The sequence below is a fragment of the Ziziphus jujuba genome, chromosome 10 (genome assembly GCF_031755915.1).
Source record: "Ziziphus jujuba cultivar Dongzao chromosome 10, ASM3175591v1".
Lineage (NCBI taxonomy): Eukaryota > Viridiplantae > Streptophyta > Magnoliopsida > Rosales > Rhamnaceae > Ziziphus > Ziziphus jujuba.
This window is the reverse complement of record NC_083388.1, coordinates 5,223,293-5,293,612: the sequence shown is the minus strand read 5'-3', so window position 1 is coordinate 5,293,612 and position 70,320 is coordinate 5,223,293. Positions and strand designations below refer to the sequence as shown.

Below are 70,320 nucleotides of genomic sequence, written 5' to 3'. Positions count from 1 at the left end.
ATTTTCATATTGCAGTGATGATTTGTTAATTACTGATATCTTATATGAGTTTTTCTATGTTACAGACGCAATCAAAATTGATATTTTTTTTTAAAATAAAAATATTATTTTTATTATATATTATAATATCAAAATTAATATTTTTATTTAAAAAATATTGATTTTAGATGCGATCTACTCCATCTAAAATTTATATATACATATTTGAAGTTCTAAATTTTAAGATTCTGAATCTAAAAACAGCTACTTTTACTCTTTTAACTTCCTTTATGTCACATTTTTTTGTTTGTTTTTGATAACTTGAAATGGGCCTTCGAATGGGACGGATGGCAATCATCAATTCAGGAACCACGAACCACAGCCCAAATAGCCCCCTCCTTCACAGCTTGTTCCTTTTTCCCTCACATCTTGTGTACAGGATGAACCATGCATGCCTAAATTATGAATCCCATATGTTTACATAGCACTTATTATACGGCAATAATTTGTTTTTGTTACGGAATTGGGAGAAAAAACAAATAGCAACGGAAACAAAGAAAGCGAAGAACAAACACACAATTAACGTGGAAACCCTTGACGGGAAAAACCACGGGCAGGGAGAAGCAAATCCAATATCGAAAAATTGGTACAACAGGTGAGCCGAATTGTGCGATACCTTAAAACCCTAATTACAGCCGAAAACTAAATATATATAGTACAGAATAAACCCTAAAATTGAACAGGTCCATACCGCGATCGGGCTCAGTGGTGGGCTACGATCTCGGGCCTATCGGCCCGAGATCTCCGCTTCCACCACAGAGCCCCAAATGTTTCTCCAAAATTAGTTTCACCAAAATGGGTCGCACCGCGAGCTTTTCGGGTCGGGTCAACAAGAATTCGGGTCACTAACTCTAACAATCTCCACCTTGACACGAATTCCATATAAGGAATGAAAAACATACAAAACTCCAATCTTCGATAAAAGTTGCCATCCTCTTCCACAAAAGCCCCTAAAGGCAAAGCTCAACAACAAACACCAACCAAGTCCAAGCAATGCTCAAACTTGGCTACTGGAAGTGCCTTGGTCATCATGTCAGCAGGATTATCATGAGTACTCACCTTGCTGACAACAATATCTCCACGAGCAATAACATCACGTACAAAATGATACCGAACATCTATATGTTTTGTCCTCTCGTGAAACATCTGATCCTTAGTGAGATAGATAGCACTCTGACTATCACAATTGATGACCGTACTCTCCTGCTCAGAGCTCAACTCACCTATCAACGCCCTTAACCAAATAGCTTCTTTCACCGCTTCAGCTATAGCCATATATTCAGCTTCTGTAGTTGATAGTGCAACTGTTGCTTGCAAAACAGACTTCCAATTGATAGAAGTATCTCCAAGAGTAAATACATAACCAGTAGTGGACCTCCTTCTATCAAGGTCCCCAGCAAAATCTGCATCAACATATCCACGTACACCCTCCTTACTTCCACCAAACTCTAAACGAGTGTTAGTAGTGCCTCTCAAGTACCTTAGAATCCATTTGACAGCTTGCCAGTGTTGTTTGCCAGGATTAGCCATATACCGGCTCACAACACTAACAGCATGTGCAATGTCAGGACGGGTACACACCATAGCATACATCAAACTACCAACAGCACTAGAATAAGGAACATGTGACATATACTCAATATCTCTATCCGACTGTGGTGACATATCAGCAGACAATCTAAAATGAGTAGCTAATGGAGTACTTACAGATTTAGCGTTCTTCATTCCAAAACGCTCCAGAACTTTCTCAACAAAAGATCTTTGAGTCAAGAAAAGTTTACCTGCAGATCTATCTCTCTCAATCTCCATACCAAGAATCTTCTTTGCCGCTCCCAAATCTTTTATCTCAAATTCACCATTCAATTCTGCTTTCAATCTGTTGATATCGGATTTCTTCTTGGCCACTATCAGCATATCATCAACATAAAGCAACAAATAGATAAATGAGCCATCTTCCAACTTCCTAAAATACACACAGCTATCATATTGGCTTCTAGAATAGCCATGGCTAAACATAAACCCATCAAACCGCTTGTACCACTGACGAGGGGATTGCTTCAAACCATACAAGGACCTTTTCAACAAACACACATGATCCTCTTTTCCTTCAACCTCGAAACCTTCGGGTTGCTGCATATAAATTGTCTCCTCAAGCTCACCATGCAAGAAAGCGGTCTTCACATCTAGTTGCTCCAACTCTAAATCATGCATAGCAACTAGCGCTAACAAAGCACGAATAGAAGTATGTTTAACGACAGGGGAAAATATATCATTAAAATCAACTCCCTGTACCTGTGAATACCCCTTCGCTACTAAACGTGCTTTGTACCTCGCATCTTCAACACCAGGAATGCCTTCTTTCTTTTTGTAGACCCACTTGCATCCCACAATCTTCTTACCCTCTGGAGGTAATGCTAACTCCCAAGTGTGGTTCTTATGAAGCGACTCCACCTCTTCCTGCATAGCAATTAACCACTTTGAAGAATCCTCACATGAGATGGCTTCATAATAGTTGCAAGGATCACTGGGACTCTCGATCTCCTGTGCTGCAACACAAGCAAAAGTGACATAGTCTGCTAAACTAGAGGGCTTCTTGATCTCCCTGTGAGGTCTATCCTTGGCAATCGAATGCTCCTGCACCTCCTCAATTCTCTCTTCTTCCACATGAGTGGGTGTCTCAAATAGGCCTGAAACTGAACCATTCTGTGAAGTACTTACTTCTTCCACCCTAAACTCCACCTGCTTTGGCACACTGTCTGAAACAACGAGCTCCCTTTTTGGATGCAGCATTGCCATCTCATCAAACACAACATCCCTGCTAATCACAACCTTAGATGACTTTGGATCAGGAAGCCAAACTCTATATCCTTTTACACCCTGCGGGTAACCAAGAAATATGCCCTTCTTCGATCTAGGCTCAAGCTTACCATCATTAACATGAACATAGGCAGGGCATCCAAATACCTTCAAATCTAGATAATTAGCAGGTTTTTCAGACCATACCTCTTCAGGAGTCTTGCAATCGATTGCTGCCGATGGAGAATGATTCACCAAGTAGCAAGCTGTAGCAGCTGCTTCTGCCCAAAATTCCTGTGCTAACCCAGAATTCGACAGCATGCATCGGACTTTCTCCATAAGAGTTCTGTTCATCCGCTCAGCCACACCATTTTGCTGCGGAGTTCCTCTAACTGTGAGATGTCTAACGATCCCTTCATTTCTACAAAACTCATTGAAAACACTATCACAGAACTCCAATCCATTATCTGTTCGAAGGCGCTTCACCCTTCTTTCCGTCTGCTTCTCTACCAAAGCTTTCCATTGCTTGAAGATAGCAAATACGTCATTCTTGTGCTTCAAAAAATATACCCAGACCTTCCTGGAGAAATCATCAATGAAGGTCAACATATATCTGCCACCACCCTTAGAAGCAGTACGTGCGGGTCCCCAAAGATCTGAATGAATGTAGTCTAGAGTACCTTTGGTTTTGTGAATTCCAGTACTGAAGCTAACTCTCTTCTGCTTCCCAAACACACAATGTTCACAAAACTCCAACTTCGAGATACTCCGATCACCAAGCAAACTCCGTTTGCTCAACATCGCCAAACCTTTCTCACTCATATGGCCCAATCTCATATGCCACAAACGAGTAACATCCGAATCTGGAATGGACACTTAAACAGCAGCCGACCCCATTACCACAGAACCCTGTAGCCTGTATAATGTACCAACCAGGCTAGCTTTCATCACCACCAAAGCACCCTTCAGAACCCTCAAAACTCCACCTCCACCAGAAAAAGAACAACCAGACTTGTCCAAAGCTGATAAAGAAATTAAATTTTTAGACATATCTGGAACGTGACGTACCTCAGATAGTGTTCTGATAATTCCATCATGCATCTTCACCCTTACAGTTCCAATGCCGATGACACAGCAAGGATCATCATCTCCCATCAGCACAACACCTTTATCCACCGGAACATAAGAAGAGAACAAATCCCTATGGAGACAGATGTGAAACGAACAGGCTGAATCCAAAATCCATCCCTGCTTGCCCGAACTATCCTCAGTCACTGAATAAACATCTCCATCTTCAATTTCCTCATGTGCGACACTGGCTTCGGTATGTTCCTTACTCTTTTCATTATTTTTATTCTGAAGCTTACGACATTCAGTTTTGATGTGCCCCTTTTTCTTACAGTAGTGACAAATAAGGTTTCTGAACCTTGACTTCGATCTTGGCGGACTACCACCATTGTTGTTTTGATCTCTAGATGATGTTCTACCTCTAACAATCAAACCCTCTCCTCCGGAAATCCCAAAATTATTGTTATCCGAACTGCTGGTTAACTCCTTATCAAACAACTCCTTAGAATATAAAGAAGCTTTCACGTCCTCCAATTTTAGGGTTTTATTACTGTAAATCAAAGTCTCCCTAAAATTTTTATATGATGGAGGTAAGGAACGCAGTAGCATTAGGGCCTGATCTTCATCATCATATTTAATGTCCATGTTCGCCAGATCCAACAAAATAGTAGAAAAATCATCTATGTGAGTTTTAATAGATGTACCTTCAACCATAGAAAGGGTGTATAGACGGTGCTTCGCAATCAGTTTCGTTGTGAGATTCTTTGTGATGTACAAAGATTCCAACTTGTCCCATAAGTCCTTTGTTGTCTTCTGATCAAGGACCTCCCTCAAAACTTCATTGGACAAGCATAGCTGAATGGTGGATAGGGCACGCTCATCAACCTCGGCTTTCTTTTCGGCATCCCACGAAGACGGCATCTGCTCCTTGCCAACCAACGCCTTGTGTAAACCGTTCTGTGTCAAAATCGCCTTCATCTTGACTTGCCACATGGAGAAACTCATGTTGCGCTCAAATTTCTCAATGTCGAACTTTGTTGCCATGATCGAAAGAAAAAGAAAAGAAAAAATTCCCAAATAGATCGACGCGGCTCTGATACCACTTGTTACGGAATTGGGAGAAAAAACAAATAGCAACGGAAACAAAGAAAGCGAAGAACAAACACACAATTAACGTGGAAACCCTTGACGGGAAAAACCACGGGCAGGGAGAAGCAAATCCAATATCGAAAGATTGGTACAACAGGTGAGCCGAATTGTGCGATACCTTAAAACCCTAATTACAGCCGAAAACTAAATATATATAGTACAGAATAAACCCTAAAATTGAACAGGTCCATACCGCAATCGGGCTCAGTGGTGGGCTACGATCTCGGGCCTATCGGCCCGAGATCTCCGCTTCCACCACAGAGCTCCAAATTTTTCTCCAAAATTAGTTTCACCAAAATGGGTCGCACCGCGAGCTTTTCGGGTCGGGTCAACAAGAATTCGGGTCACTAACTCTAATAGTTTTCTTCAACATTATTAATATATAAATTAATAGCACAATTTAATTAGGAGACAAAAATAAGTTTTAATTGTTTATCAAAATAAAATAATTAATGAAGCCCCATAAGCAGATCTAAATCGTGCAATGTTAGCATGCATGCTTTAATTTAAACAGGTCTATATGGACTCACCAAACCTCCATGAATATGCTAACTATAAATATTTACTAATAAATGGCATTCATTATTTAATAATTCCTTACTCTGTAACTTATTGACCATGTATTTTTATATATGGACTCACTAGATCTTTATGAGTATGCTAATTATAAATATATTTTTATATTTAAAAAATTCTAACTATAAATATTTACTAACCAAATGGCGTTCATTGTTTAATAATTTTTTTACTTTGGTAACTTATTAACCATGTATTTTTATATATGAATTATTCTGAGATCTTAAATCTTGATCTTTAATTCTATTATTTAGATTAAAAAAAAAATGATAAAACATAGTTGAATTGCAAAATATCAAAAATCAAAATTTAAAACCTGATTTTAAAAAAATTAAGTTATCCTCAACTAAAACCTTTCCTTTGTATACATATATATATATATATATATATATTTTGAGGGAAAAGAGGTTGATCTTTGCTCGAGGAAGAATCTGGGTTCATAAAGAAATAGGTAATATATATGTTTCTCGACAAGTCGCCAATTTTATAATAATAATGATGTTCTCTCAATGCAAGGTTACTTGCTTGAGGATTATGATTGAAAATTAAGAATCTAGTTACGGCATGTTTCAATAAATGTTGCCAAGTGGGGAAGCATTTTATTTATATATGTAATAGATTTAATTAATTAATTAAAAAATTAACAATATATATCCTTCTCCTCTCTGGACTGTTTATTGTCTGCGAACCTGCCCATATAATGCCTCCACAAGCGTCTCTCACTATATAACCGCTAGTGTGGGTGAGTTTTGGACGCCGCTTAATTAAAAATAAGCAAGCGGAGAACATCATGAAGTAGGCATGAAATAATGCAGCTTATATATATAACCACTTTTTTTAGCTTCTTTTATTTATTATTATTATTTTTTGGACAAAAGGAACTTCATTTATCAATTATTAAGTTGCTTCAAATCTTTTTAAAAGCAAAGTTTAAAAATGTATTTATAGTTTATATAATTTCTAGAGTATTTTTTAAATAAAATTTTAATATATCATCAAATTCATATTATACTATAAATTAATTTTTAAATTTCAATGTTTAAAATAATTTAAAATCTAATAAAATAATATTTAAATATAACTATATATATATATATATAAATATATATAAAGAGAGAGAGAGAGAGAGAATTTTAATCTAATGAGAATATAATTTTTATTTTATGTTAGACTCGTAGTAACATGACAAATGACAAATAATAAAGAAGTTGTTATTTTTTCCATTAGAATTTTATTATTAACTTATCAATTAAAGCCGATACTTAATATTTAATATGTTATTAAATATTCATTTTATATTGAAAACTATGTTCTCAACAGAGCAACTTTCTCTCTATCTATAAATTCATAATATTATAACAAATGTATTTATTTAATGCAAAATTGTTTTTCATGCCTGGAAAATTCAATCCTCCTAACAAATAAAATCATGCACGTCAGGTCAACTTGTGCTGCAACAGAAATTAACATAGATTTTGGTCAATTGAAATTGGCCAAAGCCCTAACCATATCTAGCTCTTTGGTTGATTGTATGTCAGCACGAAAGGGATGTTATTCAAGCCTAAGAAGTAACAATCAATTCACTCTTTTTGAAAATTTCAACTCGCGCAAAATATCAATTGCTAAACCTTAAAACAATTTGGACTACTTAAAAAACCCTTTTTCTTTGTTTCAAACTTGCTGGACCTACAAAAAATCTTTAGTGTCCAACATGTAAGTGTAATATACTAGCAAATTATCCCTACAAGTAAAATATAATAGCCTTACACTATTTCTTTGTTATTTTCCAAATGTAAGATTAGTATGATATGGGGAAGGTCACACTTGGGGATGGGTAGAAACTGAGCTCCCAAGTTGACTTACATTCTCTCTTATCTCAAACTTTTATTTTTTTCTCCCTATTTATTCCGCATATTCTAGAGGAGGCTGTTTTCAAAAGCAAATCTAAGGAAGAAAAATTCATTTCAGAAAAGCCAACTTTGGAGGAGATCAGAAAGCAAAAACAAGACTTTTTTTCAAGATATGATAATCTCAGGGTCAAGTAATACTCCTCCTTGTAATTACCCTAATGTATCACAAGGAGGCCAGCAGCAAATCATCTATTCCATGACAGAAGATCATCATCATGGTGTTTCATCTTCTTCATTGCAAGCAAACCCATCATCATCAGCAGCTGGTGGGACAGAAACTCAATCTGCAGCCTCTCTCTATTACAGCTTCTCGGCTCTCAAAGAAAAAGTTCACCAAATTCAATCCCTGGTAAGCATCCTTCTTTCTCCAGATCAAACCCACCCTGAATCAACATCCATAGCCATTGCTAGCATGAGCAATGTCATCCAAGAACTCATCGTCACCGCTTCGTCCATGATTTTCACTTGCCAGCAAATGTCTCTTGGCTCGTTTTCTGGAACCTCAACGAACGCACAAGATCAACTACTTCACCATAATCATCATCATCAGCAGCAGCAGCAGCGTGACAAAGTTTCACAACCAAATATTGGACAAGAAAGCGGACAGGGAGTTTACTGTGGCGAAACGCTTGAATGGTTTGGTGGAAACTATGGCAGTGGTACTACTCCTAATGCTTGTAATAATATGAAGGAAGACAACAGGAGTTTCAGCCATGGAAACAATGCCAATAGGGTGGAAGGGAAAGCAATTCCTCATGATGATCATCATCAAGTAGAAGGAGATGGTAAAGAAGGTTTGAATTATGATATCATTGAATTGGATGCTGCTGATTTATTGGCTAAGTACACACACTATTGCCAAGTGTGTGGGAAAGGTTTTAAAAGGGATGCAAATTTGAGAATGCATATGAGAGCTCATGGTGATGAATACAAAACAAGCGCAGCTTTAAGTAATCCGATGAAAAATGCAGTGGGGATGAATAGCAATAATGAGGAGGAGGATTTTGGTGTGAATAAATTGCCAAGGAAATACTCATGTCCACAAGAAGGGTGTAGGTGGAATAAAAGGCATGCAAAATTCCAGCCATTGAAATCCATGATATGTGTGAAGAATCACTACAAGAGAAGCCACTGTCCAAAGATGTATATGTGCAAGAGGTGCAATAGGAAGCAGTTCTCTGTGCTTTCTGATTTGAGGACTCATGAGAAGCACTGTGGAGATGTGAAATGGCAATGTTCCTGCGGGACCACTTTTTCAAGGAAAGATAAGCTTATGGGTCATGTTGCTTTGTTCACTGGTCACACTCCTATTCTCAATTCTTTGACTAAATTACCAGCTGGGAAAGTTGACAGCCTTTCTTCATCACAGAAGACCCAGACAATTTCATAGTAGCTACTAACTAGCTATAGGTAATGCATATATATAAACATATAGATTATGATTGAATAAAATCCTCATGGTAGATGCTTTTGGGGTCATTAATTATATGTGTTCCCTACCTTTTTTTTTTTTTTTTTGCCCTGTGATGTATATTAATAAGAATGCTTACACTATAGAATAGTTGGTCTAGGAGCTAGGTGCTTAGCATTATTAGGTACGTACATTGATTGCATTGTAAAGTTTGAGAACTTTATATTTCTTGATGATTGCATTGTAAAGTTTGAGAACTTTATATTTCTTGATCTTTTTTCACAAACTTGGACACTGGCTAATGTTGTTATAAGATCTCATTTGTGTAGAAGTGTTACTATTAATTAGAACAAATACTAATGGGTGAATTGAAGGATATATATATATATATATATAAGATGAAGCACCTGCATACGCAGTGTTTTGTATGATGATCTCCTGTCTCTCTCTCTCTATATATATTTATATATGGAAAAGTTAATATATTCTTATTCACACCACCAACTTCTTCATCAACAAAAATCACAAACAGGGCTCTTTCTCACTCTTTCTTCTCAACAACCTGCACAAGAACTCGGAACCATGGCCCAACTCTCTTCATCCTCCACAAGTATTATAAAAAAAGAAAATACTAATTTAATTTTTTATAATGGTTGATTGCCAATAAGTGAATCAGATTTTACAAATGAATGAAGTTTATGTTTATATCCTGCCTTTTTGTAGTTTATTATTGTAGTAGAACTGTCGTTTTTTGTTTTTTTTTTTTTGTTTTACAACACAAAAGAATATCTCGTTGAGAGAGTTCTCTAGTGAGATTGTGAGAGAGAGAAAGTGTCCTCATTATGTGTGTTTCTGACGGGGAATGAGTTTTCCACAGAGCACAAAAACCTAAAAAGGTGCTAGTTTCATGACAGATTATGGTCCACAAAAGCACAAACTAGCGTCCTATATATAATAATGGTTTCGAAGAAAAATTGTTAACTTAAACTGGAATGGACCTATATGGCTGCGAATTTTTCTTTGGCTTCTATTAATATATGAAAATGGTTCTGAATTTATACATTAATTCAGAAAGAAAATCTAGAGGAAGGAAAAAAAACCATGATTTTTAAAGATTACATAGAATTTCACATCATTTTCACCATTAAAGATGCTACAAAACCAATAACCAAATCCCTTAGACTCAGTAAGATATGAGCAAGTCCAAAGATCTGCAATACGGCCGTCATTTTAAGCAAGAAAATAATAAAATAATAATAATAATAAAAAAGGAAAGAGTTAAAAGTAAAGCAAGCAACACAAGGACAGAGTAGTGAAAGAAACTGCAAAGACACAACATGAAACAAGGAGGAGTTTTGCAGCTGTGTCATCACGATGTATACGTTGGGAGATCGAGAAGTTGCTTCATTGTAATCATATGGAAAGGCTCTGATAGTGATGGTTTTGGAGCTTGTTTCATAGTTAGCCGAGACTGCGGACTAGGATTTAAGCAGGCAAATTGTTAGCTCTGCAATGGAGACCACTTGGTCTGATACTTGCCTTCTTGGAGGTGAAAGACGTTCATCCAATAAATCCTTCAATAGAATTTGACCAGCTGTTGACGATGATGATTCTGATAGAGACGAGATGAGATCTCCGGGATGCTTTCCCATGCTCACTTCCAATGTGGTGTTTTTACTTCCATTGTGTAAGCAAGCTCTTCAAAGGAACATATATGCCTTTGAGTTAATATTTTCGAACAGTTGAAATAACTTTTTCCCATTCGAATCAACAAATTAAACTTTATTTCTTTTATTCATGCATTTTCAGGGTTAAAACACAAAGACTGGTTTTGTTTAAAGCAGAAATATGCTGACAAAGAAGAAAAAAATCACATCTGAAATGATTTTGCGTATCCAAAGGTTTCCAGCAAATGGAAGCCACTTAAGTTGATGAAAGACTTACCTGGGGCTGAGTATCCAACAGCAAATGAAGTCCAATTCGCTGCCTAAAATTGTAACTCTGTTGTTTCTTACTTTAGGTATGGGACAAGGCTTCAAGCTAGAGTTGTTCCCACTTCCCACCGCCTAACCCTTTATTATTCTGCAATGATGTTGCTGGAGCATTAATGAATGCGTTGATGCTGGGGAGAGGACCTTCTAATTCACTGTAAGATAACATCAACAGAATTCAAAGCTTCTCATCTCAGAGACCGACGATGGTATTGAGCCAGAGAGCTTGTTGTGGGAAATTTTGACTGTTTCCAACGCTTGCAAATTTTTAAGCTCTATATGCAACTCTCCAATAAGGGAATTCTGACTCAAATTGAGATCTTGAAGAGAGTAAAAAATTCCAATCTGAAAAGGAATGATTCTAATTCCTATTATGGAGCTGGAGATTGTATAACAACTTCAATTGTCCTAGTTCAGGTAGTGTTAGACCAGAAACTGTGTTATTGGAGATGATCAACATACTAAGTTTAAGTACATTGTCCCCAATTTCCAGTAAGTTCACTAACAAACATTTTTTTGCTCAACACCATTTTCTCCAAGTTGGGATATATTCCAGAATCTTTTGATATATCTCCTGTTAGTTGATTACCATCAAGAGAAACTGCAATTAAGGTGCTGCAGTTTTTCATGCTTTTTGGAATGGAACATTTGAAGTAGTTTTGAGATGCTTCAAACTAGTAAGTTCACTAACAAACATTTTTTTGCTCAACACCATTTTCTCCAAGTTGGGATATATTCCAGAATCTTTGATATATCTCCTGTTAGTTGATTACCATCAAGAGAAACTGCAATTAAGGTGCTGCAGTTTTTCATGCTTTTTGGAATGGAACATTTGAAGTAGTTTTGAGATGCTTCAAACTACATTAGCTTTCTCAGAGTTTGCAATGAATTGAGGGAATAAGCCAATTCAATGGTTGTGCTGCAAGTAAAGTTTGGTAAGAGACATAAGCTGTTCTGTTTCTCTAGGGATGGATCCACTTATTTTGTTGAAGAGCAACGATTAAGATGGTTAAACTGCTCATGTTTCCAATGGACTTCGGAATTGTGAAGCTTTGTAAGAGCTTTCAATAGTCCAATCTCTGGAGGAATAGATCCAACGATATTGTTTCTGCCAAGTACCAAATTGGTTAACTTGCTCATGAATCCTCTGGATGGGGGATTGAGCCACTGAGATGGTTGATACCTAAGTTCAGCTAAGAGATTTGATCTGTCCCGTTTTATTGATGGTCCACCAAAATGACTTGTAAAAAAATTTCAAAATGGTTAAACTGCTCAAGTTTCCAATGGATCAGAGATTTGAGCCCGTGAGATCGGTATCAAACGTAGAATGTTGTCCAAGATATTTAAGCTGTCCACTTTTGTGAGGGATGGATACAGTGATTTGGTTTTCACAAATCCATAATATGGTTAGCTTGGTCAGGTTTGCAACGAATACACTGATTAATTGGACAATAGTACCAAAAAAGAAAAAAAGAAAAAAGGAAGCCAAAGCAATCGTATATGATAATAATAATAATAACCATTTAGATATATTCAAAAGCCAAGCACTCTCACAACTACACTTTTAATTCTCTGAACCCAAACCCCATCAGGATGAATTACTATGGTGTATATGACTCTTTTCAAACTGAACGTCGTCATGCCCACTTCAAGAGATTCAGATACATCCACCATTTTTTATGACTCTGGTAGCCACTTCTTCAGCTTTATCATTTTAAAAAAGTTCTTATATTTCATATTTACTTATCTTTATTGTTTTTTGTTTTAATTATAAACAAGTTAAGCTGCAATTTTTTGTCCTAGTTTTAATTGCTTATTTATAATGATTTTTTTTAATAAAAATTCACTAAATCAAAATTTTATTGCTTTTCTTTTTCTTTTTTAATAAAAATGATTTTATAGACAATTAGAAGAAAAAAATTAATTAGAAAGTATTCTAATTAGTTTTTTTTTTTTTTTGGGTATAGTATTCTAATTGGTTTGCAATATAGAAAAAAAAAAAAATTGTATACTCTGATATGTTTGTTTTTCTTCAGACCATAAATTTAAAATAATTAATTAAGTTTTCCATATAATGGTGCCCCTGAGAGGAAAAATTAAGGATCCGCCACCCAATATTGAGATACCATTTATCATTTTAATTGAAATGTATTAGATTATTTAATCACATGACCATTATGTTTGTGCGCCTAAAATAAACACCAATTGGCGATCATGCCATATAATAAGATTGATTTAAAATGGGTTCGAAAACTTAATTTTTAATAAAAATGTATTATATCTCTTTACTTCCTTAAAAGAAATTTATTTAATTTATAAATTTTTATATTTTTAATTAAGTCTATCTTTGAAAAATATTTCCAAAAAGGAACCTCATAGAATCATTGTCTATTTTCAAAATAAGAAGGGCATGCTTTGTACCTTTCTGTAAATCTGTTTTTCACCTTACAAATTGACAAATAATTAAAAAAATGCATTCAATAACTTTATTTAAAGTATAGGATTACACAAAAAATAAAAAATAGAAAAGTTAAACATTCTTTTAAAATTACCAGCTGGAAAGGTTACCAGCTGGTAACTTTAGTCACCACACTCCTATTCTCAATTCTTTGACTAAATTACAAGCTGGGAAGTTGACAACCTTTCTTCTCCACAGAAGACCCATACAATTACTTAGCAGCTACTAGCTAGCTATAATGCATATATATATATATATATATACATAAAGATTAGGATTTTATTATATATATATATATATATATATAAATACATAAAGATTATGATTGAATAAAACCTCATGTGGATGCTTTTGGTGTCATTAATTATATGTGTTCCCTATTTGTTTTTTTTGGGGGGTGACGTATATTGATTAATAAGGATGCTTACACTATAGAATAGTTGGTCTAGGAGCTAGGTGCTTAGCATTATTAGGTACGTACATTGATTGCACTGTAAAGTTTGAGAACTTTATATTTCTTGATATTTCTTTCACAAACTTGTACACTGGCTAATTTTGTCATAAGGTCTCATTTGTGTGTGGAAGTGTTACTATTAATTAGAACAGATAATAATGGGTGAATTTAAGGATATATATATATATATATATATAAGGTGAAGCACCTGCATACGCAGTGTTTTGTATGATGATCTCCTACCTATCTGTCTCTATATATTTATATATGGAAAAGTAAATATATGCTTATTCACACCACTAACTACTTCATCAACAAAAATCACAAACAGGGCTCTTTCTCACTCTTTCTTCTCAACAACGTTCACAAGATCTTGGAACCATGGCCCAACTCTCTTCATCAACATCGAATCATCGATGCAGCTCCTCCACAAGTACTATTAAAAAAAAAATAATAAAAAAAACACTACTTTAATTTTTATTTTTTTATTTTAAAATAATGGTTGATTGCCAATAAGTAAATCAGATCTTACAAATGATAAAGTTCATTATTGTAGTAGCACTGTCTCTTTTTTAAAATTTAAAAAAATTTTCTTTTACTTTATTTTATTCTATTTTTTACAACACAAAAGAATATCTCGTTGAGAGAGTTCTCTAGTGATCTGACGGGGAATGAGTTTTCCACATAGCACAAAAACAGATTAAGGTGCTAGTTTCTTGACAGATTATGGTCCACAAAAGCATAAACTAGTGTCCTGTATATAACAATGGTTTCAAGGAAAAATTGTCAACTTAAACTGGAATGGAACTGTATGGCTGCGAATATTTCTTTGGCTTCTATTAGTACATGAAAATGGCTCTGAATTTATACATTAATTCAGAAAGAACATCTAGAGGAAGGAAAAAAAAAAAAGACATGATTTTTAAAGATTACATAGAATTTCACATCATTTTATTTCATTTTCACCATTAAAGAAGCTACAAGACCGATAACCAAATCCCTTAGACTCACTAAGACGTGACCAAGTCCAAAGATCTGCACTATGGCTGTCCTTTTAAGCAAGAAAATAATAAAATAATAATAATAATAAAAAGAGTCAAGCAACACAAGGACAGAGTAGTGAAAGAAAATGCAAAGACACAACATGAAACAAGGAGGGATTTTGCGGCTGCATCATCAGGATGTATAAGTTGGGAGATCAAGAAGTTGCTTCATCGTAATCATAGGAAGAGGCTCTGACAGTGATGACTTTGAAGTTGATAGCTTTTGAGATAGTTGTTTCATAGTTGGCCGAGACTGTGGACTAGGATTTAAGCAGGCAAATATTAGCTCTGCAATGGAGACCACTTGGTCTGATACTTGATTCCTTGGAGGTGAAAGACGTTCATCCAATATATCCTTCAATAGAATTTGATCAGCTCTTGATGATGATAATGATGACGATGATGATTCTGATAGAGAAGAGATGAGATCTCCCGGATGCTTTCCCATGATCACTTCCAATGCTACAACACCAAAGCTGTACACGTCGCACTTCTCATTTACTTCCATTGTATATGCAAGCTCTTCAAAGAAACCAATATGCCTTTGAGTTAATATTTTCAAACAGTTGAAATATATTTTTTTTTTTTTTCCATTCGAATCAATAAATTAACTTTATTTCTTTCATTCATACATTTTCTGGGTTAAGATGCGAAGACTTGTTTTGTTTAAAGCAGAAATATGCTGACAAAGAAGAAAAGTCAAATCTGAAATGATTTTGAGTAAAAAAACTAAATGAAAGTCACTTTAATTTGATGAAAGGCTTACCTGGGGCTGAGTATCCAAAAGTTCCAGCAAATGAAGACCAATTTGATGTCTCAGGATCAAAAGTTCTAGCTGAACCAAAGTCGGAAATATGAGCTTCATATTCGGAATCCATCAAAACATTCTTGCTTGATATGTCTCTGTGAATTACAGGAGGAGTGCACTCGTGGTGCATATAGGATATGGCATTGGCTAAACCTTTGACGACATTGACTCTGATAGTCCATTCCAACTCCTTTGCCTTTACATCATCACTCAATATATTTGCTAAGCTTCCCCCTTCCATGTTGGAGACAGAGGATTGATTTTTGACTTACACTAGGACACAAAACACCTTTTCACACTCTTCTCACTCAAAGGACACACACTCACACTCACACATAAGCACTCTCTCTTTTTTCTATTGCTTTTGGACATAACACCTAACTCATACATCATCACCTATTTATAGAAGAGAAAGTAGGTTGTAGATACTTCTAGAAATATTTAATTATAGATATTTTTCTCACCACTTCCAAGGCACTAGTTGTTCTCCATTTTTAAAGAGAAAACAAGATAACTCTAGATTCTTCTAGGGAGCTAAGTCGGAAGAGAAAACAAGATAACTCTAGATTCTTCTAGGGAGCTAAGTCGGCATTGATATTTATCAATACTCCCCCTCAATGTCGACTCTCTTGATTGATTCTCTATTCACCATGTTGAGCATTTCTCTTAACTTTGTAAGCTTGGTAATATTGAGTGCTTTAGTGAATAAGTCTGCCGCTTGATCTTCTGTTTTAACGTGTTGCATTTTAATTTCTTCTAGCAGTACTTTTTCTCTGATAAAATGATAATGTATCTCCACATGTTTTGTCCTTGCATGAAATACCGGATTCTCCGCCAATTGTATTGCTGATTGGTTATCACAATGGAGAGAAACTGCATAGTCAACTTGTTGATGTAAATCTTTAAGTAGTTGTCTTAACCACATACCTTCTTGGCCTGCCATAGCAGCTGCTCTATATTCTGCTTCTGTAGTTGACAGAGACACAGTTGGTTGTCTTTTACTGTACCAAGATACTGCTCCTGAACCAAGGCTGAATATATATCCAGTAGTCGATCGTCGTGTATCATGATCTCCAGCATAGTCGGCATCACAGTAACCAACCAACTTGCATTCCTCTCCTCTTTTATATAGAAGCCCCAAGTTTATAGTGCCTTTAACGTACCTTAATATTCGTCGGACTGCTTCCAAGTGAGGTTTCTTTGGACTTTGCATATACCGACTTACAACTCCAACTGCAAATGAAATATCTGGCCGCGTCAGTGTTAAATAGATAAGACTTCCTACCAATTGTTGGTACATAGTAGCATCCTCCAAGTCTTTTCCTTCATATGCAGATAGCTTAGCATTCACCTACATTGGAGTTGATATTGGCTTGCAGTCCAACATTCCAAATTTTTGTAGTAGATTCTTTGCATACTTTTGTTGACCAAGAAATAAACCTTTCTCTGTTCGGTCAACTTCGAGTCCAAGGAAGTGCTTGAGCTCCCCAAGTTCCTTCATCTGGAAGCGAACTGATAAATTTCCCTTTATTTGAGAGATTTCATCTTCATGATCTCCTGTGATAATTAAATCATCCACATATACTAGCACTACTGCTAGTTTTGTTCCTTCAGTCTTCACAAATAAACTAGAATCTGCAGAAGATACTATATATCCACTTTGAAGAAGGAACTCTGCAATCTTACCGTACCATGCCCGCGGAGCTTGTTTTAGACCATAAAGTGCCTTCCTTAGCTTGCACACGTACTCTGGATTAGTTTTGCTTTCAAAACCCTTTGGCTGTATCATATAAATTTCTCTGTCTAGATCTCCATTCAAGAAGGCATTCTTCACGTCCATCTGCCACAGCTTCCAGTCTTTACTTGCTGCAAGTGCTAGTAGAACACGTACAGTAGTGATCTTTGCTACTGGACTGAACGTCTCATCATAGTCTAGTCCATATTGCTGTGAGAATCCTCGTGCGACTAAACGAGCTTTATATCTTTCAATTGATCCATCATGATGAGTTTTTATCTTGTAAACCCATTTACAGGATATGGGTTTTACAATTTTAGGTTTAGGCACCAAATCCCAAGTTTGATTTTGATTTAATGCAGAAATTTCTTCTTCCATAGCCTTTCTCCATTCATGATATTTAGATGCTTCTTCATATGATGTAGGTTCTTTTATATCCTCCATTTCTATTATTACTACATTAGCGTACCTGGGATTTGGTCTTCGTTGTCTGCTAGATCTTCTTGGTTGTGGAGTTGTCTCTTCGTCATTTTGTTGAAGATTCGACCCGATGTTCTCTGGTATTCCTTGATGTACACCAGACCGCCAGGGACTTTGAGATGATATCGTAGGCTCGTCTGCTACAGTCGGCTCGTCTTCTCCTTCATTTGTTGGCTGGCATGCTTCATATTTTTGCTCCCCCATATTTTGTTGCAGCTTGACCTCAATCTCCTTTGAATTTGGCAACTCTGTATTTTGAGGTGCCCACCAAGAAGATGCTTCATCGAACACCACATTTCGTGAAGTATAACATCGCCCAGTATTAGGGTCACAACATCTCCACCCTTTTCTTTGGCTATCATATCCGACAAAAATGCATCTTATTGCCTTCTTATCAAACTTCATGCGTAAGTGTGAAGGCACAAACACATAGCAAACACAGCCAAAGATTCGAAAGTGGCTTACTGTGGGTTTTATGTTCCACAGTTTTTCAAAGGGTGAGAGGAATTCTAACTTTGCTTGAGGGAGCCTATTAATCACATAAGCTGCTGTATTCATGCACTCAGCCCAAAATCTTCCTGGAACATTTTTTGCATGTAGCATGCTCCGACATGTTTCTGCAAGATGTCGGTTCTTTCTTTCCGCAATACCATTTTGTTGCGGAGTATTTGGACACGTCAATTGATGTCGTATTTTGTATTCTCTTAAATATTGTATAAATTCTCTTGAGGTATATTCTCCCCCATTATCTGTGCGTAGGCATTGTATCCTTTTGCCTAATTCTTTTTCTACCTTTTCCTTAAATTGCTTAAATTTTGAAAAGGTCTCAGATTTTTCTTTCATAAAGAAAACCCAGACGTACCTTGAAAAATCGTCAATGAATGTCACCATATAATGCATGCCTCCAACTGATGACTGCTTGATACGCCCGAAGACATCAGAGTGAATGAGTTGCAGAGGCTCTTTTGCTTGGAACTTTGAATCTTCAAATGGTAGTTGATGTGCTTTGCCGTATTGACACCCTGCATAGATTGTGTCGACACCGACATCGAGTTGGGGAAGACCCTTGAGCATTGACTTTTTCATCATCACTTTCAACTTTTTGTAGCTGACATGTCCTAACCGTGCGTGCCAAAGGTCTGATGTCTCGTTCCTTCTTGTCTTGTTTACGTAGGCAGACTCTGCTGACATCACATAGATAGATTCCAATCGCCGCCCCTTCATTGTTGGTGTACCAGAGATTTTAAGGTCTCGATACACCTTAACATCCTCAGGTCCAAACAATACATAATTTCCTGAAGATGTTAGTTGAGCTACTGACAGCAAATTCTTCTTCATTCCTGGCACATGATAGACATCTTGCAGTTGAACTTGATGGCAACTAAAACGAGGCATGATTGCTGCCTTACCAACGTGAGCTATCGGCAATCTTGAGTCATTTGCCGTCACCACCATACGCCCTCCTTTATACTCTGTCATGCTTTGCAGCTTCTCTTTATCTCCCGTCATATGATTTGAACTTCCAGAGTCTATAATCCAATCATTTTTATAATCAATGCGTCTAGGGATAACCACTGCGAGTGCCGTTTCCCTTTCTTGCATTGAACTTGAGCCATCCATGAGCTCAGCAGTAGCCAAAGATGCTTCAACATCCCATTCATCTTCACTTATATTATTTTGAGGCTCTGGGATAACTATATTACTTTCTGTAAATTTCTTCCTTAGTCTACAGTTTTTAATATAATGTCCTTTTCTTCCACAGTTGAAGCATCTTCCATCATCTCTTTTATTTTCAAAAAATCGTCCATTATTTCTTTTATTTTCTAAAAATTGTTGTCTATTTCTATTATTCCTTTGTTCTCCTCTAAAATCTTCTCCATGTTGATTTACCTTATTAAATTTTTGTTGTTTGGGTCGGCCTTTTCTTCTGCCGCTAAAGAGCGCTTCTTCATCGCTCTTTAGTGAGACCCCAGCCATTTGTTTGATCATATTTTCTTGATCAATAAGTAAATTTTCTAATTCAATCAATGAAGGTTGGACTGGCCAACCTTGAATGGCTGAAATAAATCCTTTAAATTCGGGTCTCAACCCATGTAAAATTATTCTCCTCATTCTAGATTCTGTAATAGGAGAACTAGGATCTAACTCAGTAATTTCGCGACTAAGAGTTTTTACCTTGTTGAAATATTTCTGGATTGTCATGTCGTGCTGTGTTGTTGACAGTAATTCACTTTCGAGAAGCTGCAACCTTGTGTCGTTCTTCCTTGAGAAGAGTCTTGCAAACGTGTCCCAGGCCTCTTTTGGCACTTCAATATCTCGTATGTACTCCAACATCTCTTCTTCAACTGTAGATTTAAGGGCAAACATTGCCTTACCAGCTTTGATATTCCACTTCTTCAAAGCCTCAGCATCCTGTGGTTGCTCGACTTCACTGCCAGCTATGATCTCCCAGAGATCTTGGCCCTTCAAATATGACTTCATGCACGTTGACCACGTGCCGTAATTCTGACTGTTGAGCTTCTTAATACCTCCACCAACTTGAAGGTCTCCCATTATGGTTGCTGGAAATTCCCACAGCACTACGTAAACTTAGTCTTGACTGCGTGATCACGAACAAGAAGCTCCCACAAAGTTGAACTTGGACCAACCAAGCTCTGATACCAAAAATGTTGGAGACAGAGGATTGATTTTTGACTTACACTAGGACACAAAACACCTTTTCACACTCTTCTCACTCAAAGGACACACACTCACACTCACACATAAGCACTCTCTCTTTTTTCTATTGCTTTTGGACATAACACCTAACTCATACATCATCACCTATTTATAGAAGAGAAAGTAGGTTGTAGATACTTCTAGAAATATTTAATTATAGATATTTTTCTCACCACTTCCAAGGCACTAGTTGTTCTCCATTTTTAAAGAGAAAACAAGATAACTCTAGATTCTTCTAGGGAGCTAAGTCGGAAGAGAAAACAAGATAACTCTAGATTCTTCTAGGGAGCTAAGTCGGCATTGATATTTATCATTCCATGAATTCATACACCAAAAATGAGTGTCTTGTATGCGAACAGAATCCATAAAGCTTAATGATGTTCCGATGGCGCACTTTTGTCAACACATTGGCTTCGTATTCGAAAGCTTTGTGACTGGCCACTCCACCACTCTCATGGAATTTTTTCACAGCGACAACTTGACCAGTTGATAGCAGTGCTTTGTAAACACTTCCATATCCTCCAACTCCAATGCAATATTTGGAATCAAAGTTTTCTGTAGCTTCAACTATGTCATCATGAACCTTTTTCCCATCATGTCCCCATGCTGCAAACAAAGGTTCAATTTCCGGTTCTCTTGTTTCTTTGTTGTTTTCTCTCTCTTTTTTTCGAAAAATAAAAAGCACTCCAGCAATAATAAACAACAAAGTTAGAGTGCCAGCTATAGAAACTATGACTGAAATTGTAACTCTGTTGCTTTTTACCTTAGGCGTGGAACAAGGCTTCAACAAGCTAGAGTTTTTCCCACCGCACAACCCTTTATTTTTCTGCAATGATGTTGCTGGAGCATTGATGAACGCGTTGATGTTTGGGAGAGGACCTTCTAACTCATTGTAAGATACATCAACCGAAATCAAGCTTCTCATCTTGGAGAATGACCATGGTATTGAGCCAGAGAGCTTGTTATGGGAAATGTTGAGTGTTTCCAACACTTGCAAATTTTTAAGTTCTAAAGGCAACTCTCCAACAAGCGAATTCTGGCTTAAATCGAGATCTTCAAGAGAGCACAGTTTTCCAATCTGAAAGGGAACGGTTCCACTGAGTCTGTTGTTTTGCAAGTTCAAGTGCAGTAGTTTAAAACACTGCTCCAAATGTATGGGAATTGGTCCACCTAGTTTGTTTGTTGCAAGGTTAAGCTCTTGAAGGTCAGACAACATTCCAATTTCTTCAGGAATGTTGTCGGTAAGTGTATTATTATGGAGTTGGAGCCTGAATAACAACTTCAGTTGTCCTAATTCCATTGGAATTTTCCCTTCCAGACGATTCGAAGACAGGTCAAGCCAATGCAATTGGGAAGCTTTCCCTAGTTCAGGAGGTATTGGACCAGAAATTTTATTGTTGGAGATGATCAACATACTAAGTTTAGGACATTGTCCCCAATTTCCAGTAAGTTCACCAACAAACATGTTGTTGCTCAACACCATCATCTCCAAGTTGGGATATATTCCAAAATCTTTCGATATGTCTCCTGTTAGTTGATTACCATCAAGAGAAACTGCAATCAAGGTGCTGCAGTTTTTCATGCTTTTTGGAATGGAACCTTTGAAGTAGCTATCAGATGCTTCAAACCACATTAGCTGACCACCAATACAAATATTTTCCGGGAAGTAACCAGACAAGATGTTGCCACCGACGGAGAAATTTTTCATGTGTGTAAGGTTATTCATTTCCGGAGGAATGGAACCTACAAGGTTGTTAGTAAACACGCTAAAATAGGTAACAGATGTGAGGTTTCCAATGGAAGCAGGGATTGAGCCAGAGAGATGATTTTCGGCCAAGGCAAGATGCTCAAGTGATATAAGTTGTCCTAGTTCATGAGGGATGGTTCCAGAAATTTCGTTTTTGTTAAGGCCAAATTCGGTTAGCTTGCTCAGGTTTGCAATGAATGCAGGGAATAAGCCAGTTAAATGGGTGTGCTGCAAGTAAAGATTGGTAAGAGATTTAAGCTGTTCCAATTCTCGAGGGATGGATCCTCTTATTTTGTTAAAAGCAAGGCTTAAGACGGTTAAACTGCTCATGTTTCCAATGGACTTTGGAATTGTGCCTGTGAGTTGATTGCCATACAAGTTAAGCACTGTAAGAGCTTTCAATCGTCCAATTTCTCCAGGAATCGATCCAACAATATTGTTTTCTCCAAGGGTCAAATAGGTTAACTTGCTCAGCAATCCAATGGACGCAGGAATTGTGCCACTGAGATGGTTGATACCTAAGTTAAGCTCAGCAAGAGATTTAAGCTGTCCAATTTCATGAGGGATGGGTCCGCTAAGTTGATTTTCAAAAAAATTTATAATGGTTAAACTGCTCAAGTTTCCAATGGATGCAGGGATTGAGCCAGTAAGACTGTTGTTAAAAAAGGAAAGTTTGGTGAGAGATTTAAGCTGTCCAATTTCAAAAGGGATGGAACCAGAGAATTTGCCATTTTGAAGGAGCAGAGTGGTTAAGCTGCTCAGGTTTCCAATCGATGTAGGAATTGAACCTGAAAGGCCACTTGCATCTCCAACAAATACCTTAAGAGACCCCAACATGCCTATTTCATGTGGTAGAGAGCCACTTAGATTGTTTACATCTACATGAAGGAAATTTAGACTCTTCAAAAGACCTATCTCGGATGGAAAATTTCCAGAGAGATGATTGCCACTCAAGTCAAGGTGGTTGAGCTTGGTGAGGTTACTGATGCTGGAAGGTATGCTTCCATAAAGCAAGTTATCGGACAGCACAAAGGTGAGTAAGTTGGGAAAGGATGAGAAGCTCAAGTGTTGGAGCGTAGCTTTGAGATTACATCTTGTAAGGTTTATACCAAGGACGCTTCCCAACTCATGATCACAGTTGATTCCAACCCATTCACAAGGGCTTCCATTGTTAGGACCATGCAGCTTCCACGAGGAGATAAGAGATTGAGTTGGATTGTCAAGGCTGTCCTTCCATTTGAGAAGTGCTTCGGCTTCTTCAGATGTACCATTTGAAGAATTGTGTAGAATTGCTGCGGTATAGGGACGAGGAAACAACAGATTATTAATGGTGATGGTGATGATTAAGAAAGATTTGAGTAGCACTAAAAGTTCATTGAAGATTGCCATGGAACTTGGCTCTACAAAATTAATTATTTAGTTTTGGAGAAATTGGTTTTCAATTGATATTTGGTACGCATAGCTTGCTCAAAAGAGTTTGGAACTCCTTTTATTCAAGGTGCCCACCCGCCGACCGCTTTTTTACTCTTTTTAGTAGATCCCACAGTATTAACGTATATGGTCTATACAATTCAATAATATAACTTTTGATATCAATAATGCAACTGATATTTTTTCAGTGGTGGGCCACCACAACCTTTTTGACCTTTTGATATTTTAATTGTACAGAATCACTAAATTTTTGCCACAAAAAAAATAAAAATAAAAATTAGAGTTCATCAAAATAAATAAATAAATAAAAACTAGAACAAATAAAATGATTCGGATATTAGGATTTTATATCGTAGATATATACAATAAGATTATAACTTAATTACTGGGTTTTAATGGTTATAATAATTTAGAACCATTTTTTTTTTTTAAAGAAATTTAGGACCAGATTTAATATTCTAAATATGTAGAGAGATACATACTGAATTTTCTAACTTAAAGATCACATATTTAAAAATCTAGTAGTAAAGGAAAGAACTTTTAAAAGTTATGAACCAGAACTAAAAAGATTATTCTATTTAACTCTTAGCAGAACAACAGGCTGAATTCTTAGAACAAGTATTAATATTCTGGTAAACCTACAATGTCATCCTCTCTGCCAGTTTACCTGTTTCGCATGCTTTTGTAAATACCCTTCACATTTAAGCTGTGTTGCAACACCCTCCTTTTTATACCCTTTTTTTTTTTAATTAATTTTTTTTTCTTTAGATTTTTCTCTTGTAACTTGTCACAATTTCAAGTAAATACAATTAGCCTAAGATAATGTTAAAAAGAAAAATCCATAATATTAAACTGGATGATACTGCAATAAAACTGAAATGTGGGAGGTGCTTATGTGATTTGCCTCATATTTTAGTTGTATATATCAATATATACTTTGAAACATATATGCAAATGTAGCTGTAAAGAAGAGAACTCTTACAGTGAATACAAAACTATATCCCTTCTCAAGGACAGTAGCCAAGAACTCAATCTTTCTCTAAACCATTTCTAAGTCGTGGGAGTCATAAAAAATGTATCCCTGGTGAAGTTGAATCCTTCGATACAGAGGCGATAGCAATAAGGAAACAGTCAAAAATGTGAATACAAAACTGTATCTAATTCACTCTTGCTCATCATGCCCTAAAAATATAGTAAAAAATGTGAATCAAATTGTGGCAACAAGAAAACATAATATATCAACATATGTGATTTGTGCAATTCCCTTTGCTTGGTTTCATATAACATTGTATATATTATAATGTAACAGAAAAAGATACAATTAAAAAGAGCACACAGAAACGATCGAACATTGAAAGCAGAAAAAAGTATATCAAACTAAGACAAACTCACCTCTAATGCATCAGTAGTAGTGGTATTATTATCATTGTTGTTAGTAGTAGTAGTAGTAGTTGTAGTAGCGTTTGTGGAAAGGACTTGTTCTTGAGGCACCACATAAATAGATGTGGGCAATTAATGAATAATTGGAGAAGACAATGAAAGCCCCTAATGCCCCGCCAAAACACAACTACCATCCTCAACACGTGCCTGTTATTATCTCCCCTGTCAACCTCTGAACCAACTGGATTGTACAAGGTTTTTTGCTTGGGCTTCTTCTGCTGGTTCTTTCTTCTTCTTCCTCTCTCTCTCTCTCTCTCTCTCTCTCTCTCTCTCTCTCTCTATCTATCTTTTCTTTATTCAATTTGTATTATATAAGCATGAATATATTTATTAAACAAGAAAGTCAATTTTCTACATCATCTATATAGCTAGTTATTCTCAGTTTAGCTGTATTATATACATATATAATTCGATTAAATCTCTCTGTTTTCCCTCTCTCCGATTAACATTATAAATACCTATTGTGGAAATAAAATATTAATTAATGAAGACCAGCTAGTTACTACTACATGCATGGTCCACTAACAAACAAGGCCTCACATTCAATTCAGGTCTTTTGTCTCATATCATGATTTTTGTACATGTTCCATTGGTTTTTTTCATTTTGTTTCTGATATAATAATGTGTAAACAATAGAGGCACCCTACTAACCACCCATCAGGATAAAAAATACATAAATAAATAAATTCTACTAGGTCTTTTACTTGCATGTTTGTATAGTGAAGTTTTTAATATGCAATTCATAGTGAGTGCAAAATAGTATCGGTACCTTGAAAAAGAGATAGAAAGTGAAACATATAAATTAAAACGGGATAAATGCTAAAAGTGTATGAACTATTATACATTTATATAGAGAGAGAGAACACTTGAGGGTAGAGCAAATGGAAGCAAATCATCGTCCCAGCATATTGTGATAAAAAATTCTAAATTCATATGATAAGCCCTATTTGTGCCTCGTGGTGCACGCCATAAAAATTATAATTTGCAAAGACTTTTGAGGGGTTTCGTTTATTGGTAAGCCAAAGATACACTGGCGAATTGTTTGACAAATCAAGGTAAGAAACGACTGTAATATATGGGGATTTGGAATATTAGTGTATAGATACAAATGGGACAGCTAATTTCAAGTAGTATAAGATTGCTTCCTGTCCGAAATTAATTAACCCTACACATTATTTTATATATAACTATATAAATATAATTATAAATGTACATAAGATTCACATCATATTATACATAATTATATAAACAAGTGAGTTTTTTTTATTTTTTTTGCAAGAAAATTTGTTTTCATAAGAGATGGGACGAGATACATCAAAGGAAAGAACGTCGGAGAGCCATGACGGGCCATCTTCCGTCCATACATATTTCTCCTCAAAATGCAAAGCCTTTCTAGCAATCAAATGGGTAGCCATATTGCCTTCATGAATGTTTATAATTGTCATAATTTGGCATATTATTATAACTTTATATATATAATGAACTCTTTAAAATATAAATATAGTTAAATATCCAAACCAACAAGATAAGGCGATATCATTTTGCCTTATTTGGTAAATTATTTGGTGTTTCTAACATTATTATTTTATTTAAATGTGTTTTAATCCAAATTTAGATAAAATCTAATAATAAAAAAAAAACTAATTTCTCTCTTCAAACTCAGAAATTTAAAAAAAGGGTAATTTGACATCATGCCATTATTCAGAGGGAAAACCGCTCGTAAAAAACAAAGTTTAATGAACAAATTTATTGAAATATAAGCAAAAGATTGAAGGGGATATTTGTTGTTTTCCTTTAATTATTTCTTATCAAAATTTCAAAATATGGTGTTGAACGCATCTTGGAGCTTAATTATAAGGATTTAGAAATGTTTTCTTTACAACTTAGAAAAAACTTTTTAAGGAAAAGAAAAGAAGGAAATAAGAATTTGAACATTTCTGCTCGCGCATGAATCGTAAAAGCAGCTTATTATTAATTAAACATAATTCTCCCTTTTTTTAAACATTCATGCTCGCACATGAATGTTCATTATGGCTTGACTTTTTTTTTCTCCTTTTTTCTTTTTTTTTTTTCTTGGAAAAATATAATAATGTCTTTGAAGTTTGAATGTAGTTTCAATCTTAATTTCCCTATAAACCCTTTTAAGTGCAAAAAACACCAAAACAGTTTTGTTAACTTAGTGGCAAACTCTTCTTTGTTCGCTTTAAAGACTACAGAGGTACATATCATGCTTCTTGTCTATATTGATAATATTGTAATAACTAGTTCAAGCATGCAATACATTTCAGATCACAAATACTTATCTTTAGAGAAGATTTCATTTTAGATTTTGTCAGTTTTGTTTTAATTACAGTTTTTTTTTTTTTCAATATATAAAGTACGGTACTTGTATTTTAGGGTTTGTTTTATTTTGATATTCATTTCTTTTATTTCTTCATTATATTATATTTTTTTTCTAATTTTTGGTGCACAGGGTTTAACATTTTAAATTTTTAAAATATTTTTTTAAATAAAATGTATAACAAATTCTAAATTAATGGTTGATTTTTCAATAGGGAGATGAGACTTGATGAAATTCCTTTTTTATATAGTTTTAGTAATACTTGTATATTTATTTTTCTGGTCAAATATTTTTCCAGATTTTCTTATAAGTTATATAAATTTATTACAATTATTTTTATTTTTATTCTAAACATTGTTTTTAAATTTTTAGTACTATATTTTTCTAGATCCGTAATATATCATATATTTGTATCTTGTAGCATTTATCTGTGTTTATTATTGCTTTATTAAGAATGAAAATTTTAAAATTGTATTTTTTTGAATAATATTAATTATTCCTAGGTAAACCTATTATCTCGCTATATATATGTATGAATGGGTATGCCTTTGTACAATTTTTTAAAATTTGTATTTATTTTTGAAACTGTTTATAGGATTAAATTAAAAAACAGAAAAAAAAAATGAAAGGATGATCTTGACCCTTATTTGTTAATTGCTAAATGTAACAAGATTAGGAAAAAAAAAAAAAAAAACAAAAACAAAAAAACAAAAAAAAAGTCTCAACGAAAAAAATAAATAATAAATGAAGGATGAATTACGACCGTTGATATCTAATTATGACCGGATTCTCGAAAGCAATATATAAATTTTACTAATGCAATTGATCCAGCGGTTGGTATATGTAATATAATTCATATATAAACTAGTTAACATGCATTTTGTACCAGAACAGAGAAAAATTATCACATATACCACACATTTAGTGATTTATCCACTCTTTTTCTAAAGAATATGTTTGGTTCGAGTGGTTATAAGTAATAAAGAGATATTTTTATAATAATATTAATAGCTTCTTTCAAGTTGGAGAAGGTTAATATAGGATTTACAGGTCTTAACGATTATATATGTTTTTTTAAAACATAAAAATAAAAAAAATTGATTTGTTAAAATTTTAACATGTTTTATTTTAATACACTATCTGATTTCAAAACTAGTTTTTAGTAAATGTTAACTAAATTGGACTGTCTAATATTTAAATAAATAGGCTAATAAAATCATAACCTTAATGCAGAAGAATGATTTTTTTTTTCTTCTTTTAATTATCAGAAGGATGATATTCAAACTTTATGGGAATACATTTTTTTCTCCTTTCTTTGTGAGTTCTTAATATCAGAAAATTCTCTTATCAGTAAAAAAGTTTGTGAAGCATTTATAGATAAAATTAAAAAAAAAAATGATATTTGTCAGCATTGATAAATGATTATTAATAGAATCTAAATGTCAAATAGCAATTTAAATTATTATATTAAAAAATTACTTTTAAAGTTTTATAATAAAAATTAATAAAATTAAATACTCAAATTAAAATTTATCTTATAACATAGTGATTGTCATGGCGGTAACAAAAGCAAGATTCTAAAATTAATTTTGAACATGGCCAGCTCAACCAATTTGACGTCCTAAGGCAACAATTAAAATTGCAAGTGATTTGAAAAAAAAAAAAAAAAGAGTATTTTAAAATTTGTCTTGTTTTCATTTATCGTTTTTTTAAAAAAAAAAAAATTCATACGAAAATTTGGTAGGTAAAATGTTAGGATAACAGCTATTGTCACATTCTTTTTTTTTTTTTTGCTGATCAGGTTCAAACCCAGCTCATAGACTGGGATGTTAATGCCTCTACCCATTAGGGCTACCACACGACCTCAGCTATTGTCATATCCTTACTTCGTATAAAAATTTTAAAATAATAAAATATGGGAGTTCACAAGAAAGAACATTTTTGGTGGAATGAAATTAGTATACATTTACAATATTTAAAATATGGGAAATGGAGGTCTAGGGCAACAATTAAAATGGCAAGTGAATAAAATAAAATTAATAATAACTATTTAAAATTTGTCCTGTTTTGTTTGTTTGTTTGTTTGTTTTTTTTAAAAATTGATATGAAAAATTGCCAGCTAAAATGCTAGAATGACAGTTATTATCACATCCCTAATTCATACAAAGATTGTAAAATAATAAAAGATGGGAGTTCACAAGAAGGAACAATTTTGGTGAAATAATATTAGTGTACATTTACAACACTTAGAATTGAGAAAATTAAATTAAAAAAAATTAAAAGTTGAAAGTTTTTTTGGAAGGTTAATTAGAAATAATTATTTGTATAAATGTTTGATTGATTCTAACATATATATTTATATATATATATATATATATATATTATCCGAATACTTATATAAATACTTCTAATTAATGCGGAAATTCTATGGTGAGGACGGTCCGCATGAGGACCGCAATATTAGTGACGGTTTTTCATAGTATTAATGACGGTTTTTCATAAAATCGTCACCAATACTATGAAAAATCGTCACCAATATTGTGGTCCGCATAAGGACCGTTTGCACCATAGACAGACTGCTAATTCATGCTCAAAAAGATATAGATACAAGTGTTTAACCACTAAAATCACCTATTTCGTCAATTCTAATATAGAAGTTAAATAAACATTAATATCTCTATATTCACAAAAAAATAAAAACAAAATTACTCCATTTCACATAACAAAAGAATTTTTTTATGTAAAAAATACATATAATTAATAAGGAAAAATTTTTTAAGGGAGCCTCTTTTCATCGTGGGCCCCTGGGCACAAGCATCATATGCCTCACCCTTAAAAATATTAAAAATAATAATAGAAAAATAATAATGGTTAATGAATATATATATATATATATATATATGTACATATCAACTAATAGTTAATATTTTTCTCATTAATTGCTTCTTTCATTTTTCCTATATACAACTCTTGATTACCAGCCTATATCATTTTCAATTGAACAGCACTGCTATGGATCCAAAACCAGTTCCTAACGCTAAAACAGTTTCTCTCTCTCTTTCTCTAGTCAATTTCAGCATGCACATAATCAACAAACACAAAGTTCTTTGCAAGTTCATTCAAAGCATAAGCCAAACCAGCACTTAAAAGTGCAAGCACAGCCAAAAATATTCTTGACTGCATATCTGAGGGAATCCCAGCTGTTGCAGAGAAAGCAACTGTCGCCCCAATAAGAACTTTTTGTAATGTCTGGAATGCTGTATAAGCTCCTTTACATGATGAACACTTGAGGGTATGCTGGTCATATCTGTCTAACATCTGCAAACCAAATTAGAGATAGAAAACCAATCAATAAGTAAATCGATTCAACACTACCAATAGTTGCCCTGTTAAAGAAATCACCAAATTACTTGGTACTTTGCAACTCTTTTCTCCACCTGCTGTGGTTGTAATTGCATTTCTTACCTGGCGTTTTGATAAAACTGTTGATGGCAAAGGCTGTTGGCTGCTTTTACCAAACCACTCAGGTTGGCTGTTGCCGTGTCGCCTCAGCCAATTTCGGAATGCCAAGACCAACCGATCTGCTTGTGTGGGTGTGAATGTGATTTTTGTGTACTCTTTATTAACATCAGTAGAGCCCTCCATCGACTCTGAAAGAAAGATTTTCTCTTGTCCCTGAAGGACAATCATGTCTCCATCATATACCTTATTTGAAGTCCAGTGTTCATGCCATCTAGGAACAATCTGACAAAAGCACATGTTGAGTATCAAGTGAAATTACAAAACCAAAGAAACGTTCCAAAAGAAAAGGGAAAAAAATTAAAAAGCATCAATATTCAGACCTACAACAAAGGCCACAATCAGATTTTTGGGTCACCAATTAGATGAAAGTCACCATTAAGAAATGGAGGAAAAAAGAAGATTTTATATAATCTTTTTTTACAGATAGACAAGATTTAAATTGGAAGCTCATCCCAAAGAACTTTGCTTTTTGACCTATATAGATACTTGGGAGCCAGACTGGTCTCTTCCAAATCCATACAGATTACATTGGACAACAAATTTGTCAGCTGTATCAAAGACCTGAATCACATTTCTTCTATAACAATTTAATCTTAGCATCTTATACCAATAAAAAAATTTACTGTCACATCCAAAAACCAATTGCAGTTTATCAGATCAGTGTTCACATCAAAAGTAAAATGACCAAAAGAAGAGACATTCATGATGATGGGCCACAGGAAGTTTTTCAGAACAAGAATTCAGAAATGTGATCCATCTAGAAATGTGATCCATCTATTCATTATGTATCAAAGTACATGTAGATGCGTACTAGTTTGCTTTTTCTGTTGTCCGGGTTATTTTCCGCTAAGAAGGTGGTTAAGCTACTTAGCCTTTAAGGACTTTGCTAACCCAATTCAAATTTAACCACCAGCGAAAAATGTGCCAACTCTGACTGACAATGATGAAGAGTCGAGAAAATGCAAAGAGAAGCAGCTAGATGTTCAAAAAGCCATGAGCTACAGTGGTAGAGAGAGAAATATTGGAAAATTCACACCAAACAGCTCCATTTGAAATTTGATTTTAAATTACTGCTTATATATCTTCATTTCTAACATGCCACAGAAAAAGATATGATTATTGGATAGTCCATGATATATGCAAATCACGACAGCAACCAAAAAGTTCTTACCTGCCACCAAGCAGGTCCTGGCATTGTGAACTGGAAGAAGTTTCTAGCACTACAGACAATAGAACGTGTCTTCCCAGGTGCCATTGGTACATTGAAGGAACAAATCCAGATAATCCACTTTTGATCACCAACAAATGGAAGCTTTGTGTCTATCTCTATTCTGAAAGGTGAAGGAATAACATGACACGGTATTAGAAACAAGAACTAATAGATAAGGCTACAATGCCTTAGCATCTATAAGGGAAGATGGTAACAAATAAATCTCTACCTGTTAGACCAGATACAATAAGTTGGAGCCGCATTTAACTTCATTAGGTCTTACACATATATACACAAACACACATATGCACATACTATAGGGCAAGAATTTTACTGGGATACACAATACAGATAACAAACTAGAGAATGTCTCCAGACACCTCATTTTGAGCTCCAACTCCTAGATATGTCCATATAGATAGCATAGTGGTACTGACATCAATTTATTGAGGAACCTTTTAATAGTTAAGTCACATGTGAAAATGATGGTAAACTACCTGCATTGATCATTTGCTTCAAGAATATCTATGCTACTGGTAAAGATGACCTAGGAATATTTCAATCACAGATCCTTAAAAGTTATAAAATGAACCCATGGAACAGCTCATGAGTCTTAACAGTGATTGCACTTATTTGTTTAGTTATTTTTTCTGTTACGTCTTAATCATGTTAACAATCTCTATTTAATAGCATAGATTAAAAAAATAAAAAAAAATAAAAAAAAGCCGTAAAGAAGTTAATAACATCTGAGAAAAATGTATTTGCATTTGATATGTATGTATATTGTGTCTATTATTACTTATGAGAGTGATAAAATTACTTATTCATATAATAACAAGGTGCAACAAACTCAGCGCTGATCCGTGGATTCCCTTCATTAGCTCCAGCAAAGCCCCAAGGGCCACTAGATTCCAATTTAAACGGTAAAGGCTTGGCTCTATCTCTCCTTCCTGTAACCTGTGGAGTAATTTCACCAACAAGAAATGCAAAAAGTTGTTTTTCATATTCATCTTATTTCACTCAGCTGTATTAAACAGTAACATCTCTCAAGCTTATAAAATTCCATCCACACCAATAACCTACAAACATTTTGTCTGAACAAAAATACTAAGATATTAAATTCGAGCATGTACCTTGTGATGAGCAAAATCAATATGGGAGGGATCTGAGACATTTTCCATGAGGGTATCATAGCCATAGAAGAGATCTCGCTGAATGGTCACTGAAGAAAACTCAGGTTTACCAAAGTCATCAGGCAACCTGAATAGTAGCAAATCCCAGAAAAACAGTCATTAAAATATTCACTAGTGAACTATACCATATTATAATATTACACAATTAAAAAAAACCTTTTCTTGAACTATTTAGACATGATTTATACACCCTGTCGTCACTTTCAACAACATTAAGAAACTAAGCAAAAATTTACAATAAAATGATTACATGGGAGGCTTGGTGGCATTAGCTCTTTCCCAACCATTTTCATCTGGCCAAACGAATAGCAGACCTTGAGAGACCATGGTGGGAAACCTGGTAGCACATGCTCTGGGAGATTTAATGGCACGAGCTTCAGGACCTTCAGGTGAAGCCTGAGGGATCTTAACACAAGATCCACATCCATCAAAGGACCATCCATGGTACGAACACTGCAAGTTTCCATCTTCATCGATCCGCCCTTCCTGCCAAGCCAAGTAACCATTAAAATCTCTCAATTTCAAGAATCAAACAATTTAAAGACCAAAGAGAGAATAAAGAAGTTTACAGATAAAGGGGCAAGCCGGTGAGGACATTTATCATCGAAAGCAACCCATTGACCAGTAGACTTGTCATTCCAGAGAACAAGGTCTCGACCCAGAAGCTGAAATGGGGTCGGCAATCCAGGATCCAAATCTTCAGTCAGAGAAACTGGGTACCAATGATCCCTCCAAGAGAACTTGGAAGACGAGCTCTCCTCACCAAACTCATCCTCAACGCCGTCATCTTCTTCGCGTTGTTGATTCTGGTCGATTTGTGAGGACTGCTCTGGCTCTGAGGTTGGTGGTGTGGTTGGAGGCGCAGCGACTCTCAGAGGAGAAAATCTTGCTGGTCTTCCTACAATTTTATGCTTCCGGGAATTGCTGGAGATCATGAAAGGAAGGGTTCTGAAAGGTTTGCTACTTGGTGATGAAGACGATGATGAAGAAGAAGAAGAAGATGATGATGATACAGCAACAATGACAGAAGAAGCAGAGGTCGAAAGTAACATCGCCATTATGATATGGTGATTCGTTTCTCACAATTCAATCCGTGATTCCCTGCAAAACTGATGAAGAAAGAGCTTCAAATCGAGAGGAAAAAAAGAGTTGGAGGCTCTAGAAGTGGAGAGAACTTTGCGTGCAAGTTTGAAATGACAGCAGCTATCGGTGGGTCTTTTACATTCTACACTCGTGGGAAAACTCTTTTCCAAAAACCGCCAGTAAAATCCTCACCGCGGAGATTATCTTAACGGTAAATTTTGTGAGGGAAAAAATGTCGTGGCGTGATTACATTGGCGAAGCCTTTTTGATGTTGATGGTGTATGAGGGTTCTGTTTGAGAAAATAATTTTGGTTGGGAGGAAAAAATGGCGTCCACATAAATGGAAGACGGTGATTCCAGTTGAGGACAAGAACGTGGGAAATCAAACGCTGGCTAAACAAGCAGCTCAAAACGCTTTTGAAATCATGAAGCTGAAAACAAGCCGTTGCGTCTTTGGCTTGGCCTCTGAGTTGTTTGCCTCTCGTCTTTTTTCTACGCTTCTATTTGTTTGGTGTTGGCGACAAAAGACTTTTTTGCTTCGTTTTAGTGACAATAGTACAGGTGTTTGATTCAAAACTTCGAAAAGTATAACAGGTGTTGATGTAAACCACATTGAAATTTGGAAAGCATGCACAAGCTCCTGAGCTAAATGAGCAGCTTGATGAGCCATACTGGGAATTCAATTTTATCTTTCATTCACCATGCCGGTTTTACTTTTAATATATTTTTTTCAGAATCCAAGCCCCAGTTTAGGAGTAAGATATCACTTCTTTACAAAGTGTATTTATCATCTTTAAGTGCTTTTGGATTTTAGGAATTACTTGCCAACGCACCCAAACTTTTCACTTCCCCATCCAATTGAGCGGGCTTGTTAATTGCCGTATGAGATGCAAAATTCCACAGCAATATAGTGAAATATATTCGCTTATTATTATTATTATTATTATTATTATTATTTCATTGTGAAGCCTGATGTTGTGGCTAAGACTACTGTCCAAACAAAAAAAGTTGTAAATACAATAAGGTCATAAATATAACCAATAACTTGTTGTGTCCTTTCAATTTGAGCACCATAAAGAAAAAAAAATTAAAATTGAAGTTGGGTCTCGAATCCTCGACAGATCGTCACAAAGTAAATGATCATACCGCCTCAGTGTCTCCACAAGCATTGAGGCCCTCTCTGATTGAGACTTTTCACTTGTGCTTTGGAACATCAACGTGAGTAAAATTTTCAGTTTGCCAAGATTTATGATGTTTCTGAATCAAAGTTCAGAAGTTGGCTTGTGTACAAAATAATTTTCAAACTCTTCTTTTTAAGTTTTCAACCACCAAACCTACCAAAATGTGAATGCCTACTTTGAGTAACAAGAATCTCCTCCTAGATTTCTTAAAAAAGCATGACATGAAAGTCATGATTCATGGCAATGCCAGATGAGACACAAACCACAGTCATAAAAAATGATAATCAAATAGGAAATAAATTCAGCAAATCAAAATGCTGATTTAATACTCAAATGATTGTTCTTAAATTTCCTCAGCAAATGATACTTTTCACATATATCCTTTTATTGAAACAACGAGCAAAGTAAATTACAAACCAAACTGAAAAGCTAATGCTTCAATTGTTTCAGTTTGATATTTCACATGTGTAATCCAATAAAATAATAGATCTCAATCCCTGTAAGTCTTATATCCAACACTGATCCAGGTCCTTCATCATGAGAATGACAGTAACATTATCATTCACTGAAAAGTGACAAACGAAGCAGACTTTACTGATCTACATTCCAGATACTGCCCATCCCATCCATTTGAACAATTAGCTATTTTCAAACAGATCTTCCATTCACAAGCCAAATGCACAAATAAGCAAAGCATATCTCTTACTTTCTTCCTAAACCAGTTATCTCACAAAAGAAAAACGAATCAGTTCTTGGGGTAACTCTGATGATCAGGTCCGACGTCACGGGAACCAGTGTTTATATATGGCCCTCGAAATGTTGCCTGGGGTGGCAATGGCTTTGTTGGGTCAATAACTGGCGTCCTTGAAGACCTGCATTTGTACATATCACATTACATTTTTATTTCTGCAGATGCTATTATATTATCAACAAACATACCAGTCATTGATCATATAGCAATCTACTTACGCCATGTAAAAGGGAAACGCCAAGCCTGCACCAGCAAAAGCTAACAGACCAGTGGCAACAATGGCATTCCTTGTGCGGGACATTGAGATCACAAACACGAACCGAAACTATGGCCCACCAAAAGGAGCGAGCAAAAAATGCCTGTTACATTTTCATACACTCTTAACAACACAACAGCAAGAACATATGTTTACACATCGCAAACATGACAAAGCATATTTCCAAATGTATGATTCTATAGCACCTTGTGAGATCAGAATCAGTAGTTCATCCTGCAAATGAACTATCAAGTTCAAAACTTTATATTCAAGACATAGCAATCAAGCATGAGAAAGTCTAAATTATGATAGTTGGCATTGCACACACCCCAATTTCCTCTCAGCCAAAACGATAATAATAATAATAATTTAAAAAAAAAAAAAAACATTTTTCACGCAATTCACAAATCAAAATCTCAACTATTACTTTGGAAAAGCCTATCAAATTTTTTTTTTTCACAATTCATCCCCAAAAGCGAAATAAAAATAAACCCTAAATTCTGAAGACAAAAATAATAACGTTATTGCCTTCTTCAACAGGAATTGGAAATAAATATTAATAATAATAAAACCCTAAAAAGTAAGCACACAGATTGAAAACCAGAAAAACAAAAATCGGGGATCGTTACTGGTTTGAGAATGAAAAAGCCCACTTGACTCACTTCTGACTCGCTCCGATTGGCTTCTTTGTTAGCTACTGCTTGTCAGTTCTCGTCCGCGTTAAACCAAAAATCAACCAGTTCTGATTTTGTTTTGTTTTTTTTTTTTTTTTTTTTTTTTTTTTTTATCAAATGACCAAGCAAATTATTAGGCCTAATTTTCCAATAAATTGGTCTGGACCCAAATTAAAAGTCCATTTTAAGTCCGGCCCATATACCTCCATGTTGCGACGTGCCGTTTAAACATTCTACTCCTTTTTTCCCTTTTTTTTTTTCTTTTTTTTTTTTGTCTTAATTACAAATTTGATCTAACGTCTACCTCAATAATTAATTGCACAAAAATATTTAAATTTTAATAAAAAAATAAATTTTCCCCAATTTTGTCTGTAAATTAAGAAAAAAAAAAGATTTTATGTAGAAAAAATTGATTTTCTTAACATTTAATACCCATTTTCATTATAATATTATGAATCTATGCCCCCTAGTTTTATTATTACATTTTCTCCTAAATCTTATTACATCCCAAGTTTGGATCATAAACAAAAAAATTAAAAAATTACAAAATAAAAAAAAAAAGTAAAAAAATAAAAAAAAATAAAAAAAAAGATCCCAATTGGCAAAAAAGCATTTGCCATGCGCCACTCTCTAGTTTGACTTTTGAGAAAAGATGAAAACAAACTTGCCAAGCTTCTTCTTCTGCGTAATTAATCTATGAATAACATTTCATCTGTAAAAGCTTTCAATCAGTAGTGGCTCACCATTTTTTCAAATCACAGCAACTTTTTTTAACTTTCACTTTGTCTTTTATCGTTTGGACTCCAAACTCCATTCAAATTTACCAAACCAAAACCACCTCCACAAACATCTCCAAAATTCCGTCACACCATGTCAACGCCCATCAATCTCCGTTCCTCTTCCAAACGCAACAAGCCCTCCTCCAACTCACCCACCACCACCACCAACACCAAACAACCCTCTTCTTCCTCAAGATCTCCGCCGGAACAATTTTCCGGCAGCCAGAAAATCCGACCCCAACGTCTATTTACCGAAGAAGACGAAACCCATCTCCTTCAAATCTTCTACCATATCACCAAATCATCACCTCCTTCGTCCGCCATCAATTCACCCAACTTGGACCGCATCGAAAAGTCTCTGGGACTCAGATTTAGCCACACCCAGATCATCGACAAGCTCCGTCGGTTGAGGCTCAAGTACCACAAGCAAGCTCGGACCAAGTCGCTGATCAAGACCCATCACGATCGAGAGGTTTATAAGATTGCACGCAAGATCTGGGGGAGGAAAGGTTCGAATTCTAGAGGCGGCAAAACAGAGGAAGAGAAGGAAAAGGAGGAAGAACAGAGAATTGGTGATGTGGGTTTGGAGGAGTTTCCGGTTCTAAAGCACGAGGCTTTTGGGGTTTTGCAAGGAAATGTGGTCTGGAAGAAGGGGTTGATGGGTTTGGAAGAGAAAATATTGAAGGGTTTGAATGAGAAATGGATGTTGCTGAAGATGGAAGAAGCTGAGGTCATGGCGACGAGAGCAGAGCTAGAGAAAGAGGTAGTTGAGTTGGTTGTGAAAGCATTTTTGCCTTCTAAGAGTAAATAATTTTTTTGGATTTTTTTTTATTATTTTTTTTTTATGTATTTTATTGGAGCCTAAGAACGAATTGTTGTGTAGAGTACCAAATATTCTCGTGGTAATGATTTATGAAATTTTTAGTGTTTTTAGATTCATTCGATTGTTTCTTTTATTTAATTTATGAAATTTTAGTGTTTTTAGATTCATTCGATTGTTTCTTTTATTTAATTTATGAAATTTTAGTGTTTTCAGATTCATTCGATTATTTTTTTTTATTTAACTTTTTGTTTGACAAATTTGCCTAGTAAAAGAAGAGATGAAAATTTGAAAATAGATTACTTCATTCGAAAAATTAATAATTACATTTCGACAATTTGAATAATTTATAAGCTTAAAATATTTATAAGAAAGTTATTATTATTACTAAAGGAAATCAAGGCGCATAATATAAATGATTATCGAAGTATATAAAATAGGCAAGAAGAAACACTCCTTTTAGCTTTATAACAATTTGAATTCAAAAAAGTAGCACCAGGCAGCTCACTACAAATTTCGAAAACTAATGAAATTGAAAGTAACTAAACAATATGTTAAAGTTGCATATTTGCGAAATCAACACTATTTCAATTAAAATTTCTTCACTTACAAAAATACCTGGAAACCATTTAGAATTCCACTACAAGAAAAAAAGATAAAAGAAATTTACTACAGGCGCATAATATCTTGCATTATTACCAGGACCAAAGCATACAATAAAAGTAGAAACACATGCAAAAAAAACATTATCAATAAAAATCGAAACAGCTAGATCATCAACAGAGTAGAAAAAAGGTAAACCAGCAAATATATATATTTTAGGAGTGCCAGTAACAACATGAAACCTTCAACAGCAGAGTTTACAAACTACCATGAAATTCTCCAAAAAAGAGAATTACAGTAGAGTTCCAAGATCCAGACATTCAAGCTTCACTTAAACATAAACTTGATTGCCAAGTAGTTCATTTCCAGATATTAAAATACTAAAAAAGTAAAATATGATCACTTAGCAGCAACCATGGCCTGTTGGGCTTGGTTCTCCTGCTGCTGCTGATAGTTCAGAGGCCTCCTAAAGAGCATGATATGTGGTTCAGGACGATGAATTGCATAATGGACCCAGCCACGGCTTTGCTGCACCCCGATTGCACGCCATTCATTCTTGAAATCCAAACAGCGAAGAACAAAGATAAGAAGATAAGATACTAACACAAAATGATAGTGCATGTCCCAAATAAAATACATTTAAGCATAAAACTTCTGAATGGTTTATGAACCCATAAACCATTCAAAAGAACATCAAAAGAAGACAGAGGCAATAAAGAAAAAAGAAAAAGCAATCCAGAACCAAATATGTTACATTTTTAGGCTCTTCAGCATTTCATTCTAATGATTACAGTTGTATCATATTTCATTATAACACATATCCAAAATCATTATAATCAGAGGACCCAAAAATTGAATAATTTTTGTTTCATTCATTATATCTCTTTACAATCAGTCGCAATAATGCAACTACTTAATTTTAACCGATAGAATTAAGCCATACGACTTAGCATCCAAAATCAGGCCGAAAACAAAAAACTGGATCCTAGCAATATTGTTTTCACAATCAAAGACAAAATTATCAAACTGATTGTTCCGCACCTATATTATCACATTTGTCTGAGTGAAAAGATCCACTTAATATATAATCAAGTAACTTGGTGGTCCTAAGCAGAAGCAAAATCTATCTAAAAGAACCCATATTACCACAAATACCAACAATTTCATACTTCTATTTATTTTACCGACCAAACGAGCAGATCAATTTGCATAACAAATCCAAAACGAAAATAACACATTGAAGGCCGAAATGGGCTCCTGAAAGAACATAATATTTATTTAAAAAAAAAAAGAAAAAAAAAAGGGAGCAAATGCTTACTTCAGACAGAAGCCGATTCTTGGGGAGCAGTTTGGCAACTTCTGGAGGAAGAACAACATGCCTGTACAAATTTGTTCAACAGAAACAACAATTAAAACATTGTTTTAGGAAATATTAATTAATAAAAATAAAAAGAGGTAGAAAATACAAAGGGAAAAATAATTAAAATAATACTTAGAAAAAAAAAATGAAAGAGGAAGATGGAGAAGAAGAGCACCTATACTCGTAGATATCATCGAAATACTTCTCGGAGTATTGGATCTGACCCATTATCACAATCGCAACAAAGAAAAACTTCCTTCCACAAATAAACAAATAAATAAATAAACTGAAAATAGGGTTTTTGATAAACTGTCGGTTTGATCCTCGAAGAACGAATTGAAATCGAGAACCAAAATTACAATTAAAAATTCTAAAAAAGTAAAACAATCCAACAAAAAGATGCTCTAGTGAAGTTGCAGAAGCCAAATGCATACCTGAATAGCTTTAAACCAGAGAGAGTGAGAGAGAGAGAGAGAGAGAGAGAGAGAAAGAGAGCAGTGCAAATTGGAAAAGGGGATGGAGGTGGGATTTTATTTATTTAAAGCAAAAGGGCAAGAGTCATAAAAGGAAAATTCTGGAGGGGGCTGACTGTAAATTTTGCTTTTTTCTTTCTTTTTATAATAATATTCTTCATGCTTTTCTCTCAGCAATTTATTCAAACTTTTTTTTTTTTTTTATATTATTCTTTTTCTATATTTCCACCTCGGTTTGCATCTCTCGAGTCCTAACTGTCACTTGTTTTTTGAATTTCAAATTTCGAAATTTCCCGCTGCTATTTCTTTTTTTTAATTTTTTTTAACAACGTTCAAAATTTACTTTTTTTATTATTATTATTTTTTATTTTGTATGGAACACAAATATAACACGCGAGAAATAATTAGTTAGGGCTAACGTTTAAGTTAATTACAAATTCAAACATTTTTATTATTATTATTTTGAGATGTATAATTTCTATTTAATTTTATTGGCTTCGAAGAGTTATTTAAAATAATATATATAAGTTGCTGCACTTTGATTTCCAATAAAATACTTGTAAATAAAAACTCTTATGTTTACATTTTTTATTCAAATAACAAAAAAATAAATAAATAAATAACAATTATAAACTACAGTTAGATGCTTATCGGTAAGACGAAAAAATAAATTATATAATTTAAAAGGAATTCGATCAAACACTTTATATAAATTGTAACAGCAAATTATCATTTACCTTTCATTAACTTTGACGAAGATGAAATGGATCAAATGGCTTTGCTGGCTTTGCTTGTAACAAGGAATTATTTCCAGCTCAAATTCAGAATATAAAATGATAATATTTTATTCATCAAAAAAAATATATATATATTGAATGAATGATAATATTTTCTCTCAAACATTTTCACAAACACTTGCCTCACAACCCCATTACATACTTCAAATTTTCCTTTCGAAAGCAACAAAACACCATTTACCATCAAAATCCCAGTTCACCAGTTTCCAATTCCAATATCATTGCCACATTCCATTCGGAGACAAATGTCCAAACCATTTTTGAAGTTAAAGAATGGCATTTGCTGTTTGCCATTTACCATAAGTTCAAGATTATATCACTCGCAAATTTTTTCCTAGGTCACACAAAAAAAGTTAAAACCATTCAAAGGGACAAAGCTCAACATTTTCCATTTTCCATTTGGCATGATCTCTAGGTTTTCTATGGATTACAAAATTTTGTAAGGTCATTCAAGAACCTGCATCTATTCCTTGCTTTCGCCTAACAAATATCTACCTTCTCTCATTTTTACATGCTACCTAAAGAACAAAAAGAGAAAGTTCACAGCTTGTAAGCTTTACAGGTATACTATCTGCTTTCATGTACATTAAAAGACAAGGACCCTATACATTCTTGAGGAAAAGACTTCCAATGCCTTCGCTTCTTATGGATAACCAAAAAGGCAAAACCAAAGAATGTATCAATGACCATCCACTATGCAGCTATCATTTTATGGACCAATAATTCTACACTTGGGGACTGGCTTCCACAGCACTGAGGTCCCTTGAAAGATCATGATTGGATGATATTTCCTGTACTTGTTTATCTGCGATGGAAGAAAGAAATATAGATAAAGAAACTTGAATGGATTAGGAATCAAAATCAACCATGAGATTCACCCACCTGATCTTGTGCTAACTTATCAAAACCAAATTTCTTCGTCCATATTGATTCAGCCCCATCAGCAGCTGGTAATACAAGATTTCTCACATTCAAGAATGCAAGAAATCGTTCAACACATGAAAATAAGGTCTGGAAGTAACCCTACAAACCGAAAGCTTCTTCAAGTAAGAAAATTGTCCACATCAAGATCACATTGATTTCATAAATTAGCAACAATGTCAAAGATCAAAAGAAATAAAGTGATTAAATTCCCAAAATAGATCAAAAAAACCTGTCCTTGGGATTGAGCACTTGTCGCCACTAAAGGAAGTTCTGCCACTTCTGTTCCATAGATACGAAACATTCCAGCCGAAACGACAGATTTGCTGCATTATAAGCAATATACTGTCAAAACTCACATAGTCCCCACAAAATACCATTTTGTAAACAAAATCAGATATAGTTCTTACTCGACTGTTAGTATTGCACAGTACATCCGACTGAAATCTGGGCCGCCCTCCTTGTTGTAGCTAGAAAAAAGTTGGAACAATTAAGTAAATTGACTTCAGCTTACATAGCTATGAACAAAAAGAAAGCAACCAAACTAGTAGTAAAAAAGAAAATCCAGGAAAAGGGATAATAGTTGCTCACCCATTAAGCATCAATTGGATAATGTCACTTTGTGTATCAGAATCAATTATAGGAGTGAAAGAATCCTACAATGTAGAAATTTAACACCAGTAAGCAACCTTAACTAAAAACCTCAATTCACCAGTCAAGACTAAAAGTCATCATAACAGTGTAGTTAGGCAACAGCACCACAGATGAAAGTGCTGGAAGCATGATGCTCAAGGTCAATAGCGATGACTCAAGATGAGTACATGACACTTGGCAGGTAAATGTTCATCATTTTCAGAGATTAAATCCAGTGACTTCTAGTTTACTAAAAAAATCCAGTGATTTCTAGTTTGGTCCATAACACATAAAATTACCAAATATCTTAACACAAGAACCAGTTGCTACTCACATGAAAGATTGAAAGAATTTTGGAACACAGTAGCTTAGTTTCATCATCAGAGGTCATTTTTCCATTAAGTACCCTCCATTTTACTTCAGCACTACCCTCATTCTCTGAATTATCCTTATTCTGCTTCTTCCTTATGGCATTCAAAAGAGAGTCTGGAAGCTCCTGTTCTCCATGGGCTACCAATTTCTGCAAAGCTGAATTAATCCTGTGGCAGTCCGAGCAACAGAACCACATCCCTTTTGGCACTTCCTGATTTAAAGTACGTTAAGACATATAAATAGCCCCAAAAAAAAATTAATAAAAAAAAATAAAGATGAAAGTAAGGAGCCAAAAAAAAAAAAAAAAAAAAAACAAAGCAATCTGGGGCAGCACCTTCAGATCTTCCATTTGATGATCCTTCAAACAGCCTACATGAAACTCCTTCTCACACTTTGGATGGACAGAAACACACATCATTCAGAAATATATTTGAATAGTTAATCATAAAAACAATTACGAAACGCACAGCACTTCAAAGCTACAAATTGACAATTAAAACATCCAGAATTATTTCAGAAAAACATAATACCTGATCACAAAAAATAACCGTGCCAGGACCAAAACCAGATTTGCTGAATTCATGACCCCTGTAGACATAAGCATAACAATTGTATTGAAAAATAAGATAGAAGAATATCACAAATTTGCTACACTAAAACAAAAAAAAAATCCACAGACCCAAAGAACAAACTGGTTCAACTACCAAAACGTATTTAAAGCTGTATTTAAGAATAGCATAATGTTCCAATGAGGTAAAAAATATGCACAATAACAGCCAAAAAGTCATTACAATGGGGATTTAGCTGTAATTTAATGTTCTATGCAAAGCAACAAAAAAATTTTATCTTATTTTTTTATTTAAAGCAAAAACAAAGGTAATACCTGCAGAGCGCACATCCACCAAAGCCAACATCTTCAGTATTGATAATGCGAATGCAACGGTTGGTTATCTGTTCAATAGGATCAATTCCTGGGACCCTTCCAGCTGCTACAGCATTTGCATTAAACTCCACAAATTTTTCTTTTTCAAACAGATTCTCGCAATATTTGCAAAACCAACTGCCGGTAGGTATGTTTGGTAAATGAAGACAATCTGCAATTGACAAAAAGCAAAAGAAACATCAAACATGCAATTCATGAAGGTTACTGCAAGTTAGCATTCTAAATTATACACAAAGGTCAAATTAATGAAGGCAAAAGTTTATATGTACACTAGTAGCACAGTATGTATGCATAAACTAATACTATCAAACTTATGAGGTCAAATTAACATTTTATATTGATAGAAAGAAATTCACGGAGACAGAATCCCATGCTAAGACATTTATATGCAGGCATTTTTCTATCCATACCACTCCAGACAACATTAAGTCTTTCTATCCCCTAAAATTAGGCATGTACTTTTTAAAGGCTTCTTTAAATTGGAGTAGACCCTGAGTTTAAGAAAAAAGGGAGACATTCTAAGAAACAAAAAGTTCTCAAGCTAAAGTAAATGAAAAAATTCGGTCCATGTAACACTAAGATACAATGCAATAAAATTCAAACAAAAATGAAATGAACCTGGATGAAACGCCCTTGGACATCCATCACAACACAAAAGTTCTCCCCCATCTAGACAGACAGTGCAGAGATCATCATTTTCTTTAGAGGCAAACTTTCTATCCCTTGACAGAGACAATGACAATTCATGGAGAGAAACCCCATTGGATGTGTAAATGTGGAGGTAACTGCCATGCAAAATTAGCCCAAGTTAAAAATCAATCAAAAAAAAAAAAAAATGCAGTAAAAGGAGGAATGTTTTATGAACATTGATAATAGATATCATCATTTTCCAGAATCTTCCAGCAAAAAATTAGTGAGCTATTCTATAGAGTTCATCTTTCAACTCAACCATGCCATCTAGCAGAAAAGAATCCCATTTATCTCCTACTTATTATTACAGGATGCTCAGAACCACTTAGATTATAGAACAAAAAAACTCACGGCTTCCGACGTGATGCCCAACCAGCATGAGCTTCAAACTGAGAGGGGCTGACCTGCAGTTCAAACATAAGAAATCAAATATTTTCCAGGACAGTAAGAAGACCTCAATCCCAGCAGAGAGTAAAAGTACCTCAGAATTGCAGCAACTACAAAAGATTCCTGAGCCCTTCTTGTAACCAACCAAGAGTTTCTGCCAAAAGCATATGCTTAGTCAGAAAATAAATTCTACTTAAAATGCAGAAAGCAATTAAATCTACTATTTTATTGCAACCTTTCCACGAACATAATAAGCAACTTCAGTTCCATCTGGCAAGATATCCTCCTCAAATACCAACTTGTGCAGCCTTATATCTCTTTACATTAGAAAATTAGCATATTTCAAAATTAGACAAGTATATAAATAAAATATTTAAAGTCAGAAATGTAAATACCAATTAAACTATGGAAATGTTCACAAATGAGGGAGAGAAAAAAGAGAGAATACTTTCTGGTTATTCGTCCTTGACTCTTACTTTCTGATGGGTTACACTTTGACAAACTTTGAGAGATTTTTGTAACCACAGTTGATTTTGGTGACCTGATATATTTTGAACAGAAGCATTAAACTTAAACACATACCATAACAACGATTGTAATATGGAAAAAAACAATTCCTCATGCATTGATCACAACACCAACAAAATTTACAAGTCATACTGTCATACATCATGGCACCCATTAAATCAAACATAAATGTAAAAGTGAGCTTATTGCTAATTTGGTTGCATCTGCATACATTTATGCAGCTAAAACATACAAACTACAACATACAAATCCATACCACATATTATGAACTGTCTGCATAGAAATCACAGAATGGATAGTCAGGTAACACATAACATGTAATGCAACCATAATAGAACACAAAAGAAACTTACTCATCAGCGTTGTTAGCAGTTTCAACAAGGTTAACTCGAGATTCTTTCAACCTCATGCAAGTATTGCAAAGAACCGTTGCCATTCCAGTGTCAGCTTCAGGAATAGAAGCTGTTAACATTGAACATCAATTTCAGCAAATTGTTTAAAAGAAAATCAATCATCTAGGAACATTGCGATACATCAAAGTGAACAAAGTCAAAAGGTAAAAACAACCTTTGCAATTGAGACAGATTGTACATTTACTAATAATCGAACAACCAATGGCCCTCCGGACAGCTTCTTCCAAAGTGACCAACGTAGAATTATGGCATGCATTAATAACATCACGGAGAGTGTTTCCATTCTGAAGGTATATATACTCTGGCGGGCGTTTATTTGAACTGCCCGCATGCAGCTCAAATACGGTAGGCGAAATAATCTAAACCAATTTAGAGAAAAACAAAGCATCTCATTATTAAAATGATGATAAATTTATCAAATACAGACCCCCCAAAAAAAATAAATAAATAAAAAGAACTAGTTAAATACAATACTCGCCTCCAATCCTTTACAAACATCGCAATGGCATTCTACACCAGAGCCTCTAATTACCCCTCGAAGCCCTGCATCTCCAAGTTCCCTTACCTAAGATGAAAACAGTTATATATAAAAACGTGGAGACCAATTTTAAATATATGGAACTGAAAAAAAAAAAAAGAAAAAAAAAAGAAAAGAAAAGGAAAACGATACCTTCGTGCCTCTAATATATCTAACGGGCTGTCCCTCTAGAATACCAGTCCCGAGAAGGTCTTTCAACTTTGCAGGGAACTTCTTGTTTGAACCGTGCGTTCTCATCTCAGCCTTCGCTGGTGGAGTGACTAATGAACTGCCCACATTGGAATCCCTCTCTTCCACCTCGGTCTCTGGCTTTATCTTCAATGCAGACCTCGTAAATCTCCTTAATGGCTTCTCAACCACTGTCATTGGAGTGGCTTGTTCTTCTTCTGAAGGTGTCTTGGAATCGCTGTTCTCTGCTTCTTCCTCATTAGGTTTCTCTTTGTTCAGAGATTCAACCACTCCCTCCTCATTCAACTCTTCCCGAATCACCGAATCCACTATTTGATCACCCTTAGGCTCGTCGTCGCTGGGAGTTTCCACCACACCACTCTTCAAATCTTCTCCTCCGCAATCTCTCTCGCCACCAACAACAGGCACAGAACGATGACTGCCGCGCTCGTCGTCGCTCACAGCATCCACCACGTCGCTCTTCGCTTCCTCCTCTTCGCTTATGGAGTAGCCGCCATCGCCAACCCAACCATTGCTCGGTTGAGAATCCTTCTCCGAGATCCTCAACCTCTTTCCGGTCGGACTACCCAACGACCCGTTATTCGCCTTCCTCGCTCGGGTCCGACCCAGAGACCCGCACATCTCCGACTGGACCTTCAAAGCGAATGCGAATTCGCGCTTCAGACCCGTACGAACCCGAGACAACACAACAAACTCTTCCGAGTCGGTGCCGTTTGCCATTGGGAAACCTCCAATTGAATAAATATATGATTTCCTATAGATGTTCGGGATGTGAATTGAATCCGAATTTTCTCGGGAAACAAACCGAGAGAAGGGGAAACAAATGGTTAGGGCTTGCGCGTTGGAGGATTTTTGAGATGTGGGTTTTGGGTGAAGGAATACAAAACCGGGCTTTTTCGAGGAAGGGAAGGTTAATAGGCCAACAAACAGGTTTAACGAAGAGACACAGAAACAGAGAAGAAACAGAGCCACCTATATCTAGGCTTTAGGCCAGGATTTTTGATCCTTCCTGAGGGGCATTTGTTTGTTTTGCTATTTGGTCCCTATAACTTAGCTTATTTGCAATTACATTCCTTTTGTTATTTTATTATTTAATAAAATAAAATAAAAACAGAAAACTACTATTTTTCCTTAAAATACTCATATTTTTAAAGTACCACCGATCAAAAATTATTTTTAAAATTTGTTTTGAAGTAATTTTTTTAGTATTAAATTTGTTTTTTTTAATTTGTATTAATTTTTTTAGTAATTGAATTTGTTATTTTATTGTTTGTTTTGAAGTATTTTTTTTTTTTAATGCCACTATAAATAATAGATTAATCATGTTTTGTTAATTGTTTTTCAAATAAGGATGTAACATGAAATTATACAATTTAATTGAAAGTTTTTTAAACTCATTTTTGGTCAATCGTATCTTATGGCATGGTCGACAAATGGTGTTTGTGTCAGGCGTATATGTGGCATGCTTAACATATGGCATTCATTGTGGATGTCAATATGTAAAAATATATATATATTTTTACTGCTTATATGTTCTCAGGTATTTTTTATTTTTTGGTAAATTTAACTTCAGTATGGAAAACATAAATAGAATTATTCTTATTTATTAAACTACCATACTCGTTTAAGTTTAAAATATTTTTATTTTGAATGAAAAACACAATTTTATAAGGTTATTTTAGAAACTATTATTGTAAAAAAGTTTAATTGAAGACATACAAATTTATAATATCTATATATATATATATATATTTTTATAGATGGTACATTTTTAATAAAAGTTTTGAAACTCATTATAAATCAAACTTATTATACGGTATTGTCACCATGTGATGTTTGTTTCAGGTGTACAGATATAATGGTTATGTGATTAAGTAACCTTAAGAATTAAAAGATTCTTATTTTTAAAATTTACCACAATTTTACATGGTTCCTTGTAAAATATTTTTGCAAACAATATTGAAAACATATGAATTTATAAAGTAATTTTTTTAAGGAATTAAGTAGAAAGAAATAATACATTTTTATTAAAAGTTTTCAAACTCGTTTTAAATCAATCTTATTATATGGCATGGTCGCCACCTAGTGTTTATTGCAGGTGTAGAAAATATAATAATCAGGTAATTATATAACCATAAAAATTTTTATTTCCAAATAAACTACAATTCATAGGATTCATTTGAAAATAATTTTGTATGAAATTTTAATTGAAAACACAAGAATTGATATAATATACATATTTTTATTAGTTTTTTTAAAAAAAGCAATTTTAATATGCATATCTATTATTTAGTTAAAATTAATAATTAATATTTTTTGAACATTTACAATAATTTTCCTCCACTTTCCAGTTGTAGGTATGAGTAACCAATCTCATTTGATAAAAATTAATAATAAAATAATCTCATTTGGCAAAAATTAATAATTAAATGTTTAAATACAAATATCTTTTAATCCTTATCTGTCTTTCTTTATTCTTATTTTTCGAATAAGGAAGTAACAAGAATATCTTTCTTTCTATTAAAAATTTTCAAATTATACCTTTCTATTAAAAGATTTCGAACTACCTTTATTTTTTTATTTTTTTATTTTTTTTGCTGAAATAAAAGTTTTCAAACTTTGTTTTGGGTAGTATTATAATATGGCATGGCCACCAACTGAAGTTATTTATTGCAGGGCGTATATGGCATGGTCGTCAACTCGTCGTATGGTGCTTGTTGCATGCATACATATTTGTAGGCTTAGACGTAATGGTCACGTAATTAAATAAACATATAGATTTATATTTGAAAATTGATAACAATTCAACCAATCAAAATGTTAATTTGAACATACCTTAGTACGAAGAATTTAGTTGATCCAAACATGAAAATTTATAAAAATAATTTTTTTTCCATTGTTAAAAGGAGTATTCATGATTTAATTAAATTAATAATTAACTATTCAAATACAAACATATGATCCTTCTTTCATTACTTTTATTTTTCCAAGTAATTAAGGAAGTAACAATAAATATTTTTTGTTTTTGTTAAAATTTTTCAAACTGGTGTTATGGCATGGTCGCCATATGGTGTTTATAAAGGTGTAGAGACAAAAGAATGACGTGATTACGTAACAATAGTTTCCAAAGGAGACAATCCAGTTTCATATTTTTATTTTAAAATAAGGAATGTACATAAACATGAAAAACATCAAGATCGAATATGTACAAACCTAACAAATAACCCAAGCATCAATGAAAGTCAAGAAGATAGATGATGGAGTACAGCAAAAAAACAGTATCTTCAGATGAGCATTTCGCACCCATATTTTCAGTTTTGAGCAAACGAAAAACACCTTTTGGAGCTAAATCTTGGCATTTTAATTTTTATTATTCCTTTGAAAGTAGATTTATGTTTGCACGAGGTTTCCACTCACATTATTGTAGATTAATTAAAATATACCTCCCATTTCCAAAGGCTATATTTTGTATATGAATTTTGAGTCTCTCATTGATTGATAGAAAATTTGGAACGTGATTTGTGAAATAACAGTGCTAGATGAAACTGCTTGGTTGCCAAGAAAACTAAAAGAATTGTTTGAATACCGAGAAAATCAGAAAGAAAAAATAAAGAGAGCTCGAGAGCATTTCCATTTTATTAAACACACAACATAATTACAACCAGTATCTTGTATTTATATAGAAACTAACTAATAACAAAATATAGGCAACTGTAATATGATTGGCCAGCATGTGAGTTGCACGGATTGATGAGTTGGCATGGTTGCTAGCTATCAACTTTTTAACAACAAGAAGATGAGCTGTCATAACTGCATGCAGGACTTAGTTAAGCCACTTGTAAGAGGTAGTTAAGCTAAAAATAAGCTTCTAGAAGAATCTCTAACACCCCCCTCCCCGCCGCCGCCGCAAACAAAGGGCTACTGTAATAAACTTAAACTAACAGCAGACTTTTGTTTGACACTGAAGAACTTAAGCCTACGCTGAAACATCTTGAATTTGAGCTACTTGTAATTTTGATCTGAGAAAGTGAAAACAAGATGTGCCTAAAGGCTTAATAAAAATATCTGCTAATTGTTCAGCAGTAGGAACATACATAATGCACATCAACTTCAACATGTTTTGTACCAAAATGGTAGACAGGATTGTAAGCTAAAGCTATTGCTCCCAAGTTGTCTGACCATACAATAGGTGTCTGTAAACTTAGTTGTAGCTCTTTAGACAACTTAAACAGTCAACTGAGCTCAGTAGAAATATTTACTAGGGCACGATATTCAGCCTCTGTACTAGATCGAGCAACAACAGACAGTTTCTTTAAGCTCCAAGAAATTAAATTTAGACCAAGAAAAATACAAAAGCCATTACATGACCTTCTATCAGCTTGACAGCTTGCCTAGTCACTATCAGTGAAGCCATGAAACACAAGCTTTTGAAGATCAGGAATACTAAAATGCTGACCACAATGAATTGTTCCACTTAAATATCTTAGTAATCTTTTACATGCTTCCCCAATTACTTGTTTTTGGAGTGTGAATAAACTTACACAATTTGTTCACAGAAAAAGTGATCTCAGGTCGTGTAATAGTCAAATATTGCAAAGCACCCACCATACTTCTATATTCTTTAGGATTGGTAAGTAAATCACCTTCATGATAGGAAAGTTGCTTACCTGCAATCATGGGTGTGGAACAGCTTTTGGTAGCTTGCATTTTGGTTTTGCTCAACAAATCCTTGATATATTTGGTCTGTGAAAGACACATTCCAGTAGCAGATCTTTGAACTTCTATGCCTAAGAAGTAATGTAAGTCCCCAAGATCTTTCAGTGAAAAATCCTTATTTAAACTGCAAACAAGTTCTGTGATGTACCTTGAACTTGATCCTGTGATAATGATGTCATCGACATAAACCAGCAACAGAATATGTACACTTGAATTCGTTAAAATAAAAAAAAGATGAGTCAGCAACTGAAACAGTGAATCCTTTCTGTAGTAAGGCTGTCTTCAATTTATCAAACCAAGCTCTAAGAGCTTGTTTCAACCCGTAAAGAGCCTTGTAAAGCTGACACATGTGTGTAGGAAAAAGAGGACTGATATAGCCTTCGGGTTGACTTATATACACATTTTTGAGTAAATCTCCATTTAAAAATGCATTGTTGAAATCAATTTGCTTAACAGGACAGTGATAAGCTAAAGCTAAAGTAAGAATTACTCGAACAGTTGTAGGCTTCACCACAAGACTGAATGTTTCAAAAAAATCAAAACCAGGTTATTGGTGAAAACCCTTAGCAACAAGTCTGGCATTGTGCCTTTATATAGACCCATCTACATTATATTTCACTCTGAAAACCCATTTATTACCAACAATGTTCATTTCAGGTGTTGCAGGTACTAAGCTCCAAGTCTTGTTTCTTTGCAGTGCTTCATACTCACTGTCCATAGCTGCTTTCCATTAAGGAATTTTAAGAGCTTGTTTAACTGTTTGTGGTAACTCTTGAATAGAACAATTCTATGTATTATATTCTTTTGAAACACCTTGGTGTTGAGTAAGAAAAGTTTTGGCTTTACTTATGCCATTTTTTGATCATGTCTACATAGGATGAGTATTTTGAGGAGCAGATAATTTTGAATGAAGTTTTGGTGCAGATATAGTAATAGATAAATTTTGAGAATACTTCATCGCATAAGTAGGTATTCCTGACCAGTCAACACTTAAGATACCCAAGGTTGTTGTATCTGTGTCCTTAGAGGTTGAACTAGGAACTGTCGAAAGTTCTACTGCTGTATCCGAGCAAGGTATGTGTGAAGTAGGCTCTGTAGAAATTTTCTTAGTAGTTTCCTGGTTAGGTCTTATATCATTACTAGCAATATCAACAGTTCCATTGTGTGTTAACTTATTTAGAACAATATAAAGAGGGCCAGTAAACCATTTTGAGTTTTGAGTTGCAGTAACACTAGACATACCACCATTCAAAGCAGATGAAGAAAATCCATATGCAAAAGGAAATTCTTTTTCATTAAATTCAACACTTTTAGCAATGTAAACTTTTCCTTTTGAATCTAGGCACTTGTACCCTTAATGTTCTAGACTGTATCCAATAAACACACATTTAGTTGTATGAAAATTGAATTTTTGAGAGTAGTATGGTCTAAGATAAGGGTAACAAGCACAATGAAACACCTTGAGGAAAGAGTAATCTGGACTTTGCCATATAGCCTTTGAAAATGACTGTTGAAGTTAAGTACTGTTATTGGTAACCGATTGATAAGAAATACTGCTGACTGAAAGGCTTCCCACCAACATTGCAATGACATGTGTGCTTGAGCAATCAAACATAGTCCAACTTCAATAATGTGATGATGCTTCCTCTCTGCTCTTCCATTTTGAGCATGCATATAAGGACAAGGGTGTCTCATACTAATTCCATGTTGCTTCAAATAGGGAAGAAAACTTCTGTGTTCACCTTCCCAATCTATTTACAAACATTTAAGTAGAGACTCTGTGCTTCTTTCAATCATTTTATAAAAGTTGATAAAAACAATGAAAGCTTCACTCTTAGTCTTCAATGGATAATTCCAGGTATACTGAGTGAAGTCATCAACAAAATGAATATAATAGCGATACCTTTCCTTTGATAAAGTTGGTGCTTGACAGGACCCGCCCCGGGGATCCTTCCAGGATCTCCCTGGTGGTCCCGCCTGGTGAAGTACCACTGGACAATTCCTAAGAATATCATATGGAACTCCACTTGACACGTGGACAATCATACAAGTAATATCAATAATACCCCAATATATAAATATAAATAAATTCACAATAGCATAAAAGTCCATAACCGGCCTAAGGTATTACAGGCCATAACCAAAACATAAATATCGTGGTCTCTATAGAGTCCCAAATTTAATATTAGAGCATTCTAAGAGTGTTAACAAAGTCTGAGAGTATAAATAAGTAATAAACGAGTCTGAAAAGATAAGATAAGATAAGAAAAGATAAATACTGCTGCTGTCGCGGAAGAACGAAGTAACGAACGGTGCGCGAGGTAGACTGCTACTAACTGCTTGAGCCTAGGAGAACGAATTTAAAACAAATAAAACGTGAATAAGGAAATCTCAGTGAGTGGTATAGTATAATAGTAAAATAATAATTTACCTCAGCAAAATCTTTCTCTCAAGACCTCTCATTCCTCTCGTTAGAAAAGTTCCCCGTTTAAAATCATTTCACAAAACCCAAACTTGTACCCCATTCAATATCATAAAATCGATGCTCAAAAGTATAAAATGAACGATCATTACAATATTATAAAATGTCTTAATCAAGATATAAGAATTGAGCATGAACATATTATAGACACAAATCCACAAAATAATTATTACAGTGTAGCATTAACCACCATTTTATTTTTTTTAAAACCAACAATATATTCAAACATATGCAATTAACCATTCGATGTACTAAACTGTAAACCGTGGGATTCACCCACCTCATGACCCTCAATATCCGAAAGGTATCGTGGGAATAATAATAAATAAACCGTCGGTTAAATCCGACCTCACGGTCCATGGCAATAATAAACCGTTGGATGAAACCAACCTCACGGTACTGTGGCAATAATAAATCGTCAGTTAAACCCGACCTCACAGTCCGTGGTAATAATAAACCGTTGGATGGAACCAACCTCATGGTACCGTGGCAACCCAGCGCGCTATAATATAATATAATACTGAACCAAACCTCTGATACTATATGGTACATCAATTAAACATGACCGATACAGTACTCCACTGTATCGTAAATCATAATTTAATATTTAAATTCCACCGCTTATTGAAATATTTCAAAATCTTAAAATATCATTTCATATGAAAACCAAAAATACCATAGTGAAATATATTCACCATAAACCAATTTTAAGCACATAAAATTATAAAATATTTGATCGTGCTTCAAATTATATGATTTTCAATCTGGTTTCTCAAACCAAATAGTTTCCAAAATGATTTTAAACATCAATTTAATTACCAAAATATTTAAATACCACAAGTCCATTTATGGACCCATTAAAATTGAAAATTACTTAAAATATTATCAAAAGTCACATAAAATGATAACGCATATATGTGAAAGCAAATATTTATATATACATAAAATAACATTTCAATCAAATGGTATATACGTAAAATATTTAAACCACATATATATTATACTATATGCCCAAAACATTTAAAAATGATATAACCACTCACAGTACAGATGCTGCTCAACTCTACTCTCCTGCAGGCTCACCTCCGGTCTCAGTACCAGTGCCTGTCATAATATATAATATAAAAATATTTCTCAGGCTCCAATAACTAAACTAAAGGCATTATTATAACCCAAATGCATTACAATAATTTATCGAACTCTAAAAGTTTTGAAATTGGACACCGGGCTGTCCAATTATACCATGTCCCCTTGGAACCCAGTACTCCAAATTGGGGCTTTTTTCCCTAAGCCTAATTTTTTGCAATTGACCCACCAAACAGGTTCCAATAATATCTAATTGCACTAATCCAACTCCAATTTCAACTGATTTGACCAATTGTTGTCCAAACACAGTCTAATTTTATCCGAAAGATTAATAAAATAACCCGAAAATAGGAAAATTACCAAACGATCTCCAAAATTCACAAATTATATGTCTATGAAAAGCCCAAGAGACAAGGAGTTCACCAGTGGTCTTACCTTGGTCCGGTGACTCCTCTGGTGGCCGGAAAATCGAGTTAAAGTTTCGGCCGAGTTTAAACTTGAGGGATCTCTCAAACGGTGGGGATTTTGGGCAATCTAACCCCGGAAATGGACTTAGAGAGGTCAAAAATGGTGGGATAGAGGTATGGGGTGAGCTGGGTTGACCGGAAAACACACAAATGGAGGAGAGAGAAAAACTCCGGCCGTCGAGCTTCACCGGCTCGATCTGGGCACATCCGGCGTCCGGTGGCCGGAAAATTTTAGGGCCGAGCTCGCCTCCTTCTTCCGCTCCTCTCTGGATGACGGGTGTAACAAGGTGGTGGCCGGAGGTGGTTGAACGGCGTAAACCCGGTTGTGGGTAAAAAAGGGTCGTTTTGACCCAGTTCGGGTCCAAAGGCTGGGGTGTTTTTTTTTTTTTTTTTTCTCAGGTTTCATGAAGAAAAAGGGAGCTCTAGGGTTTTAGGACTCTATTTGGCACACAAAACGAGGCTTTTATAATCCTGGGGTTGCTATCAGACAAAAACACTTGGACTGATTTGGACACAGATAAAATACTGAAACTGAACTTCATAGAACCGTAACTTTTGATTCGTAGCTCAGAATTTGGCATGTCGCTAGTCTTTGAACTCATATCGACGAGCTCTATCCAATGATACCTTGGTCAAACTAAAATATAAATCGTAGAAAAAGTCAATTCTGGACCCACACTATTCACTTGGTCAAACTTAGTCAATCCAGTCAAACTTAGTCAAACTTATTTAATTATATGTATATGTGGTACGGGGTGTTACAATGCTGGTTCCCAAAGATCTGAATGAACCAACTCAAAAGGTTGTTTTAGTTTTGTTGACTGAAGAAAGAAAACTTTGTAGATGTTGTTTGCCAAATTTGCAAACTTCACAGAACAAGAGACTATCTTTATTAACATTCTGAGATTGTTTACACAACTGTAAGACTTTATGTAAAACAGGAAAAGATATATGTCCAAGTCTCTGATGTAAAATGTTCACATTAGTTCCTATGTTCTGCTTAGGAGAGAAAATATCTGTATCACTAATATCAACATCTTTCTCAGCATCTACAATATCAGATACACTATTAGTTTCTGTATTGACTGAAACAGCTCCAGCAGACACTTCAAAATTGACATCAGAAACCACACTAGGTAGTACAAATGCATTATAAAATTGTTGTGGTACATTATTAACAAAAATAGGTGTTTAAGATAATTGCAGTGATTCAACTTCATTTGTTGCAGCTACACTTTCAGCAATATGTGGTATACTCAAATGATGTTGGGAGGAGTCACCTTCTGCTACTGTAGTTCTGTGCACTAGTTGTAATACATCCAGCTTGTAAAGTCCACCTTCAAGTGTACCTCTCAGAAATGCTACTCCCAATTGCTTATCCTTGATTAGGCAGTAGTTAGAATGAAACTCAATGATGATAGAATTATCTTGAGTTAATCTTGAGACACTAATCAATCTCTTAGAGATATGAGGAACTACAAGAACATCTTTTAGTATCAATTAAGAAGAAGAATAGCAAGATATTGTAGTATATCCAATACCAACAATCATAATCCTTAACCATTCCCAACAAGTAATTGACTCTTACCATTGTAATCAGTGTATTGCACCAAGTCGCTGCCATCATTGACCACATGGTTTGTGGCACCATTGTCAAGATACCAGTTTGGATCTCCAATAGTTATAGGGGTAGTTATGTTGGCAGCAATGGAATTTTGAGGTGAAGATGGCATACTAGCAACAGAAGCTTGACACTGAGAAAACTAATTTACTGGCAGACTAGAATTAACAATTAAATTGTGTCCAGGTTGATAAAGTTGTTGGAAAGGAGGTGAGGCAATTTGACTATTAGTGTTTGCACTTCCATGAGTAAAGAAAGATGCACCAGGAGCTGAATTACGTAGAATCTGACTTGAAGGAAAATGTGGGATTCCAGACGATGGAGCTGAAGGATTGATCTGTGAAGAACCAAGAGACGCTAGAAAGCATGTTACATTTGCAACAGGTGACTAAGCTTGGTGTTGATGACCAAAAGCTGGAGTAATAGGTCTTCCAAAGTAAGTCCCTCTGTTATAATAGCAAGTTGTTACTATGTGACCCAGCATTCCACAGATTTGATACTGAGGCCTACTCCTACCCCCTCGTCCTTTGCCTCAAATGAACTATGGTCTAAAATTCTGTGTGTAATCAATGTTTCTATTATAGGTAGATCTGTCTTGATCAATCATGTTGACATTTCTAAAGTTTCCACCTCTTCCATAGTGTCTATATCCTTCATTTCTGAAATTTCCACCTCTTCCATAGTTTCTATACTGTTCATAACTCTTGTCACCAGTTGAATTTCTCTCAATTTCAAGTTTTTCAAAATTTTCACCAACAGAGGACACATTTGTAGCAACATTATTGCAAGAGAAAGGTATTAAATTCCCACTGTGGGTAGACATATTTGCAGAAGCTAATGCCTCATTGCCAGAACCAAAATTATTATTATTCAATACAGCATCAAATGTATGTCCAACATTAACATGAGGTCTAGCATGTATGTAATTAGCAGATATATCACCTAAATTAAAAGAAACTGTTGAATGTATCTGTTCAAGTTTAGATTCAAAAGCAAGTAGGTGACTTTGTATCTCTTCTACTGTATATTATTCGGGCCTGTTTCCAAGAATTGTTGAGATAGGCTCATAATTAGTGCCTAGAGCTCCAAGAATATATGTCACAAGATCAATCTCAGAAGCATTATCTCCAGTAGCAGTCAAGTTATTCATCAGATCTTTCATTTTCAATACCAGAGCATCGATTGACAGATTTCCTTTCTTAGTATTTTGCAGTAATTTGTTGTAATGTAGATTCGACTCTGTGATTTGGCTGCATACCTGTTCTCAATGGCATTCAAAAGTTTGTAGGAGAAATTGTTCCTTTCAACCATCTGATGAAGAATTGGTGTTGAATGTACCAATTCTCTTTAGCTTGCACGAAATCCCTAAGATTTGAGCCTGAATTTTCAGCATCAGCTTCTGAGTTAAGATCTCGTTTTTCTTCACTAACCAAGTCTTCAAAGGATGAAAATTCCAAGAACTTGATAAATTTGTGACCTCTAATATCTGGCAAGACCTGCGACCTTCATATGAAGTAATTGCTGTCATCAAGCTCGATTTGATTACTAGGAAAGGGAGACACCATTAGAATCGGGTTGTGCACAGCCATAGGCTGTGGCTCTGGTACCATGATAGAAAATTTGGAATGTGATTTGTGAAATAACAGTGCTAGATGAAACTGCTTGGTTGCCAAGAAAACTAAAAGAATTGTTTGAATACCGAGAAAATCAGAAAGAAAAAATAAAGAGAGCTCGAGAGCATTTCCATTTTATTAACCACACAACAGAATTACAACCAGTATCTTGTATTTATACATAAACTAACTAATAACAAAATATAGGCAACTGTAATATGATTGGCCAGCATTTGAGTTGCACGGATTGATGAGTTGGCAAGGCCGCAAGCTGTCAACTTTTTAACAACAAGAAGATGAGCTGTCATAACTGCATGCAGGACTTAGTTGAACCACTTGTAAAAGACAGTTAAGCTGAAAATGAGCTTCTAAAAGAATCTCCTGATCATTGGGAACCTGGCAGAATGGTTCATGATTACCTACTTATTTACATTATATTTCCAGTTTTCAGTCGAATATATATATATATATATATAAATTTAGATTATATAAATTTTGGTTAATCATATGGGCTTGTTTAGATGACATTAGATTAAATTGAAATGCAGCTTGGAATTTGCGATGAAGGAAAAGTTTAGAAGAAAACAATTATTATCTTTACTTAATCTTCAACTTCAAGACAAGAAGATGAGGAACCATTATTATCTCAACTTAATCTTCAACTTCAAGATAAGAATATGTGGAAGAAGAAGAGTCAAAGACTCCATTCAAACACAAACGTTTCAAAGTGATGAATTTACTTCTAATTCACCACAAGAAAAATGCAGCGTGCATCAAAATATGAAATTTACCTTTTCGCCTTACCACACCCCACAACTTTTGGAACCTTGGTTTTGCATCATTTTTAACTTTTTTTTTTTTTTTTTGTTTTCATATATTTAAACATTTTATCTTCATGTATCCTTCTGTTTCTTAATTTATCTATTTATTTTTAAAAGTTTGTGAACGAAGTTGTTGGGAAATACTACACTAATTAAATAACTTAACTTTCTCCTTTCCATTTATTTTTATTTTTTTATTTTATAGTTTCAGTAGCTTTTGGGTTCCATCCACGCTGACTTTGTTCAATGCAGCGGCAGATTAAGAGTGAAACAAGATTACAGAGTGTATAACTAGGTATGTCTGGCACCACTACAAGATGGGTTAAAAATTTTGTAAAACTAAACTAATACAAATTCCTCTTTTTGACTTGGAATATGACAATAAGCAAACGATGTATATATGGTAACAATATCTCAAATAAGGAGCACCAAACTTATTAATGTAAGAGAGGGAAAGAGAACGCTGATCAATGTAGACATATTCCATTCTACATACATATATATACATATATATCTTTGGTAAGAAAAGTTCTCTCTTTTTATCTACGAGAACATGATATGGAAATGGAAGTGTCAGAGGAATCTATATGCTAGATGTAGAATGGAACAGCAAGAAAACAAATCTGTATAAATTAAGGGGGACAAGCATGGCAGAAGTGTGCTCTTAACCAAGCATATAACAATTGCACATTTGAACTTGGAGAAGTTTGATATAAACATTTATCACCTTGTTTGAGCTTCAACTTTGTCAATTTCAGACGAAGAGAATATTGTCTTTGTATTGTGTCAACTCTCACTGCTATCCTGTTTTAGTTAGGCCCAAAAAAAAAAAAAAAAAAAAAAAAAAAAAATTCAATGAGACAACTTAATTGGCTTTTCAAGAGAGGTTTTTGGTTCATTACTCTAATATCCTTGGTGGCAATGGTATAGTATGCATTTTGCGGTGTCATGTCATCATATTAGAGTATTGGAGCGGAAGAAGCTAAAGCACCAATGGCGATTGGTATTTTAGATGAAACCACGATGCAAGCACTGAATATTACTAAAAGAAACGAAATCATCGCGTTGATCAAAACTTTAAGTTGATGATAACTAATCAATTATGTAACTTACTTCCACCAAAAGATACGCAAATGATGATAACATGGCAATTTTCAGCGAACAGGTTCTTCGTCAGATCTATAATCAGCTGTGCACAATCTGTCAAAGGTTGTGTTAAGCTAAAGAATGAAAGTGTACTGGTATCTTTAAAAGCTTCTTCTTTGGACCCAAATGGCTCTGAATCTGCATCATATCAATGCTGTAGTGGAATTTATATATAGTCTTTATCCTCGTTCACTTAATTCCTGCAACATGAATCAAACATTGCCAATATATACTTTTTCAATATGTCTTTTCCCATAGTCATCTAGCATAACCATAGTCTCTATATGATAAAAAAAGATTTGACAGGAAATGCCGCTTAACAATAGGTTTTCTTCTTAATTTCAGACTTTTCAAGGCCCTTATTAGATTTTGCACTTTCAAAGAGTACTCTATATTAGAGATTACGTTTATTATTTATTGCTTTATTGATTCATTTATCCATGTATTAATATGTAAGTAAGTAAAATATTAACACATTGTATTTAGTTTTTATAAACTATTTAGTGTTTTAGTTTTTTTTTTTTTTTTTTTATTACAATAAAAAATAAACTGAAACATTGAATTTTTTTTTTTAAAAAAACAATTCTTTTGGGCTTTTTGGTAATTTAGTAATACTTTTAGAGTGCAGCAAAGGGAAAAGTAATTTTCTTTTTTTGGATCAATTAAAAAAAAAAAAAAAAGCCTTCTTACATTAAAAAATAGCAAATGAAGATTGGTCTTAAATCTTAATGAAGCCTTGTGTACACCAGATAAGGATTTGGGCCTAGAAGTCATACAATCTGCAACATAGGCCTCAGGACATCGGGCTTCTTGCCCAAGTCCAGCATAGCTTCTGGCTTCCAGCGAGTCTTTTAGGCCTGCGGGGCCTCTATTTGTTCTTTTTAGTTTTTGTATCTTTGAAGTCTCCCTTTGTAGCCTACATAAATGAACTTATATGAGAATTTTTTAAGGGCGTGAGAAACACTGGATTTGATTTGATTGTCTAATTCCAATTAATTAAACCGATCCAACTAAATTAATGGGATTTATTCCCTGTTCCAAAACATGTTCACGATACCGATACAGAATTTGTTGAAAAAAATTGAATATTGGTCTTGGGGCAAACTTATTATCAATATAGAACCAATTTAATGATGAAAGATATGATTTTGGTATTTTATGAAAACGACGGTTCTAGGCTTGGAATAACTTTGATTGGAAGCAAGATCCACAAAAAGAAATTTAATTTCAAATATTGATCTGAAAATTGTTATTTTGTGCACAGATTAACTTGTGCATTAGCTAGCTATAGTAATAGGCTGCAAGAAAAGAACAAAAAAAAAAAAAAAAATTGAAACAAAAAGCAAATAAGAAAATACTAGCTTGAATATAAAACCAAAACATCTTTTAACTAACAGAAGAACTATGAAAGCCAATGATATTAACCTACAGGATTTTATTTTTTTTAAATATAATGATGGAATTAAGTGGAATTGATCCTGCTAATGCGTTATAGTTAGTGAGTTCAGATTTGGATTAGGTATCTGAATGTTGTATCCACTCTCTGTTTCAGCACATTCTTTTCTTCTAGTTTCCCTTGTTGTCCCCATATGTAGCATATTCAAACAGTGTATATATGGTCTTCCATTAGCAGCTTCCAAAGCTGTTCTGCTTTGCATATATTTATACCTATCATTTTGCTCTTTTTGAATCTTAAACATTCGCTGTAGAAGAAAAGAACAATGCTTCAGATCCTTAATATAATATATCCTCTAGATTTCTTGAGTTTCACTCACGAAATGAAAAGCAAAAAAGTGTTGCTAATAACAAAGATAAAAGTCAGGGCATGAAATGGTGGCAGAGACCAAACAATTGTTTGTATTAAGCAAAAGAACTCCAAACTCCTGCCTTGAAGCCTTGACATTTCAAACCAAAATCCAAGCAAACAAGAAGCAAATCCATCCCTTAGTATGGCCAATCCTGCACCACAACCCGCAAAACCTGCCCGGCATAGGACGAGTTTTCTTCGAATCATTGCTATGCTCTTGCTAACCTTGATCATCCTTGCTGGTATAGCTGTGCTCATCATTTGGTTAGTGATCAGACCAAAACATCTAATTTACACCGTCGATGAGGGTTCGATCCATAACTTCAACCTGTCCAAAGATCATCTCGATTCCACCTTTGATTTTGTCATAAGGGCTTATAATCCCAACTCTAAAGTCTCTATCTACTATGACAAAATAGATGTTCAAGTGGATTATGATGATCAAATTCTAGCATACAATGGGGTGCAGCCATTCTTCCAACCCCATCGAAGTATGAACCGTTTGGATGTCCAGCTGAAAGCTCAATCTGTGGAACTATTTCCTTCTGTGGTTGAGGACCTAAAGCTCGAAAGATCATCCGGGGCAGTCGAATTAATTGTTCGTATCAAGGCAAGGATAAGGTTTAAGGTTGGAGCCTGGAGGTCAAGTCATAGGACTCTAAAGATTTTCTGCTCTCCTGTGTTGGTGCACTTCTCTAGCTCTAACACTTATGAGAGGACATTCTGTGATGCAGTTTTTTGAGCGGAAAAGCATTGATCAAGATTGTAGTTTCCAATCCATTGTCTGAGGAATTTGTGTTTTTCCTTAATTGTTTATCCTGTTTTTTCTTCCTCTTTTTGTTCAACTTTATTACGTGTGTGTGATCCTTGATTGTGTATCAACTTGTAGTAAGCCTTTATTTTTGAGTGAGTGCTATTGGATTTGTTGTACTTAAAAAGAGTATGGAGCATTTGATTGGAGGTACTAATTATTTCCAAGTTTGGGATTTCTCACTTGTAAAATATATATTATGAGTTTGACTTAAAAAATGATCATGTTGTTAATAGATATTGCAGAAAATCAAAAGAAACCAAATTCAACTTTTTGTTGTCAACAAAGTTAATCTACCTAAGCTCTGTTTTAGAGTGTTTTTGTTTTATTTATGTGAGAAGCAAGAAAATCATTGCTATTGCTATCATTTTCCTACTAAAATATCCTTGAAATTTTACAAGAATATGGAACCATGTAAAACTGCTCTAATCAAACTGCATTATCGTTTAAACAATGCATGATCATAGTGAACAAGATTTTGAGAAAAATTTCACCCAATTTTAATCCTACACATATACACGCATGTATAATATTATTTATATTGCAGAGTTACATTAGAACTGTCTGTCATACTATGCTAACATATAGTGCATATATTCAATCCTGGAGACAAAGGCAGGAGAAAAGGAAAAAAAAAATGATAAAAGGAGAAAAAAGTTCCAAATACCCAATTTTCCAATGGGCCAAAGAGGAAAAGGGTCACAAGAACAAAAGAGATAGGGTACTTATGATGTTCTTTATATACCAGTTTTCTTCAATTGGTGCACAACAAAACTAATGCATATGCGTATTTGTTAACCCCTTTAGTCTCTTATACCGTGTTAAATTACCCTTAATTTCAAAATTTTATTTGATTAGAAGACAGACTTAATACGTATCATTTATAACGTCAAGTATTCAAGTTAATCTAGTGATAAGTCCCTCACTTCCACATCCTTGAAATCATGGATTCTAGTCATATGCCCCTTTATACCTGCAGACTAATTATTGTAGCTTTGGACCTCCTTAATTTACCATTAAAGCCTTTTAAATACTAAAATTTGAAAATGCATTGATAATTCACACGATTCTTACAGGGTTTGTTTTCTGAAATGAGGTTTTCATATACAACTAAACTAATATTAGACCATTGATTAATTTTTCAATTCCAATCCATGAAATGATCCAAGGGCTAATATATATATATATATATATATAGAAAATGTTGGACATGGAATTCATGATACTTGAATTGATATCTGAATCATTTTAGATATGTTTTGAGTTTGATGCAAGAACATTATGAAGGAGAAAAAAGTTCCTTTGTTCAAAGGAAAGACTTACTAAAGGAAAAGCTACAAGATAACAATCAAAATTAAATTAATAAATGTGTTCCTCACAAAAAGCATTTACGAAATTACTATTCTCTACTTCTTTTAGCTCTCTATATAGGATAATCCAGCTAATCATCCTCACCAGTAGAAAGGACAAATTCATTAAAATCATTCTTCCTTTTAAAAAATGACTTCCAGTTCCATGATTAAGCGCTCAGAATCAGCCCAGGAAAAGCAATTCTCTGGGCAAATGAGCGTCTGTCCTTTTGTGGTTCTTGGCATAATTGCATCCCAATTGAAGATTGTAGTTTCTGATCCATTATTTAGGAATTAGGGTTTTCCTTTAACTGTTTTTCTTGTTTTTTATTATTCTTTTTGTTCAACTTTCGTATGAGTTTGAAATGATCATTGTTTGTGTATCAATTTGTACTAAGCTTTTCTTTTTGAGTGAGTATTATTGGATCTGTTATACTTAAAAAGACTGAGGCAGTTTGATTGTTGGTACAAACTTTTAAATATATGTTATGAGTTTCACTTAAAGATTATCATGTTATTAATAGATATTGCAGAGATATTGCAGAAAATAAAAAAGAAACCAAATTCATATTTTAATTGTTAACAAAGATAGTCTCCCTATGCTCTGTTTTTAGTGTGTTTTGCTTCATTTATGTGAGAAGCAAAAAAACTATAGCTATCATTTTCCTATTAACATATGCCTCAAATATGATTCTAACGTGGAATTATATAATACTGCTCTAATCAAACCGCATTATTGTTTAAACAATATATTACATGATCATAAATTCCATCCAAATTTAATCCTGCTCATGTCCATGTAAAAACTTAATTGAATTGCAGAGTTACATTAGAAGTGTCTGTCTATTTATGCTAACATAATGCATGTATTCTATCTTGGACACAAAGGCAGGAGAAAAGGAAAAAAAAAAATAATAGTACTAATAATGGGGTAAAAGGTGCAAGCATCAAATCATTGGTCCTATAGCTCGTGAGACATGAAGCAGTCAAAATCCTTATGTTCTTTCTCACAAGCTATTATTCTCTTATATTCTGATACACATAAAATAGGGAAATACTTAATAAGGAGACCTGAATCCTGATTTCTTGATCTTGAAGCAAGAGAATGGTACAGAAGAAAATAAGTTTCCACAGCGCAAAGAAAAAGACTCGGGAAAAAAAAAAAAAAAAAAGAGCTAAAAAGGAAACCAAGCTATATATAGCTAGTTTGCTAGTCAATCATGAACTCCAAGCAGAGTTTACCAAGACAGTTTCTATTCAGTCAGCCTCCTGTCGATGTGACTCTGCTTAATTTCATATTATATGCCAATTTACCTAGCTAGTGGGCATATACAATTACAATTTACCATTAAGTCTTTATATAAAAAGTCAAAGAAAAAAAAACAAAATATTGAAAACCAATTCAAACTGTTAATAAAAATTAGATTCTGGATTTGATAAATATTTTGTAAAACAGGTCCATATATAACTCTAGTTCATTATCGAGTTCGACATTTTTTTTTTTTTTTTATATTGCACAAACAAATAATATTAGTTCATTATCAAGACTCTGGCTTAGATGTATTGTGTTTAACGCAAGAAAATGATAAAGGAGTAAAAAGTTCCAAATACCCAATTTTTTTCCAAATGGGCCGAAGAAAAAAAGAGTCACCCAAAGAAATAGACAACAGGGGTCATGTTCTTTATACCAGTTTACTTCAATTGGTGTACAATTATTAAAGCAGTGCATATGTGGTTTTGTTATTGCCCCGGCAAAGGGACAATTCTTTCCTTGTAGTTTTTAGCACTCTACATATAAACCAAATCATATCACCAACTATATAAAAATTACAGATCCCATATATATCACTACCCCACTAGCTCTAGTTCTACAAAAAAAGAAGGAAAAAAAAAAAAAAAAAAAAGGGCCTTCAAGTCTGACGATCAGCAGCATTATCCACAGAAAGAAGCAGCCCAGAGAAAGCAAAATGACGAGTGGTGATGGTCATCGTCGTCAAGTTCGAAGCAAATGACTTACCCTATATATATCTTACTTCTTAAAATAGCTTTTAGAAAAATAGAATATATAATCTAATTAAAATCAGTTTTAGCAAACATTTACATAAACATTGACTTAAATTCTTATACAATAAGCACCTAAAATCAATTCCAACTAAGGCTTAGCCTGCTTATATACTGAGCCAGGCCTCATATACGGACAATGACTAAAAAGCCCTTCTACCAACCTCCTCTCAATGTGACTGCTTAATTTCACATCATATGCCAAGGATACTTAGTTGGCATACCCAATTAGAATTTACCATCAAGACCAACATAAGGTTTGGGGTAATAAAGTGCAAGTCATGCAAATGATATCTTTTTGTCAGTCTATTGTGTGGTTTTGAGTCCATCGACAGCTATGTTGATCTTTAATAGCAATCAAAGATCTTTAAAATGTTAAAGCAAAAAAAGCAATATTGAAAACCATTTTAAACAGTCTGATGAAAATTAGACTTGCTTTGATAAATATTTGGTAAGTCCCATTTATCCTCTCGTCCATTGGGTTTATCGAGTCCAACATTCTTTTGCTTTATATTGCAGAAACAAAAAATATTAGATTATTGGCACGAATTCTTAGATGTCTTTGAGTCAGAAAATGATAAAGGACAAAAAAAGTTCCAAATACCCAAATTTTAAATGGGCGAAAGAATAAAAAAGGGTCACCCAAAGAAAATAGGTAGAGGTATTCATGAATCATGACGCTCTTTATATACCAGTTTACTACAATAATTGGTACACAAGGATTAAACTAATGCATGTGTGTTTTTGTTACCCCACCCAAAGCAAATTAAATTTGGTTTAAAATAATACCCTAAGTAAACCCAAGAGATTATTCTTTCCTTGTTGTTTTTAGCTCTTTATCAAACTAAATCATATCACAAACAAAACCCGTATCATTATTACCCACTAGCTCCTTTTTTACCCAAAAAGAAAAAGATAAAAAAAAAAAAAAAAAAAAGAAAAAGCAGCAGCATTGTCGAGATAAAGAAGCAGCCCAGAAAAAGCCAAATGGTGAGTCGCGTCCTCGTCATCAAGCTCGAAGCAAATAAAGTACATACCATTTGTGGTTCTACTAATAATTGTGGCGATGAGTGCAGCTGTGGGGTCGATTTGGGCAGTGATGGAACCCAAACGCCCTGTTTATGCCATCGAATACGGTTCTATTAAAGATGCGATAATCCCACCTCACTACCAATCTCTCTCTGGCAACTTGAGCTTTGTCATGAGGTTTAATCCCAACAAGAAGTCCACCATACTTTTACGTCCTGCGAAAAAGGAGTAAAACCCTTGAGGTTTAATCGGAAGGTTCTACACTCTCCTTGAAGATCCATAAGAAGCCTAGAATATTCTAGAGGATTCAAGAGAAACCTAGACTAATATAGATTGGAATCTCTCTAGAATACTCCATGTAAATATCTTGTACATAACCCTAGAATAATCTAGAACCCTAACTAGATAGGTGACATGTGTACATATCTAGAACTTTCCTACATGCCAAGCCCTCTATATAAAGGGGTTGGACTCTCATTTGTAACACATCGAAGAACATCAAGAATTCTAGCAATACAAGTATTCTCCACATTCTCTCAAACTCTCCTACTTTCTACTCTTTTATTCTTAGCTTCCGCATTTTCATAGCTTGTGGGCAAGGCTTACTTAGCAAGGGAGGTGCTAAGTGCCGCACGGGAGTGTTGGAAAAGTTAGGCCCGTGACAGTTGGTATCAGAGCCAATTGCTGCTCAAGCATATCGTTGGTGTAACGTGGAAGTAGGCAAGATGGCTAGCTCGGATGTTACCATCAATGTGGAGGGAGCTACCGAGGTGCGGGGTCGTGAAGAGCAACGCAACCCCAATGCGGGGAAGCAGAGGCATAAGTCCAAGTCCAAGGATGTGATGACCGGCGTAGAGTTACGCTTGGAGGAGCATGCATCCCGAGTACAAGAACGGTTTGAGGCGCTGGAGAGTCGCCTAGATGGGCTAGAGTCGGAGGACATTGCCATCAATCAAGCTGTGAGGGGGTTACTCAATGGGCTAGATGATGCCTTAAGGAGGGAGCTCCGTGCGACACGCGACCAATGCATGGGGGAGGTAGCAGGCCTTCGCGCCATGTTTGAGAGAGAGTTGGATGCCATCCGCACCCAAATGGAGGATATGCGGGGTGATTGGGCTCTTTGCAAGAGGGCGGTGGCGTCGGGGACAATCACCATCCGTGAGGGGCCACGTATCGATGTGCCAAAGCCCAAGTCCTACTCCGGGGCAAGGAATGCGAGGGAGCTCGAGAATTTCCTTTGGGGCTTGGAGCAATACTTTGAAGCAATGGGCATTGTTGACGATGCTTCAAAGATTAGGACTGCCACTCTCTACCTTAGCGACATGGTAATGTTATGGTGGAGAAGGAGGCATAGCGATATAGAGCGAGGTACGTGCACTTTTCATACTTTTGATGACTTT

General features: G+C 34.6%; 9 protein-coding genes across 15 annotated transcripts; 3 read left to right on the top strand and 6 right to left on the bottom strand.

Annotated features, from left to right (window-relative positions):
* The first annotated feature begins 7,471 nt into the window (after positions 1 to 7,471).
* LOC107405851 (protein SENSITIVE TO PROTON RHIZOTOXICITY 2) lies at positions 7,472 to 9,364 on the top strand. Its single transcript, XM_016012944.4, has 2 exons — positions 7,472 to 7,887; positions 8,011 to 9,364. The coding sequence occupies exons 1-2, from the start codon at positions 7,651 to 7,653 to the stop codon at positions 8,926 to 8,928; spliced, it is 1,155 nt and encodes a 384-aa protein (XP_015868430.3). The 5' UTR covers positions 7,472 to 7,650; the 3' UTR covers positions 8,929 to 9,364.
* A 5,555-nt stretch (positions 9,365 to 14,919) lies between these two features.
* Positions 14,920 to 15,944, bottom strand: LOC112490570 (probable leucine-rich repeat receptor-like protein kinase At1g35710). Its single transcript, XM_048469351.2, has 2 exons — positions 15,662 to 15,944; positions 14,920 to 15,417 (listed from the first exon to the last, which is right to left on the bottom strand). Exons 1-2 carry the CDS (start codon positions 15,942 to 15,944, stop codon positions 15,029 to 15,031), a joined length of 672 nt encoding a protein of 223 aa, XP_048325308.2. The 3' UTR covers positions 14,920 to 15,028.
* A 5,002-nt stretch (positions 15,945 to 20,946) lies between these two features.
* Positions 20,947 to 23,772, bottom strand: LOC132799662 (probable leucine-rich repeat receptor-like protein kinase At1g35710). The gene is made up of 2 exons (XM_060812096.1): positions 21,400 to 23,772; positions 20,947 to 21,294 (listed from the first exon to the last, which is right to left on the bottom strand). The coding sequence occupies exons 1-2, from the start codon at positions 23,770 to 23,772 to the stop codon at positions 20,947 to 20,949; spliced, it is 2,721 nt and encodes a 906-aa protein (XP_060668079.1).
* A 6,737-nt stretch (positions 23,773 to 30,509) lies between these two features.
* Positions 30,510 to 34,919, bottom strand: LOC107410684 (pheophorbide a oxygenase, chloroplastic). The gene is made up of 7 exons (XM_016018143.4): positions 34,090 to 34,919; positions 33,771 to 34,006; positions 33,461 to 33,587; positions 33,148 to 33,284; positions 32,289 to 32,448; positions 31,061 to 31,339; positions 30,510 to 30,913 (listed from the first exon to the last, which is right to left on the bottom strand). The coding sequence occupies exons 1-7, from the start codon at positions 34,576 to 34,578 to the stop codon at positions 30,659 to 30,661; spliced, it is 1,683 nt and encodes a 560-aa protein (XP_015873629.2). The 5' UTR covers positions 34,579 to 34,919; the 3' UTR covers positions 30,510 to 30,658.
* A 1,186-nt stretch (positions 34,920 to 36,105) lies between these two features.
* On the bottom strand, positions 36,106 to 37,611 carry LOC107410687 (uncharacterized). Of its 5 annotated transcripts, none has more exons than XM_060811718.1 (4): positions 37,454 to 37,556; positions 36,998 to 37,025; positions 36,754 to 36,894; positions 36,106 to 36,656 (listed from the first exon to the last, which is right to left on the bottom strand). In XM_060811718.1, exons 3-4 carry the CDS (start codon positions 36,834 to 36,836, stop codon positions 36,530 to 36,532), a joined length of 210 nt encoding a protein of 69 aa, XP_060667701.1. In that variant the 5' UTR covers positions 36,837 to 36,894; positions 36,998 to 37,025; positions 37,454 to 37,556; the 3' UTR covers positions 36,106 to 36,529. The 5 variants fall into 5 exon arrangements, with proteins under 5 accessions (XP_060667701.1, XP_060667700.1, XP_015873636.1 ...); XM_060811717.1 differs by having other exon boundaries at positions 37,421 to 37,544; XM_016018150.4 differs by lacking the exon at positions 36,998 to 37,025 and having other exon boundaries at positions 37,454 to 37,611.
* Positions 37,612 to 38,335: 724 nt separating this feature from the next.
* On the top strand, positions 38,336 to 39,055 carry LOC107410682 (probable transcription factor At1g61730). The gene has a single exon (XM_016018141.2). It carries the CDS (start codon positions 38,336 to 38,338, stop codon positions 39,053 to 39,055), a length of 720 nt encoding a protein of 239 aa, XP_015873627.2.
* A 794-nt stretch (positions 39,056 to 39,849) lies between these two features.
* LOC107410685 (cyclin-dependent kinases regulatory subunit 1) lies at positions 39,850 to 41,602 on the bottom strand. Of its 3 annotated transcripts, none has more exons than XM_060811715.1 (4): positions 41,463 to 41,602; positions 41,203 to 41,287; positions 40,986 to 41,046; positions 39,850 to 40,222 (listed from the first exon to the last, which is right to left on the bottom strand). In XM_060811715.1, exons 2-4 carry the CDS (start codon positions 41,253 to 41,255, stop codon positions 40,067 to 40,069), a joined length of 270 nt encoding a protein of 89 aa, XP_060667698.1. In that variant the 5' UTR covers positions 41,256 to 41,287; positions 41,463 to 41,602; the 3' UTR covers positions 39,850 to 40,066. The 3 variants fall into 3 exon arrangements, with proteins under 3 accessions (XP_060667698.1, XP_015873631.1, XP_060667699.1); XM_016018145.4 differs by having other exon boundaries at positions 41,203 to 41,283; positions 41,462 to 41,540; XM_060811716.1 differs by having other exon boundaries at positions 41,203 to 41,279; positions 41,462 to 41,539.
* Positions 41,603 to 42,665: 1,063 nt separating this feature from the next.
* On the bottom strand, positions 42,666 to 48,873 carry LOC107410688 (uncharacterized). Its single transcript, XM_016018151.4, has 18 exons — positions 47,855 to 48,873; positions 47,663 to 47,749; positions 47,339 to 47,543; positions 47,125 to 47,233; positions 46,692 to 46,784; positions 46,479 to 46,560; positions 46,338 to 46,397; positions 46,208 to 46,260; positions 45,785 to 45,951; positions 45,107 to 45,317; positions 44,754 to 44,811; positions 44,558 to 44,614; positions 44,186 to 44,434; positions 43,810 to 43,874; positions 43,629 to 43,688; positions 43,451 to 43,544; positions 43,180 to 43,320; positions 42,666 to 43,102 (listed from the first exon to the last, which is right to left on the bottom strand). The coding sequence occupies exons 1-18, from the start codon at positions 48,629 to 48,631 to the stop codon at positions 43,007 to 43,009; spliced, it is 2,664 nt and encodes an 887-aa protein (XP_015873637.2). The 5' UTR covers positions 48,632 to 48,873; the 3' UTR covers positions 42,666 to 43,006.
* Positions 48,874 to 63,646: 14,773 nt separating this feature from the next.
* Positions 63,647 to 64,745, top strand: LOC107410686 (uncharacterized protein At1g08160). The gene has a single exon (XM_016018148.4). It carries the CDS (start codon positions 63,813 to 63,815, stop codon positions 64,410 to 64,412), a length of 600 nt encoding a protein of 199 aa, XP_015873634.1. The 5' UTR covers positions 63,647 to 63,812; the 3' UTR covers positions 64,413 to 64,745.
* Positions 64,746 to 70,320: the final 5,575 nt, after the last annotated feature.

Bases quoted from the DNA above. Each gene is read 5' to 3' on its own strand.
- LOC107405851 (XM_016012944.4), top strand. From the start codon at position 7,651: ATGATAATCTCAGGGTCAAGTAATACTCCTCCTTGTAATTACCCTAAT. The intron at 7,888-8,010 runs GTAAGCATCCTT...TTCACTTGCCAG, and splicing joins TTCACCAAATTCAATCCCTG to CAAATGTCTCTTGGCTCGTT.
- LOC112490570 (XM_048469351.2), bottom strand. From the start codon at position 15,944: ATGGAAGGGGGAAGCTTAGCAAATATATTGAGTGATGATGTAAAGGCA. The intron at 15,418-15,661 runs GTAAGCCTTTCA...GTTTCTTTGAAG, and splicing joins TTTTGGATACTCAGCCCCAG to AGCTTGCATATACAATGGAA.
- LOC132799662 (XM_060812096.1), bottom strand. From the start codon at position 23,772: ATGGCAATCTTCAATGAACTTTTAGTGCTACTCAAATCTTTCTTAATC. The intron at 21,295-21,399 runs GTAAAAAGCAAC...CGAAAAAAAGAG, and splicing joins AGCCTTGTTCCACGCCTAAG to AGAGAAAACAACAAAGAAAC.
- LOC107410684 (XM_016018143.4), bottom strand. From the start codon at position 34,578: ATGGCGATGTTACTTTCGACCTCTGCTTCTTCTGTCATTGTTGCTGTA. The intron at 33,285-33,460 runs GTACATGCTCGA...ATTACTCCACAG, and splicing joins TTGATTTTGCTCATCACAAG to GTTACAGGAAGGAGAGATAG. The intron at 31,340-32,288 runs GTAAGAACTTTT...TGCTTTTGTCAG, and splicing joins CAGGACCTGCTTGGTGGCAG to ATTGTTCCTAGATGGCATGA.
- LOC107410687 (XM_016018150.4), bottom strand. From the start codon at position 36,836: ATGTCCCGCACAAGGAATGCCATTGTTGCCACTGGTCTGTTAGCTTTT. The intron at 36,657-36,753 runs GTAAGTAGATTG...GTACAAATGCAG, and splicing joins GCGTTTCCCTTTTACATGGC to GTCTTCAAGGACGCCAGTTA.
- LOC107410682 (XM_016018141.2), top strand. From the start codon at position 38,336: ATGTCAACGCCCATCAATCTCCGTTCCTCTTCCAAACGCAACAAGCCC.
- LOC107410685 (XM_060811715.1), bottom strand. From the start codon at position 41,255: ATGGGTCAGATCCAATACTCCGAGAAGTATTTCGATGATATCTACGAG. The intron at 41,047-41,202 runs GTGCTCTTCTTC...AAATTTGTACAG, and splicing joins GATGATATCTACGAGTATAG to GCATGTTGTTCTTCCTCCAG. The intron at 40,223-40,985 runs GTAAGCATTTGC...TTGGATTTCAAG, and splicing joins AGAATCGGCTTCTGTCTGAA to AATGAATGGCGTGCAATCGG.
- LOC107410688 (XM_016018151.4), bottom strand. From the start codon at position 48,631: ATGGCAAACGGCACCGACTCGGAAGAGTTTGTTGTGTTGTCTCGGGTT. The intron at 46,561-46,691 runs GTATTCTCTCTT...TCTAATGTAAAG, and splicing joins CAAGGACGAATAACCAGAAA to AGATATAAGGCTGCACAAGT. The intron at 43,103-43,179 runs GTGGGTGAATCT...CTTCCATCGCAG, and splicing joins ATAAGTTAGCACAAGATCAG to ATAAACAAGTACAGGAAATA.
- LOC107410686 (XM_016018148.4), top strand. From the start codon at position 63,813: ATGGCCAATCCTGCACCACAACCCGCAAAACCTGCCCGGCATAGGACG.